Source organism: Pyrgilauda ruficollis, unplaced genomic scaffold (assembly GCF_017590135.1).
Source record: "Pyrgilauda ruficollis isolate IOZ18807 unplaced genomic scaffold, ASM1759013v1 scaffold13, whole genome shotgun sequence".
Taxonomy (NCBI): Eukaryota; Metazoa; Chordata; class Aves; order Passeriformes; family Passeridae; genus Pyrgilauda; species Pyrgilauda ruficollis.
The window spans coordinates 2,737,055-2,808,284 of record NW_024511432.1 but is presented as its reverse complement, the minus strand read 5'-3'; the positions used below and the strand labels follow the sequence as shown (position 1 = coordinate 2,808,284).

At 42.9% G+C, this 71,230-nt stretch overlaps 4 protein-coding genes across 4 annotated transcripts; 3 read left to right on the top strand and 1 right to left on the bottom strand.

Moving 5' to 3' along the window:
• The first annotated feature begins 31,665 nt into the window (after window positions 1-31,665).
• LOC121348889 (arylamine N-acetyltransferase, pineal gland isozyme NAT-3-like) lies at window positions 31,666-35,631 on the top strand. Its single transcript, XM_041458874.1, has 2 exons — window positions 31,666-31,803; window positions 33,617-35,631. The coding sequence occupies exon 2, from the start codon at window positions 33,624-33,626 to the stop codon at window positions 34,494-34,496; it is 873 nt and encodes a 290-aa protein (XP_041314808.1). The 5' UTR covers window positions 31,666-31,803; window positions 33,617-33,623; the 3' UTR covers window positions 34,497-35,631.
• Window positions 31,673-41,849, top strand: LOC121348890 (arylamine N-acetyltransferase, liver isozyme-like). Its single transcript, XM_041458875.1, has 2 exons — window positions 31,673-31,803; window positions 40,167-41,849. Exon 2 carries the CDS (start codon window positions 40,172-40,174, stop codon window positions 41,060-41,062), a length of 891 nt encoding a protein of 296 aa, XP_041314809.1. The 5' UTR covers window positions 31,673-31,803; window positions 40,167-40,171; the 3' UTR covers window positions 41,063-41,849.
• Window positions 41,850-42,694: 845 nt separating this feature from the next.
• On the top strand, window positions 42,695-47,052 carry LOC121348891 (arylamine N-acetyltransferase, pineal gland isozyme NAT-10). Its single transcript, XM_041458876.1, has 2 exons — window positions 42,695-42,982; window positions 44,911-47,052. The coding sequence occupies exon 2, from the start codon at window positions 44,916-44,918 to the stop codon at window positions 45,786-45,788; it is 873 nt and encodes a 290-aa protein (XP_041314810.1). The 5' UTR covers window positions 42,695-42,982; window positions 44,911-44,915; the 3' UTR covers window positions 45,789-47,052.
• A 4,248-nt stretch (window positions 47,053-51,300) lies between these two features.
• On the bottom strand, window positions 51,301-59,090 carry MPHOSPH6 (M-phase phosphoprotein 6). Its single transcript, XM_041458877.1, has 5 exons — window positions 58,955-59,090; window positions 55,428-55,540; window positions 53,776-53,866; window positions 52,715-52,812; window positions 51,301-52,258 (listed from the first exon to the last, which is right to left on the bottom strand). Exons 1-5 carry the CDS (start codon window positions 59,003-59,005, stop codon window positions 52,093-52,095), a joined length of 519 nt encoding a protein of 172 aa, XP_041314811.1. The 5' UTR covers window positions 59,006-59,090; the 3' UTR covers window positions 51,301-52,092.
• Window positions 59,091-71,230: the final 12,140 nt, after the last annotated feature.

Sequence of the window (71,230 nt, the reverse complement as noted above, 5' to 3'; positions counted from 1 at the left end):
AAATCCTCATCTCCCCAAGTCCCATGGTTTGGCCATGTGTCCTGTCTTTGACAAGATGCATTTCTTTTCCAGTGATGACAAACTGAAAGTGATCACATTCTGAGCTTTCAATGTAGCCACAGTTTTTCCCTTTCCTTTCTGAGCAACTTCTAACTCTTCTGTTATAACCCTGCTTGTGTGATGTGCTCTTGCACTCAACTGAACAAAATCACTGTTTAATTTGCAGCTATGGTATTTATTCCATCACTGTCCTGTGTCTGTCACATCAGTGCCAAACTCCTGTAGATGCACAGAGGCTGCCCAGAGGGCTCAGGCCATAATTTCAATCTGTGCTCCAGTGGGGGAACCCTCCTGTCTTGTATTTCTGGGGTTTCCAGGTGAAGGAAGGGAATGATGAATCTGACTCCATGTTCTTAGAAGGCTAATTTATTAATTTATGATCTATATCATATTAAAGAATATCAGATTAAAACTATACTAAACTATGCTAAAGAATATAGAAAGGATACTTACAGAAGGCTAAAAGATACTAATGAAAAACTCATGACTCCAGAGCCTCGACACAGCTTGGCCGAAATTGGGCAGTAAGTAAAAACAATTCACATGAAACCAGTGAAACAGTCACCTGTTGCTAAACAATGTCCAACCACATTCCACATGTGAGCACAACACAGGAGAAGCAAATAAGATAAGATTTTGGTTTACTTTTTCTCTGAGGTTTCTCAGCTTCCCAGGAAAAAATCCTGGGCAAAGAGATTTTTCAGAAAATATGACGGTGACGCTCCTGTCCTGTACTCTTTGTCACAATAGCTGCATTTGCTACTGAGGTTTATCAGCTGGTGGGTTTATATAGTGCCAGCTATATTCTGTGGTTTTGAAAACCACAAAGCCCAGGGCTCCAGGCACACTGCAGCTGCAGAGGGCATCCCAAGGGGAACACAGAACTGCCACAACATGCCTTTTGCTTTTCTTGGAGGAAGTTTACTCAGTGTTTTGAACTCAGGAAATCTGAGACTATTTTTCTCTCTCTTTCTCTCCCAATTTCTTCCTTTATTTCCCTAATTTTTTTTAATGTGTCCACAAAAATGTGTAATAAAACAATATAATGTTTAGTAACTAGATGGTTGTGACTCTTTGTCTTGTCTCACCCTTTGTGCTTTTTGGGGCTCAGTGCTACATCCCCTGCCTTGTTCCCACGGCAGGAGAGAACTGTGGGGGAAGGGGTGGGGAGCTTTTCCAGGGAAGAGGGACAAATGCCCTGTTTTGGGCAGGGTGTGATCCCAGCTGGCACAGAGGCAGCTTGTGAGCAGGAAGGAAAGGTGAGTGTGGGGCTGGGGCTGTGCTGGGTGGCAGCCTGGGAGTTTTGGCTGCCTCAGGCTGAGGGATCTCACTGCCAGGGATCCTATCTCCATCTCCATCGTGGATGCAGGTGGCTGTTTTTCCCTTCACGCCCAATTTGGGTGTAAATTCTGTTGGCTGGAATTTTGCCCTTAGGCACACTATACAACCGAAATTTGTCTTAGCAGTCAGTCAGCTGCTTTGCCTAGCAATCCCCATAACAATCTTTAATTGTTGCTTTTTTATTTGGCTGTGGTTATAAAATGTAATTTTTTTTTCTCCCATTGACTTTCCTAATAGGAGTATTATCTTGCACATTGCCGACATATTAAATTAGGCATTTACTTGGAAGTTTTGACTTCATTTTAATTTTTTAAACTTTCATTTCCCAGGAAATTTCTGTTCTAAACAGTCATTTTATGTTTCTTCACCTAACTGCAAAGATATTTTAGCAGGTCTCTAATAATTGCGATATCAAAGACTGCTATTGTTTTGTTTCTACAGGGAATCTTTCTTTGTGTTTTAAAGATAATTCTGTTGTAACACATTATTGAATTATGTGTCACTTAATGGGCTGCAGTATTAGAAGTAAATTTCTTTTGCTAATGGCTTGCATTGCAAATAATCTCCACTGTGAGAGTGGCAGAACTGCAGAATAAATTTTGTTTGTGGTCAGCAAGCCCACGTGGATGTTAGTGCTGAGAGTGGCTCATGCTCTTGAGGACAAATGTCTGGGTGTTGTGGTTCTTTTCTTGCCATAAAGGCTGATCTGATACAAAGATATTTGGGGAGTGGGAAGACAGGATGTTAAGTTCTAGCAGTGGAAACTGTTGTATTAAAAACCCCAAAATTATTCTTGTGATTTGGGCCTATTCAAAGATAAGATATTTTAAAGAAAAAGAGGCCTATTTTGGGCTTCTTTCAAAGATAAGATTTATTTTTTTTTAATGCACATGGTGTAGGAAAAGCATCTGAGAAACTGAAGAAATTGGCTGTGGCCCTAAAAAAGAATGAATGAATAATAGACTAAAACATAATGTAATGCCCCACAGTAACCAAGTGTGTATATATTACAGACACATGTGCACAGAGTGAAAAGGGGTTATAAACTATGGAAATCATGATTAAAGAGCAGGTTTTATACACATCCCTCTGATCCAGCCTCTGGAATGAAGTTTGTGACCAAGAAGTAAATGCTGTTGGATGCTTTTTACAAAGGAATTCCCTGGCTGGTGTCCTGGGGGTCCCACTCTCCTGCCCTGCATTCTTTACTTCCTCCCTGTGAGGAGCTGACTGGGAGAAATTCAGCTCTGGGGACACAGAAGGTGAGTCACAAAGCAATTTGTTTTTATAACTTCTTTTATTCTGGCTCCATTTCTCCTCTTTGTGGGGCCCCTGCTGACAGCCCTGCCTGATGTATGCCCGCATCGTTGCAGGTTGGAGAAGATGGGAAAAATATTGTGCATTTTGCTGGCCGTGGCAGGGAAGTTTTGGTGGCCACTTGCCAAATTAACATGGAGTGTTAATGTGTGGGGCTGCCCATGTGGCTGGAGGTGAGGAAAAGGGCTGAGAAAGTTTAAAGTGTGCTCAAATGAGAGCTCTGACAGGGGGGCTTGGGTTGGAGAGAAGAGATGGTGTAGGAGGATGGGGAGCTCCAGGTCATGGAGTGTTATGGACTCATGCAGGGACAAGGATTGATCCTAAAACTGCTTGCAAGCTCTATAGGAGGTTGCTCAGACCCATTTTTCACAAGGAGGGGCCAAAAACAGCAATGGGGAGAAAGGTAATAGTTGCTTTGTCTAATTTAATGAACATCAACAGAAATGTAATTATTTCTAAAGAAAGTATTTCAGATTTTGCCAGTTTGAGTCTCTGCTATCTTCAGACAAGAGGAAATAATTTCCATGTTCCTCTGGCATGTGTGGGTTTTGTTGTTTTTTTTTAATGTATGGTTTGTTTCAAGAGGATGCTTCCAGGGAGCCTTCAGGTCTCAGTGATGTTTTGCTGTAAATTTACTCACCTGGGCACAGCATTGGAGAGGTACAACCAAAATGGGTCACATTTCACTTGCTTGAAGCCAAAAACCCATGTATAGCCACCAGCACCCATCTGGGCACCAATCATATTTGCAGCATGTTTGGGACAAGTGTGTGAATTTGGATATTTTTCCTAAAGAGACTGGTTGTGGGATCTTTTCTGGGTCACAGTGTTGTCTGTTTTACCCTGTTTATGTCTGTGTTTTGAAAGTCAGCTGGATTCCTAAAATGATGCAACCCCTGAGGGCATTGTGCATCAGAGTCATCACATTTCTAGGAACGCTCTGAGAAATTAATTTGAAATCCAATTCATTCAGGCTTCAAAGGAAAAGGGTTCAAACAAAAAATCTTGGCACTTGTGAGGAAATTGGATGTGGATTTTTTTTTTTTTCCTCCCAAAAATCTGAGCATACATAAATGGAAAGTGTTGCCTCTGGTGTTTCCTGCACAGATGATCCTGGGGTGCAATTGCTCCTGACAGAATCTGTCAGCTGCTGCAGGGCTCCCTGGGATGCAGACACCTTCGTGGCAGGATTTCAATAGCCAATGCTTTTGTCAGTCAAGCTGAACATCAGAGCTGTTGCTGCTCAGTTTTAGACGAATTCTGGCGACCTTGAGGCAGTGGGCTTTTACCATAGCAAGAGAGGTAATTGCTTTTGCTTTTAAAGCATGACCAAACCATAAATCAAGAGTCACTGACATCTCATGAAAGGAGGCGAGTTTTAAATCCCTTTAATAGGATAAATGGGTTTTAAGCATGTTGTATAGGTCATTGTAACCTAAGCTAATGAATCTGACTTTAACAACCTGTATGAAAGTAATTGCAGAGATATAAACAGTCTCCACAGGTTTCATGCCTGGAATATGTAGGTTAAACACTCCAAGTTTATATCCCTGTTCATGTTGTTGCCTGTGGCTCTGGAAAGAGCACTGAACAAGCTGGAAACTAAGCCTGGGAGCTAAGAATTTGGATCTCAGCATCTGCCATGAGTGAGAAAAGGGAGGCAGCTCAGGGGTCAAAGGATGGCTCCCAAATCTTGGTGGAGCCAGCGTGGCCATCACTACCAGTCTGCTAAATCAGGAGAGGTCTGGAGGTGCAGAGGGTGTTGCTCTTTCCACAGAGCCTTTCAGAAATGACCTGTTATGGGACTGTTTTTCTCCTATGAGTTGTACATTCTGGCCATGTTTCCCTGATTTGGGACTTTTCCCTTGTGCTATCAAAGGACACATTTCAAAGTAAGAGTGAGAATGTGGAGCAAAGATCAAGGGGTGTGAGCATGAAAGATATAAAGAAAACAAAATGATAGTGACTAGTATAAAGGGAGGGAAGGAAGGAAGCAAGGATGATTCTCAGGAAATGGGTTTGGGCAGATTCAGCTCCAGTGACAAGTCACACTCGGGGTCAGGTTGACCTACTCACTATCTTCCACCACCTCCTTCAACACCTGACTCTTAAAAGTGTCATTTCAGAGGCTGTGACCTGTGATAAATTTATTTACTATGAAGTCTTACACTTCTTGCTCTTGTAGCATCCCAGCCCATGAAGAAAGAGGGCATGGGGTGTTGTGGTGAGGACAGGGTGGATGCTCCTGCTTTGGGTGGTAATGGGAGACACAAGTCTGATATTTCCACACCCCTGTGAAAGGGGAGATGTTGGGGTTTTTTTTGGCATTGCACTCCCACACCCAGCCCACACAAGCCTGGCACTGCTGACTTCTTTGCTCTCTTTCTTTGGGGGAGAGAATATCGCGGTGTACTTGGTTTCATAATGGAAAAAGAGACATTTTTGGCCCTTAGCCACAGTAATTAACATGTCAGCACTCTGTGAGAGAAGGCACTGCTGTCTGTCTGTCTGTCTGGGCTTCCTGTGGGCTTGCACTGCCAGCAGCCAGTGCTGACACCCATCACTGGTGTGGAAATCTCTGGTGCTTGCCTGACACAGCCAACAAAGCCCTCAGGATGAGGATGATGTGTCAGAGGATGGACAAAGGGTGATTTATTCCCCTGCTGTGTGGGCAAGTCCTATTTTTTAGACAAAGAGTTAGGAGTGTTGTGGCTTCTGTGTATCTCAGAAAGCACCTTTTTGCCTTTAGTTTCTCAGAAAAACTCAACTCATAGCGTCACAGAATGGTTCGGGTCAGAAAGGACCTTTAAAGCTCATCTCATTCCAGCCCTGCCATGAGCAGGGACAGCTTCCACTAAACCAGGTTACTCAGAGCAATCCATCCAGGAATGGGCATCCACAACTTCTCTGGACAACCTGCTCCATTCACTGCCTGAAAAGCAAAATCCTAAAGGACTAATTTAATTAAAAGGATGAACTGGGGAAAGCAGAGCTTTAATTAACAGTGTTCTAATGTACAGGCAGCAATGTAATCATGTTGAGTGCTTGGCATAGATGAATTAGGGAGTGATAGGCTTTAAAAACGTATCATTTTTGAAGATGTTTTATCATGTAGAAATGTGTTAGAAGTTCATGTTGGGAGCTGGCTGTTTCATGAGGTGTGATTTGAATTGAATCATGCAATAGTATAGTGTGGTTTATATCCCTTTTTCCCAAATGTTGCCACTATGGCTGCAAATGTGTTGCCTTACAGCAGGAAGCACTTCTCTCAAAAGTTAAGAAACCCCAATCAACCAACCAAAACCCCACAAAAACATCCCCAAAATAGGATCCAGTCACCACTGTTTTTTAGGGGATTAATGACTGAAGATGTGAATCTTTGTGGCTGGAAGGAAAAGCTTAGGCTTTCCTGACTCTGTGAGCTGAGAGGTAGCTCTTGAAACCCTTTGCATACCTTACTCCAAAAAAATATCCAGTGCCCACAGAAACTGGTCCCAAACATTTTGAGGGAATTGGCTTAGAAAAAACACAATTCCTCCGAAAGGGTTAATCTTCCCCATGGAGTTTGCACACCCTCCTGGTCTCCACTGGTTGTAGCCCTGCTTTTGGTTTTATCCTGTTACTCCAGAGTGCTGGCTCAGCCTGGAGGAGGCTCTGCTCTGGCAGTCCTGTGCCTGGGTGAGCAGGGGGAACAGGGCTGGTGAAAAAGGGTTTGCCCATCTGTGAGGGTCTCATGGTCTCGTTACTGAGATCACTTTTGCCACCATGGTTCCCCAAAGCTGCTTCTTGGTCTGATTTGGGCTGGTCTTGAGGAATCCTTGTTCCTGTGCAGTTCTGCCTGCAGCTGCGCATCTTGGAGCAGGATTACTATGGAGAATGTGGAGGGACAGCCACTGTGAGGCTGATCCTGGCTCCATCCCAGCTGGGGCAGCACTGAGGGGCCTGGCAGGATCCTGCCTGGAGATGTGAAACACCTTCAGGGGCCTTTCTCTTTCCAGAGCTACACCAGTGCTGTTTGCACAAGCAGGACAGCATTTGCACACCAGAGCTGTGTCAGAGCTCTCTCCATCTGAGTGTATTCATTGTTGGAGTCACTGGGAATGGAGATAAATGCTGGCTCTCCCTTGGGGAATGGGCAGTTATTTTACATCCATTAGCTTGCTCCTGGCACATGTGCAGCTTGGCAGGAATGCTGCCAGAGCAGCAGTAAAGCCTGCAGGATGGCCAGGGCAGCATCCCACGCTGCTGTTGCAGGAGGCCCTGGACATAAAGCAAATGCTTCCACAGAGAGCTGGAAGCTCTTCAGGCTTGGTTTCCTTCACCTTTTGAAGCCCTGTTGTAGCTTGGGTTGTTCCTGGTTCTTAATGGATGTTTCTACATCTAGCAAATTCCTGGTGCAGTAATTAGTTTTTCAATACCAAAGCATTTAAGTGTCTTAATTTTTACACTAATGAGCTGGGATTCCCCACGGGTTGTCTCACAAGCTGTTTCAGCATCACAGAATTTCTCTGTGCCAAATATCACTGGTATCTTCTGGGAAGAAGGAGTTCCTGTGACCCCTCCGTGCCATTAAGCTCGTTGCTCTCTGCCTGTGTCAAGGGTGACTTTGACAATCCAATTTATTCCAGGCAGCAGAGCTGCTCACTGATCTTTCCCATGAGCAGCTTTCTACTCATTTCCAACCTCAGCTAGCTGGAGCTGCTCCTTCCCCTTGGTCTGATTTACTCAGCAGCTTCAGTGTGACTTGGGACCAGCAATAAAAGAAGGTGCTGCTGGGGCACAGCCCATCTCTTGTGTGCAATATTTGGAGGAATGTTGCTGGCACCTCTGTGCCAGTGCTCACAGGGACCTGAGGGCAGAATTCATTGGTAAAATCCCCCTTTCCCCAAAATCCAGGCAGCAGAACATGCTGCTGCCTGCTCAGCTGCAACCACCCCAAAAACTGCTCGGGCAGCAGTCAGAGGCTGTGTCTGTCTGCCAGCATATAAACGAGACAATTGACTACGCTTTGCTAAATATTTACAGCATATTTACACCTGAATTTGAGCAATAAATCCTCTCACCACAGGGATGCTTTGGGCCATGAGGAATGATGCAACATACTGAAACAAAATAATCCTAAGTATTCCTAAAAGCATGCCAGTTTTTGCCAGCAAACACACCTCCTCTGCTGCTGGGCTGTGGTCTCCTTAACTCCAACAACGTAACTGTTGAAGGTTTAACAGGGAGACAAGCAGACGATTTAGCTGTTTTTCTGTGGTAAATGAAGAGGAAAATCAGGCTGGAGTGGAGTGGAGGTACCAGCTGGAGAATTTGAAGGGAAGCAGGGATTTCCATGGCTGAGCAGCACCTGCTGGGACAGGGGTTTGCAGGATGCGTCATTCTGATGTGCGCTGCCAGCAGGGACAGGTGGAACGGCGACCGTGTCCGAACGACAGAGCTGGAAATGATGAGGAGCAAGGCAATGGTGTGCTGTGAGGCACCATCAGGAGCAGGTAATGAGGCATCCTGAGTGCCAGGCGCAGGAAATTTGGAGTTGGCTGCAGGGCATCTCCCATCAAACCCAGAGGTGTCAGGTGTGCTGAGCACACGGAGGCAGGGGGGTACCAAAGGCTTCTCTTGGCAATGCTGCACCCAGCCCAGACTGCTTCTTACTGGTGCAGTGACCTTGCAGCTCTAGAAAACAGAGGCAGGACTCTGGATCTGGCAGCTTTGTAGAAAGTTTTTGCTGTTTTTATAAAAAAACACCTCGCATACATTTTTGGACTGAGCACGTGGCCAGTTGCTGTTGTTGCAGTGATGGACCTGCAGCAGGTAATTCTCACTGTTTGCAATGGACAAGTCTGGGCTGCATTTTTTTGTTAAAAAAATTATGTTTGTGCACTCTGTGAACGTAAACCTAGTGATAAAAACAGTGGGAACCAATCTGAGTGTACTAAGGAGGTGGTTTGCAATGAAGAGCACAGTACACACTGTCCCAGCCTAGAGCCTTAATTACTTTGAACAGCAACTAATGGCAAATTTTCCTCCCAGGTTAAGGAAAGAGAAGTGCCAACCATTTCAGCTCCTTGCAGACACACAGTGTCCCCTTCTTTAGCTAAATGCACTAAACTGAGGAATCTGATATTCTCATCCTGAGTAAATGCTTACTGCCAAGAATATGCAGAGTGAGATGCACAGGATGTTCTCATTAAAATCTAGATCCTTGTAAACAGCAAAAGCCAAGGGGGAAAAAATATAGGGCTTGAATTTACAAATGAAATCATATTTCATGCATAATTAAGAAGAAATTGTGAAATCTTCCCAGGCATGGGAAGCACTGCAGTTTGCTGCAGATGCAGCTGGCTGTCCAGGGCCTTGCCAGGGCTCCCAACTTGTTTATCATAAGCAAAAAGCATTTCAAGGGAGGAGGCCAAGCCCCAACACCAGCAGTCTTTTCTTGTGGTCATCTATGTTGAATTGGAAAGCATGGAAGGTTTGAAGCCCATCAGCCCCTTACCAGGAGTCAGGTCTTTTTTGTTATGTCTGAATCAGTAACACAGGTAGGAATTAAGCAAAACCAAAATGAAACATGAAGAAATGAGAAAAAACTGTCTCAGCTTACTGCACTAAAATGAAACTGGAGAGAACTGTCTCCTTCTCACCCATCCTTTCCTGACAGTGGGCTCTGTTTCTTTCTTTGTGCTCCTGGTGCCCCTCAGGCTGTATCTGGTAGAGGTTCCCATCAGACAGCATTAATTAAAGTGCACCTCTCTCTCCAGAGCCCTTACACTCCTCTCTTGGGTCCATCTAGGCAGATTCAATTTTTCACCTTGAAACTTCTTTTTCTTCTTCTTAATCTATGTGACTGTCTGGCTGTGGTTCTTAATTAGATGAGTTTTATTCTTTTAAATCTCATCCAGAAATACAATTTTATCAATTCTGCAGAGGTTCAGAGAAATATGAATGGCAGCTTCTTACTATTCCATGATTTCCCAGCAGCTGCCACCAAGGGCTTGTGCAGTGATGGGGTTTATGAAGCCAGGAGGGAAAGTTGCTCTGCAGTTAAACAGGAGATGCTGTAGCTGTGTCACAATCTGCCATCTGTCATGGAGATACAGCTGAGAAAGCAGCAAGGGTGGAACTTGGAGCATGGTTTCACCCTTGCAGCACCTGGTGTGCTCTTTGTCCTGCAGAAACACTCCTTGGCCTCGGAGAGGTGAGGCTGTGGCTGGCCAGCAGTGCTGGATGAGCACGACAATGATCAGCGAGGGGTGTTGGCCATCTGTGGGCTAAGGAATCCTATGGGATTCCTTAAGGAGTTAACTCCTCCTGAATGTCCTGCCCATGGCAGCAGGAGAGGCTCAGCCTGTGCATGATCCTGCCATGGGTCAGATGGGCTGGGTGGAGGGAAAGCTAAAGGGAGCACTGAGATAATCCTGTCAGACAGAGCAATTCCTGCTGAGCCACTGGCGTGAGGAAGTGTCAAGGATTTCAGAGCAAAGTCATCTTTGCTTTGTCTCATGCAGAGACCCTCTGCTGGATCAGGGGTGTAAATTTTGGGTGTCAATAGACACTCCTGGAACCCCTGCTTAGAAAAACCAGACCCAGCTGAGCTCCCAAAAGTGCTGTCAGAGCCAAGCTCTGTCTCCTATCCTGAACGTGAGATTCAGAAAAGTGAATATGAGCTCCAGTGTTTCCCTTGCAAGGTGTCAGGTGTGGGATTTGTTTCCTTTCTGGGACTTCCCAGGAGCTGTCACAGACACTGAGGCTTCCTGACGTGCCCTGTTTGCACTGGGACACTCTGGGCTCTTGGCACCTGATCTTCTGGAGCGGTCCTCTAATTAAATTTAAGATCCAATTATTTAGAAGGTCTGTGCATGCCAAAGGTTTGATATTAATGTGACTTGGGAGCCTGCAATTCAGCACTTCAGCACAGCCAATGGCCCAGGAGTTCCTGCCCATGAGTCCTGTGGCTGCAGGCAAGTGGCTGCCTCTAAAAATGTGTCTGCACATGGCATCCCTGGGCTCACTCATCTTCCTGTCATGGAAGCTGGAGCTGGGTGTCTCTCCCCAGATCCCATCTAATGTCCCTACCACCAGACTCTTCTCACCTCCAGCTCAGCAGCAACGCTGCTTTTTAGCAGTCAGATTTGCTGTTTTCAAGCATGGAGCAGAAGGAAGCTGGATAATGCAGTTAATTTAAATGGACTAGCTCACTTAGAAAATCCTCTGCTAATTCCTGCTGTTTTCCAAGCTGCTAAAAAATTGAGAAGACAATAATGTATGTCACTGTAGACAAGTAAAATAGCACAATTATTTGTGCTTTAATTTGTTTTAACCTCCTTTGTCTTGCCAACTTGCTAGAAGTTTGAAAACTAGGGTGTCAAAGAGAATATTTAAGAATAATAAGAGGTAGGATTTGTATCAGAACAGTTTTAGAGTGGGATAAATCAAATATCTGCATGTAGGAACATGCAGACCATTTACTTTTTGCTTGTCTAGGAGCAGCCTGAGCCTTCACCTCCAGGTATAGCACTGTGGCAGTACCTGTCTTTTGTACAAGCCAGCTCCAGCTGGGATGTGGAGGCAAAAGGAAAATGTTGTTTCACCTGGCTTCTCCAGTAAATCTGTCTCCTCGATGTGACTGGAAATGTGATGATGCACTTCAATTATTCAGCTAATTGGGAGATGAGTTCATTTTTGTGTCAAGCTGTGCAAATAAGTCAATGGTTTTAAAATCCTCCCAGCCCAATACCAGTCTTTTTGACATGCCTCTGAAAGCCTTTCCTTTTTATGCTTTCCTCTACACTAAAAGAGAGGTTAATATTATTTAGTTTTTCCACAAAGAAAAATACAATATCAAGTGTTTTGAAAGCTGTGACCTGGAGGCTTTCATTGTGCTGTGCAGTCAAGGGCAAGGCTTGAATTCAGAAATTGCAGAGAGACAGACAACAACATGGATCAACCTTATTAAAGTTATTCAGCTGAAAGAGAGAAAAAAAAACCAAAACAAACTACACCAATACCCCAGACATCAAATATTTACTGGTAAGTGCAGTGAAACAGGCATAAAGAGGTGGTTGTGTTCAGAGTTTTAAAGACCAAATTACCTTCCCAGCAAAAGGGCTGCTAAGTGAGGTTTCCATCCCACCAGCAGCTATGGCTTTTCTGTGAAATAATGGGGCAATTATGCCTTGTTGACCTCAGGAGTGTTTGTAGGGAGCAAGAGGAGATGCAGGAGTTGGTCAGGGCACACTGGCACAGAAGGAGAGCATCACCCACCAGCAGCAGCTCCAGACTGTCTCTGGGACAGGAAAGATGAATTTTAGTTTGTTTTCTTTTTTTTCTTGCAAATAATGCCCCAGGCTGCTCTGACTCTGGCTGTTGAAACATGTTCAGTCCCACACAAGAGCTTTGACAACAACTTGTGCCAGAAGGGTGAGTGGGTGCCCAGGATGAGCAGGGGAGATGGAGGCAGTGGAGGCCCCGTGCTGAGGAGCTGGGTGCTGCCAAATCTCCCTTTCCCAGCTCAAAGGACAGCCCAAAGTGGGAGCACTGCAGATGGGCTGAGCTGCAGAAGGTAACAGAGCACTTCCCCAAATTTTCCCTCCAGTGCCTGAGCTTCTGAGGCTAATGAAGCTTTAAGGGATAATGTGAATTGCTGCATAAATTGATATCCTTTGCTAATTGCATCAGCATTTTGCTTTGATGAAATTCTAGTATAAGGTGCCAAGAAACTAATAACATACAACAGCAATAGCTATTTTACAAAAAACAAAAGTTGATGATTGACTGATTGATTGATTGATTGATTGAACATCTGATGATTCATGGAGCTGTGAGTCAGGTCACCAGGAAAGGTTTTTAAAAGTTCAGTGGAAAAGTATTTCAACATAGTAAAGGATCATCACTTTAAAAAAAAAAATCAACCCCCAAACATTGCCAGAACATGATTCAGGCTACTCAGAGGAAGGTCACCTTGTTCTGCTTGCTGAGATGAGACTTATCACCACCCACAAGTTGCTTCAATCCTCTCTTGCTTTTCCCCCTCTTTGACTGCCAGCCAGTCATCCTGGCCCAGCTGCAGGAAATCAGGTGGCCAGAGACACTGCTGAAGGTCAGAGCCAAATGGCCCTCGGGCCAGGGCTGCTGTGGACACCTCACCAGCATTGTCGTGGCCAAACTGGATGGAGGCACACTGGCTCTAGCTCGGGGTCTGACAGAAGGAAAAGCCCTGGTATTGCACACTGCTGCCTCTGCGTCAGATGGTTGATAGCAAACAAATTGTTATTACCTGGCAGTGGGTTGGAAAGAGAAACTCATTCACTCAAGCTTTTTAAGGACATTAAAAAGCTCATTGAAGTGGTGCCATTCCCTGAGAGCCAGGGGCTGTGTCCTGCATGACTGTGACCTTATTGCTGCTCCTGGCCAGTCTGTTTATCCTTATTTTGGACACTTCTCCCTTGACCTTGTGGCAACCTCCTCTTACTGCTGTGGTGTTGACAAATGCATTTCATGTCTCCAAGTCCTGTGCTCCAGCGAGGCCCCTCCCCGTCTCCGCTGTGTGAAGCAGAGGTGTTTGCAGGGGCAGCAGGGTCACGCAGGGTCACAACAGTGACACCAAAGACAAGAGCTGAGTTTGCTGTCCTGTTGAAGGCAAGGGTTCCATGCCCTTATTCTCTTGGGTGTAATTTGTGATGGAAAGTGTTTATGATGGCTGTGAGGAAGTGGCTGGCTGGATGTCCACTGGTGTGGGAGGTGGGTGCTCAGCCAGCAGAGCAGGAGCAAACCCAAACATCCTGACAGATCCTGGGAACACATAACTCCTGTAAACCATGGGCAAAAGCACTGCTGCCTCCTGAAAAGATATAAAGTTTGAAAGAGAAGACAGTAGAGATGAGCCCAAAGGTGCAGGGCCATGGGATAGTGTTCTGGGGATGTGCACACACCCACCTCCTTGTCAGGGGTTAAATCACGTGTCAGTGGTCTGACAAAATCACCCAAGTGTCACAAAAGCATTGCTAATTTCTAAATGAAGGAAGAATTGAAGAATTCTATTGGAACCCCCTGGGTTATCCACCAGGATTTCCTCACCTTTCAGCTCCTGGTCCCTCTGCTTCACCTGCATGACTTTTATTCCCATGTATTCCTTTTTTTCATTGACACCAATCATGTCACTGGGAAGTCTTATTGAATAATATAGAAAGGACTACAGGAAAATACATTGCTAAAGAGATTGCTGCAAGCAAATAATTTCAAGCCAATCTAATTTATTTCTGAGATGGAGCTACATATCTGTGTTTATCCTCACAGGACTTTAGAAGTTGTGCGTGTGACATTCCTTTAAACCAGTGGAGGAAATACAGGCTAACAAAAATTTACAACAAAGTAGATGTATTAAAATGGGAAGGATAAGAAGAATTCTCATGATCTGAGCTCTGCATCCCTTAAAGCTATCCTGGGAAAACATGGATGTTTTGCCCAGGTGCTCAGGCTGATTGTACTGGAAGAAGTCAGTCCTCACTTGCATAAAGGATAGGATGATTAAACTAAGGATAAAATGATTAAGTGTATTTGAAGTTTCTGTGGTCATGGGCAGCAGTGTCTAAATCACACCAACAGTTGCTATGAAGTCCTGCCAACATGAAGAATTTTCTCTTGTTTAATCTGATTCCACTTTTCACAATAATTTAGCTAAATGAATGCAAGTCACAGTGTACTGAGAGAGTGGTTTATTTTAATTACTCTTAAACCAGTTCCAGGTCAAATGCAATAACTAAGAAGAAGTCACTAAAACTGATATAAGTGTGTCTGTGTAGGGATTTCCCTGTTTAATTAAAGGGGTTTAAGTCTTGCTTTTATATAAAATGTTGCAACTTCCATGTGCAAAGGTTTGGATCAGTCAAGCAACCTTAAAAATTTAACTCTAAAAAATTACAAATTAATACAATAATCAGAGGTGCTGACAGGAAAAACACATGAGAGAGATCCAGGACATTATTTTCATTATTCTGCTGGTTTAGCCATTGGATTTCCCTGTCCCTGTTGGCCCTGCAAGCTGTGGCGCTGTGCAGCTGCATGAGGTAGGTGTGAAGCAGCTGAAATCTAGTCTTCAGCTTTCTCTTTCCTCCAAATTCCTGAAACATAATGAATTTCTCTTGCTTTTTAAGCAGTGTGATGAAATCAGTGGCATTGCAGGCATTGGCTTTGGTCCAGCTGGGGGATGAGGCTGAGGTGAGTGTGGAGCACTGATGCATCATTTGCTGATTCAGGGTGGATGCTTTGTGCCACAAGGGTGCAATTCCCAAATGAGTGGATCCCAGACCTTGCTCCCCCACAAGCAATTATACAGCTCTTATCAATTTTATGCTTTGTTGGGTATTTTTAAACCAGCCCAAAGGAACTGAGAACGTATGGAAAATAATTGCTAACAGCACCGTTCATAACTCTTCCTCTGCTCCCAGTTTATGCCTCCACACTTGATGTTACCCATTATGCAGAGATCAATGTGTCAAAATGAGGTAGATTTACAGTGAAGATAATTCTGCTTCTGAGTTTGAAAAAAAAAGAGTGTGATATTTTCGCTGAGTTAATCAAAGGAATTCAAAGCGGGTTTAAATCTTTCAATTTTCCATGGCTCATGGAGGAGATGAAAAGGGTTTGACCTCTAGTAAACCAGCTGAATTCATGTCGTGGCTCTGTAGATAAATAAAATGTCCACCCAGACAGAATATTGATTACTTGGGTGCCATTTGCTGAATCCCAAATAGGACCATCAAACGCAGTGGCAAGGAAGTATCATAAAATACATCAGGGCATCCAAAGCGTGGGGCTTAATGCAAAAGGACAAGTCAAATAAGTGTTATTAAACTAACAGGGCTGAGGAGTGGCAAGATGCATTGTTCCAGTGCATTATTGATGGCAGTGGCAGCCACCACTCACACTGGCACTTGCTTTGGGGGCAGCTTGGTGAAGGACTGAGGTTGTCATGGCAAATTTGGCCTCCAAACGCTCTCATCATGCACCTGGCACTGAGACAGCAGGTTTGGCCAGGTGATTTACCAGAGAAAGAATTACCCATCTGTGCCATTTGCAGCTGCGTTTTTTTGAAGTGTTGGTTGTGGGTCAGAGCTCACAGATTGCTGAGGTGACTCCTGGGGTGTCTGGGACACTGGAAGTGTCACTGTTTGGGACTCTCACACAATGGTGGGATCAACACACAGGGAGTATCCATCATCTCTGCAGACATCAGGAATGAAAGAGCTGGGCTTTTTCACCTCATAAGAGACCATAGCCCTGGATGGATATACTCTCCTGATTTAAACAAAAAATCCCACAAAAACCCAAACCAAACCAAAAAAATCCAAAACCCAAAATATCCAAACAAACCCACAAACCAAAACCAAACCAATCTATCAAACAAAAAAAAAAACAAAACAAAACAAAACAAAACAAAAAAAAACCAAAAAACAAAAAAAACAAAAACAAAAACAAAGGCAGCAAATCTGAGGGGTTTGAGTAGTGTCTGATTTGTGAGCAGAGACCTTGTGGCTCTGACCCTGTGAGGGATTATCACAAGTGGGCACAGAATCACCTGTCAGGGGGATCTCTTCCATGCTGAGCAGGGTGGTGTGGGAAGCAAGAGAAGAGGATTATGGAAAATGTGGCATGAAAGATACATTTCTCTTTGCCTTCCTTATGGAAGTGAGCCCTGATCCTTCTGGGACCTTCAGGACCCAGTCCTTCTGGGTATTACATAGGTTTTATTATCAATTATTTATTATAATAAAACCTATGTAATACCCAGAAGCCCAGACAGAATATTGATTACTTGGGTGCCATTTGCTGAATCCCAAATAGGACCATCAAACGCAGTGGCAAGGAAGTATCATAAAATACATCAGGGCATCCAAAGCGTGGGGCTTAATGCAAAAGGACAAGTCAAATAAGTGTTATTAAACTAACAGGGCTGAGGAGTGGCAAGATGCATTGTTCCAGTGCATTATTGATGGCAGTGGCAGCCACCACTCACACTGGCACTTGCTTTGGGGGCAGCTTGGTGAAGGACTGAGGTTGTCATGGCAAATTTGGCCTCCAAACGCTCTCATCATGCACCTGGCACTGAGACAGCAGGTTTGGCCAGGTGATTTACCAGAGAAAGAATTACCCATCTGTGCCATTTGCAGCTGCGTTTTTTTGAAGTGTTGGTTGTGGGTCAGAGCTCACAGATTGCTGAGGTGACTCCTGGGGTGTCTGGGACACTGGAAGTGTCACTGTTTGGGACTCTCACACAATGGTGGGATCAACACACAGGGAGTATCCATCATCTCTGCAGACATCAGGAATGAAAGAGCTGGGCTTTTTCACCTCATAAGAGACCATAGCCCTGGATGGATATACCCTCCTGATTTAAACAAAAAATCCCACAAAAACCCAAACCAAACCAAAAAAATCCAAAACCCAAAATATCCAAACAAACCCACAAACCAAAACCAAACCAATCTATCAAACAAAAAAAAAAACAAAACAAAACAAAACAAAACAAAAAAAAACCAAAAAACAAAAAAAACAAAAACAAAAACAAAGGCAGCAAATCTGAGGGGTTTGAGTAGTGTCTGATTTGTGAGCAGAGACCTTGTGGCTCTGACCCTGTGAGGGATTATCACAAGTGGGCACAGAATCACCTGTCAGGGGGATCTCTTCCATGCTGAGCAGGGTGGTGTGGGAAGCAAGAGAAGAGGATTATGGAAAATGTGGCATGAAAGATACATTTCTCTTTGCCTTCCTTATGGAAGTGAGCCCTGATCCTTCTGGGACCTTCAGGACCCAGTCCTTCTGGGTATTACATAGGTTTTATTATCAATTATTTATTATAATAAAACCTATGTAATACCCAGAAGAACTGGGTATTGAACCAGTAACAGGGTACAATTTTCAAAAAATTGAACCAGTAGCAGGGTACAAAGACACAAAATTACAGATATTCCCACATGCAAGAAATTAAATAAGTAACTTTTGCTCTTTTATATTTGTGCAAGAAGTCACCACAGAATGCATACCCTGTTTCACCTTCCTTCTACAGAAAATACAAAACCTGCAATTAATTCCAAGTGTAGCAGCACTACTGGAAGAAATGATCATACAACCCTCAGACTAACAATCTGGTTAGTAATATTTCTAAGTTGAGATAATTTTGGACTTGTCATCTTTGGCCAAAGTTCCAAGCTAGGCATATTTTCTTTTGTATTAAGTATTTCATGTGTCATGAGGCAAAAATGAAAATAAACCTGGACTTATTTCATAAAGCTGTCTTCAGAGAGAGGCTTTAAAGACTGTTTGTTTGGCTTTTCTTGCAGGACAGTGAACTTCAGATTGAAAGAATATGTGCTGTAGGAGGCCAGAGTGATCCTTTCAGCAGATGTGGGTATCTCCAGTAATTCTTGTAGCAGGGTATAAACCTGGGGATCTGAGCAGAGAAATGAGGTGGATCTGGGTCTGATGGGGGCATGGACACTTTCATCCTGCTATGGAAATGTTGAAGGGAGTGGATTCAGAAAGAGAGCCCTAAAAAAGGCAATTTATGCCTTTTAGGGCTTATCCAAAGCCAGTCTCCCAGGGATCTGCTGAATTACTACACCAGCTGAGGTCAGTACCTCAGCTCCTTCTGGAGAGCTTTTGTGTTGCTGGGTTTTGGTGTAAATGAGGGGAATGGCCTTGCACAAACATCTTGGACCCAAGGAAGCAGAACAGCAGGACAAGGATGAGCTGGACTGAGAAACTACCAGCCAAAGAGGAACCTGCAGCCATTATGGTTTGTGCTAGTATTTGACCACAGGGGGAGGATTATGAAAATATCTGTGTTAAAAAACCCCAACAGGTGAAGACCAGGGTTTTTGAGAAAAAAACAAAACAAAACAAAAAAAACCCAAAAGAATTCTGATCAATTCAGTATCTAAATATCTTAGAAGTCAGACTGTAGGTTCTGTGCCTAATGGGCATAGAACTAGCACCAGCTCCTTGGTGTCAATGAGGGGGAGAATCACCAAAAGCCAAGAGGGGTTTTTATGCTTTGGCATGGGCTGTGCTGCTGCCGTGGGACACTTCAGCAGGACCTGGCAGGGTTTGCACACACCCCTTGCTCTGTGTTTGAGCACACATCTGGGGAGGTTTCCTGCGTTTTAACTGGCACAGGTTTGGAATTTGGGACACTGGAATAGGCTCCAGTGCTGACTGAGCTGGTGATGGATTGCCAAAATCCCACCTCTGCCTGGGGCTGACTTTATGTGGTTTTGTGGCTGTGAGGTGAGAGATAAAGTGGATTTTCCTGGGGTTACAAGCACAATATCTAATCTCCATCCCCTGGATTATGATTTGTGTGATTTCAGGTTAATAATTAACACTGCAGGTTAATGGAAATAAATGTGTCAGCTGCACTGATTGCTGGGGCCCTTTGTTTTCTTATGGCTGCACACATTTTGGAAATGGAGGAATTCCCAGAAGTGGCTTTGCTGATTTGTTTGTACATGGAGCCATTTCGTCCATCTCATCCCCAAATCTTCCCTTGTCCACTTTAAAGCCCTGGTGGTGCTGCTCTCCCTTAACTGCTTCTTTTTATCTTTTGGATAATTAAACAGAGCTTCTATAAGGTCATTAAGGTTTAGCCTGATGCCTGGTTGGAGAAACTCGATTTTTAAGATACCAAACTATCCTCCTGCCTAAAAAGACAAAAGTCATATTCATCCCAGAGATGGGAGACACAAAAGCAGGATTCTGGGTCGCTTCCCCCTTCTCTGAGCTCGGTGTTCATTGTAACAGGGGGATAATTTTTTATTATTAATGATTACTTATTTATCTTATGATTACTTATTTATACTTATTACTTATTATTACTTATCCTCTTATTTTCTTATGGTCCTGGCTGGGCACAGACTACCAAGGAAGTAAAATCCTGGTGACATCTAGTGGCCGCTGGGGCCTCTCTGAGGCATTAGAGGTGAGAGTGCCTCTGCTCTGGGCATTTCAGCAGGCTGTGCACAGAACTGAACACGGAAATTAACTTTTCAAGACCTACAGACTCCCACAACCTGAATTTAGAGACCTCCCCATCTTGCTCAAGGACAATATTTCTGGGATTGCTTTGATTTGTGCAGCAGTCCAAGCAGTCCTGTCCCACCTTCCTGGTCATACCCAGCACCTGTGATGCTTTGGAGACACCAGAAGTGGGTGATGTCACCAAAGTGGCCTTTTGTACCATAAATCCAGCTTTCCTTTAGAACAGTCCCTGGTGTCCCACTGCCTGGCTGTGTGCTCCAATGTATCACAGGAAGATTGCTTTGCAGATGCCTGGTGAGAGAAATTTGGGCCAATTACAGAAATACTTTGAAAAGCCAATTTGCAAGGAACATAACGTGGCACTACGCGTTAATTAGCAAATCCAAAAGGAAACACTGAGTGAAGCTGGAAGGTTTTGGGTGGGTGGGAGAACACAGGCTGCTTCCACGCCAAGTAAAGCTGCTACTTAGACAAGGAACATTGATGTGATTTGAGCTTGGACACGTAGTTTGGGCAGCCTGCAAGAACAGCCTACTGCCAGAGTGCATCAGCACTTGTGGGTGAGTGTGGCTGAGGAGAGGTTTGAAAGGAAGCACTGCAGAAAGGCAGCAGCACCTGTGTGCTGGAGGGCTGTGGCAGCTGTTTCCCCCAGGGCAGCCTCGGGAAGGGTTACCCTCATTAAGGCTGAGCACAGATGCCAGCTTGGTCTTTTCCCATTGCTCTGCGCCTGGAATGGGGAAACGGGCTTTGATTTCGTGATGAATGAGTGAAATTGTATTTGGGTTGTGCTCGAGCAAATCAGCAGTAATTTCAGAGTGCCTGAGCCAGGGACAAGGCTGGCACGTGTGGCAGGGCTGTGTTTCTGCTGGTGTGCTCTCCCAGGCAGCCACAGCCTGGCATGAGCTGGGCATCCCTCACCCAGCCAGCACTCCTCAGATCCAAACACAGAACCAGCACACACACACAGACCCGGTTTCAATGAAATTAAAAATACCAGAGGTGTATGGCCAGGCAGTTCATCCCTTCCCAAGCACCACCTGCCCCTGCAGTCCCACTTCTCCCCTGGTCATCCAGCTGGCCTGGCTGGGGGTGCTGGGGCAGCTGGGCAGGAGCTTGCACGTGTCCTGCACTCATGGCTTGCTGGGGAAGTTTGAAAGAGAGAAATTATAAGGGACACTGAGGCTGATGATGGTGCAGTTGATAGGTTTCATCATGGCCAGTCAACACAGCACATGTCCAGCTAGGAATGGGGGTGGCCCATCATGTATAATTCATCAGGAAATGAGAGCTGCAATTATGATGTGTTTGCACAGCAATATGCCTGTAATTACTGGATATATTTACACCCATTACAGCTCAGTACAGAGAGAAATGAACCCCTTCCCCTTTTGTGCTGCAGTGCTTCCCACCACAGCACGAATCCTCAGAGTAGTCAGGGCTCAGACCACCAGCACCCTTCCAGGAGGAAAAAGCAAGCAGTCTTAACAGGAACCCAGGTTAAAAATGATGATTGGGTACCATTCAGGCAGCAGGTAAGCTACGTGGGAATACAGGAACTTGTCTCCTCCTCTGCTGCTGCCCAGGGGAGAGCTGAACCCAGTGCAGGTGAGCCTGGGCTGCACAGGGCACTGCAGTAAGTCAGATCTGTTACTAGATCTCTTTCTTCACTCAAGGCCATGTGCATAAAGTGCCAGTCAGAGTGAACTATGGAGGCAAGGTCTGACCATGAATAAACGTTTTGAGACTGGGGATTCACTTCTGTTTATAAACACCTAATGCTATTTTTGCATTCAAGTCCAGTTCTCAAAATGGAGTTGGGAGCAAGGCTCCCTGGAAGCCTTAACCTCGGGGCTTGTCTGCAGGAGGAACTCTACCTGCATTTCTCCTGTAGTCAAAACGTAAGTGAATTAAAATAAATCCAATTATGACCACGTTTTCTCTGATGGAGCACATCCACACAGGCTCACCATCTGCTTTAACTAATCTCTGCTATGAATTCATAGCCCTGTGTTGTTCAAGTTAGTCTTCTGGGGTATTTTTGGGTAAACAAAGATTAAATCTGTTCAAAAATATGATTTACAGCAATGTTTATGTAAGGGTGTTCTACATAACTTCAGTCTTGTTTTGAACTGTTTTCCATGCAATATTAATCTGTTTTCCAACTGATTAAATGAAATGTGTGCTAACTCTTAATATGCAATCCCTCACTTTGGACTGACAGTGGTTTATGCTGGCTTGTGTTGAAAGGGTTTCTGATGGAGTTGAATTATGCTGAAGTAAGTCAATGACCTGGAGAGACATTCTATGTTTAGGGAGCTGCCTGTATTTAAATGGGGCTTAAAGTTGTCACACCTGTAATTGGACTGTTTCAATGCATTTTATGTATGCGCAATCAGGTTCCAGGTAATCTGTGGTCCTTCAAGACGAGTAAGAAAGTGTATGTAATCCTTAAGAGGAGCCTGCTGTACACATGAAAGCAGATTTAAGATGTTATTTTCATTACTTACTTGCTTTAGACATTTGTTTTCTTTCTCCATCCTTACATTTTTTACCATGTATCTCCAGGAAAGACCTTCCAGTGCTGTTCCTGGCAGAGGGACACCATGAGAGCTGGCATGATTTCATGTGCCCACCACAGACATAAACCCTCAGGACCCTGAGTGTGACAAGAGTTGTGTGCAAAGCCCAGGTGCTGCATCCAACATCCCCCAAACCCACTCCTCCTGCCCCAGATAAATCACCAGTGACTCTAAATCCGCTTTTTCCCAGGGCTAATGAGTCTCCAATTAACAATTTCTTCTGTCTGTTGGGCACTAATCTAACAGAGATGTGGTTGTAATGTAAATAACAAGACTCCAAGTCATGTTAGTAAGTGAGATCTGTTTATGGGTACTATAATTTCATTCAAGGACTCTTGCATAAAATGCCAGTCAGAATTAATTAAGCAGCAAAATCCTAATGTTTGCCTAAATTCAGTGGCAAAACGTTTAATAGTCTCTTTACCTTTGAATTTCTCTGTTGCTGTTAGTCATCAAAATGTGGTTGTGTGCTGTCGGGTTTGTAAAGAGGGGACTCTGTCACTTCAACTAATTAACACAATCCAAAGGAAATTTAAGACTTTTTAGGCTGTGGCTGGAGCAGAAGACAAAAGGTGTTTGACATCATCACCAGCAAATCTCCTCTGGTGCCTCCAGAGAAAGATAAAATGCTGGTCCAGAAGCATTATTGCTCATTTAGGCTTTCTTTAATGAGTCCTGAAAGGCTCATCAGAACTGAGGTGGTGTTGGTACCAGGTGTGTCAGAGCAGCCAAGGTGCTGGGGTTACTGGAGGTGGGCAGGCCGTGTAATTTGGGTGAAAGTAGCAAGCCAGAAGGTGCCTTTATTTGTGGCATTTCCCCCTGCCCAGGCAGCCCACCCTGGCTTGTAAAAGTGACAGCACCCAGGAGCCTTTAAAATCCCGTTGCCACCCTGGCAGAAGGTGACAAAGCCAACATGGATGAGTTCAAAAGGCAAGAAGTTGTTTCAGAAATCTCGGCTGGTTTGTACCCAGCACACATCCCCCCAGCAGCTCTCACGCCACCCTGCCTCCCTCTAACTTCACAGAAAATTCACCTTCCTGGCTCTGGAGCTCTCCTGGAGGTGTCCAGGCCCTGCCCCTCTGTCCCATGCTCTGCAGGGACATGGACACCCCCGTGGCCCTTGGTCCTTTCTCCCTGCTCACCAAAAGATGCCAGCAAAGAGCTTTGGTTCCTCGGGCTCAGCTGCCAGTGCTGCACACCCGGGAGCTGATTTTCCTTGAAAGGTCTGATTTTGGCATATTCCCCAGTGGGACTGGAGTGCAGAGTGAAGCCTTATTCTGCTGATCTGGATAATGTCATCAGATGGAGAAAAATGATTTTTAAGCAGGCATTTTCACTAATTTTAATGGTGGATTTTTTTTTCCAATTAAAGAAAAAAAAAAAAAAATACTAAAATCCCATGTGTGCCCGTGCAGGAGTGTGGTCTATAATATTTAAATTGCCATATCCCAAGGGTTGAGTACAATGGAGAAATCAGCAATGCAGGAAATAGGGAGTGTGGATTTGCATTGGCCTTGAAGAAATGTATTCTGTAACATTTTTAAGATAAGGGAAAGAGGCAAGATGCTTCTATAGAGTTTTCTGAGTTCTAAAAGCTGTGGTTTCAACTGAAGTTACAGTAGGAATGGGATGATAGGATGGGAAGAAAGGAAATGGGAGTGCTTAGATGATGGTGAGGGAACCTGGGCTCTCTGTTTGAGAGAGAAGTGAGGTGATTATTAAGGAAAATCAACAAAATTTTAAGGGCATTTGGTCATTAAATCTAGAGGGAAATCTGCAGAAGAGCCTTACAAATGTCCCAGCCCCAGAGCTCTGCAGGGATTCAATAACTCACACAAAATTAACAGGAATTTCAGGTATTGAACAGAAAGTGTGAGTGCAGCCACACATGACACATGCACACACACACGTGTGTGTTTGGCCCCAAAGTTGCCTGGTTTTCCAACACCAGAGCCAACAAAAACCTCAAAAAACTGCCCCAAAAACTCAGCCAAAGCTGATTCTCCCCTCCCAGCCCAGGAAACCCTCTGTCAGGACAGCAGCTGGGTAATTTTCTGATCACTAAAAAATTCTCCAGATGGATTTTAAAGCAAGCTCTCTAGAGCCCAGGGATCACAAAAGTTCAGTAGGGCTGGACTGGAGACAGAATAAAATTACAGTGACATCTAGTGATCACTAATGTTTCACAAAGGTGTTAGCAGTGGAAACAATACGCATTCATTAAAAGAAAAAAATCAGCATTTTAAGAACTTAGCACAAAAAAATCAGAAGCTAGGGAAAGAGGTGGGCTAGAAGTGAGGGTAGATGATGTGAATTAAAGTGCTGCAGGGCTGACAGAGAGCACAGTGCTGCAGCTGTGGAAGGGCTGGGGGATGATTTCTGCAGGGATCTTTCCTGGGTCTGCATTTCTCCGTTTCAGCAGAGTTTGCTGATGGTACTAAATTGCAGCACATTCATATAAAAGAAACTTGACGTTTTGCAGGCTGGGAATAGAACTAATAAAATGATGTGCAGCTTTGAAAGTGTGAGCTAGTCCCCAGGGAGGGGAAAGCAAAATGAACCCTGTTCTGTGGCTGGAATTTGTAGCATGGCAGCAGCTCTGCCTCAGTGCCAGACAGACACAGGGAAAAGGCAAATAAAGAGGGAATGCCAGCTGGGCAGCAGAGCTACAGTTCAGGTTTGCATCTTGAAGCAGAGAGGGATTTGGGTTTGTGCTTGGCAGCAGAAGGAGCTAACTGGTTTTGTGGTGTTGATTGAGTGCTCTCCACTCCGGGTTACTGATTGACTGACGGCAGTTTAAACAAAAAGGGTTTTTCTTTTGGTTGTATCAGCCAGGCAATCTGGCCACAGTCATGACCACTTGGCCAGGCTGGATTCCAGTTCTGCTGACCTGCCCAAGCACCCTGCTGGGGCTGAGCCCCATTAATGGTGCATTAATGAGCAAAGGATTAAGAGAAACTCTTTCTCCAAGGAGGATGGGGCAGGACATTGCCTGTTTATGTTTTCATGGTGCAGAGTGATGGAAGCCCAGTCGGACAGGTTAGCTGGAGTTACAGTGGGCATGGAGAACTGATGCAGTGGGTGAATTGATTTTGCAGCTTTAACCCAGGAATCTTTGTGGCCACATAAATATGCAGGCAAATTTTCATATGATGAAACATTCAGGAGCTGCTTCGACAAAAGTTGAGAAGGAAGCTCTCAGCCAATTTCCAAGCCCTTCCCTTGAGTCCCCAGCAGCCAGGCAGGTTTAGTCTCTCAATTATTAGCTGAAAGCAGAATATACATTCTCACTGTCTGATTCTGGATGCCTCTGGAGTATATCCCTCAGATAGATGCATAAGGGGAGAGACAGATTCAGGCACATCAGATGCTGTGGCTGCCTCTGACTGTTGTGAGCAATAGCCACAGAATGGGAGTTTATTAAAAATGGTAGCACAAATTAACTACTGGGCTTCTATGATTAGGTATGAGATTTTCTAGGAGGAAGAAATGCGTAGTGGGACTTCAGGTGCTGAATTTCAGTAAAGATTTTGATACAATTCTGTCTGGAAAGTCATTAGCTATGCTGACATAGACAGGAATTGGAGGAATAATTGCAAACTGGGTAAGCACCTGGCAAAAGACAGATGATTTGGTGAGGTTGCTTAGTGCTTTCATGAGGATGTAGGGGAAGAGTTTCTCTTGCTGAAGGATTTACAGACCTGCTCACCCCATCTTCCCTGCAGAGCTGGGAAGCACATGGTGCCACTGATGGAAGCTGGAAAATGAGGGAAAAGGACATTGCAGCTGCTTTGCTGGCCTGGCTGGCTGCTGAGTCTTGGAAATTTCCCAAAGGGTTTGCACAGCTTGGCTATTTCAGCAGAAAGCTATCTTTGGTTGGAGGCACTTTATTCCATCACCACCCTGGGTTCAGGGTCTCAGCCTCCAGCCCCAGGGACAAAAATGGATTTGTCAACATCGTGTTTGAGTGTGTTTGTGTGGCCCAGGGGGTGGCAGGGGCTGCACTGCAACACAAGGTGCAGCGCCTGGCGCTGGGCAGGTCCCAGCACAACTGCTGAGAAAGCAATTAAAAATAGCATTAGTGTGAATTGACAAATCTAGTGCTTGGTTTGGTCTCAGGGGGATGTGGCTGAACCACAGGCTTTTCTCCATGACAGCTCTATTTATTTTAAATAGGGGAGCAGAAGAGATGTGCCTCCAGATGCTTAAAAAGCTGGTGGTTACTTTTCAAGGACAATTTGACCAGAATTTCACAGCACAGTTCTTTTAAATAAGGGTTTGGAAGGCAGATGACAATCTTCCATCATGACAGAATCCTCAGCATCTGCCTGTGAGGAGACACTGCTGTGGGTGTAGCATCAATTTGCAGTGGTGTGATGAGGAAAAGCAAATGCAAGGAAATTAGTTGTCTTTCACCTTATGGGATGAAAATGCCCAGGGATGATGTCAAATTAATTAAGTTCATCATGTCTCAGCAAAGGCCATTCAGCAGTTTGTATGATCAAGGATCAAATTACTCCTTGCTAGAAAAAGTAGTATTATTATGGGTAATGTGTGGGTCATCACAGCAGGTGTGGAGCTTTTTTTTGGGAAAGGGATGATTCTTGGCATAGCTGGATTCCTGGATGCTGGATTTCTGACTAGATTCAGCAACCTGAATATTTTTTTTACAAGATTCACTCAGCTCCCAGGGCAGAAGTGGATGTGATTTTAGATCCCAGCAGTTATGAAAATTTACATGGAATTTCTTTCTCCACTCTGCACTCCAGAATATGACTCCCTCCACTGACCACATCTGCAATCTGCTTCCCAGCTTTCAGCCCCTCCCACTTGGAAGTCACACCAGTGTGTCCCCCCGAGCACATTGCAGGGCAGAAAGCCAATAAAATCCCACTAAAGGTAAGTCTGGGAGAGTATTTTTAATCCAGAGCATCTCTCCTTTCTTTTCCCTACTTGTACACCAAATTCAGCAGTGGAGTGATGGGAATACTTTGTCATCACAAACATATATTATTTCTGTGATGTGTGTTAGTACATAGTAATGAAAATATGTTTTCCAAAGGCACAGTTGCTTTTTTCCCCTTTGCTGTCACTATAACACTCTTCACCAAGATAAAAGGTTTCCTTCCCAACTACCTCAAAAAACAAAAAAAATAAAGTCTGAGTAATGGGAATGACAGAACTCGTGTAATTGTTCCTGCTTTGCATGCTTCCAGGCTGATTGCCTGAACTATGGCTGATCCAGATTCCCACTGAAGCCCAGGAGGGTTTTTGCACTGAAACAGCAGTTTGGTTTTAGAGGACCTATTTTGAGGAGCAGACCCAAAGCCAGGTGAGTGGAAGCATTGCCACATGGCTGTGGTGGAATGAGGACAATTTAACCCTGCTGAGGATGAGGCTTGGTAGTTTCATGCCTTATAAATGGTCACTGCTGCTGCATTTGGGCATATTTATGCGCAAAATTAAGGGTTTTTTTTTTTCTTTAGAGGTTAATCTATCTACATCCTTCTATATATATCTATATATATATCTATCTATCTCACCAAAGGAATTCCAGAGGCTGAACAAACTCTTATCTCCCCCTTGTTTTCATACACATGTAACTCTCCTTTGGTCATTTCACCTTTCCATTATTTGAGAATACTTTTCTCTTAAAAAATATCGAACCAGTACTTTTTGGATGGCGTGCACAGGTTGGAATACCCAGCCATTCCTGGGCCTGGCAGTGACAGACACTGTTGACTTGCAAACTCTCTTTGTCAGGCAGCTTGTACCAAAATGTTTGCAATTATGTGTGCCCAGGTAACAGGCTATTTTATGTATTTGCTTAGCAGGAATTTTTGCAGATGATCAGCTAATTCATTGGAGCATGATGTCTTATGTTGACTTTTGGACTAGACCAAAACACAACATTTATATTTTCATATGAGGCCTTTCTGTCCCTGCACAGAAGAATGCATGGCCCTGCAATCACCCAGCAGCTACCAATGATGAATGATGGACAATAATGGTGGACTCTGCTTTCCAATCTCCAGGACATTCTCCTCAGCATGCTCAGAATTTGACAACACTGCTGGCATCTCTGGGAGAGGCAGCCCATGAGATGGACACAGGAGCAGCATGTTAGGGGTGTATTATTGCTTGTGAAATGGAAGATAATTCTCCATCTTTCTAATTGGCAGATGTATGGGCACATTTCTCATCAAAGCAGTTATTAAAATGTTCTATTTTCCCTTCAAAACCTGTGAGATAAAGCCATTAATGTAGAAATACCAGTTGTTCCCCTTGTAATGGAATTTAACTGAATGATGACCATTTACATGTAAGAGATTCATACTGAAACCCTCAGAACTGGAAGGATCTGCAGACTGTGGTCTCTTCAGTCTGCATTAACGCCCTCAGAGTTGGTTTGTGTCAAAAAAACTCATCTTGGCAGGGTAAAATAAGCAGAGGAGATAACTTTTGACACCCACCAGCCCCCAGAAAATTGCATCAGATAAAGGAAAAACTAAAAGCAAGGTTTGGTCTCTTCTTCACTGAGAAAAGCCAAGAAATGTCCAGCACAGCTGCTCCCTTCTGTAGTCCCATAGGGAAAAGTTTCTGCTGGAGCTGCAGGCTCATCCTTTGGCTGGTGGGATGGACAACACCCACATGGTGGATGTTGAGGATACAACTCCAGAAAGACAGCTTTGATAGCTGGAATCACATAAAGAAGAACATGAATGTGCAGCATGAGGGAGTTCTGCCATTATGAATATGTTTATAGGTGTGAATATTATTACCAGCCTTGGATTAGGGCTTCATGCATCTATTAAATTCCCTTTGGAAATGAAAGGCAAGAGCCAGACACTTGGCTCAGGGTGTGCAATGTTTCCTTTCCCAGGAACTCAGAGCTCAGTAGGATCTGACCTTGTGTAGTTTAAGACATTAGACTAATTCCATTTAAAAAACACCATAATTGTTTTATTATTTTAAGAGTCTGTCTTTATATAGTCATAGTTTGTATATTAAGCATCCTTGTAATAATATAATAAATATTATATAACATACAATATAATATAATATGATATAATATAATATAGATAATAGTATACCTTCATTTCTTATATAGTGTGCCAAAGAGCTGAATATAGAAGGGAGCAGACACTTGACTTTTACTCAAATAAGGCACCCAATGCTTTTATTTCCCCAAGCAAATATTGCAGCATCGAATGCTCCATTAAAGCAGGGAGGGAGGGATATTTGATGAGGCCTCTCAAGAGAGTTTGGATGAGAGAATGATTTCAGTATTAAATTTAATGCTGTCAGCAGTTTAAATTTATATAAAACTGAGTGCAATTAAATTGAGGATCTTCTGGAAAAACCTCAGCCAGCTCCAGCTCCTGCCAGGGTTGGGAAACAGCATTTCAGTGTCCAGGTGGACAGCAGTGTCCTTTCCAAGGACATTCCTGTGGTCCTGTTCCCCATCCTAGCTGGCCCAAGCTGGGCTCTGCCCTTTGTGGTTCTCAGGGGCAGGTGAGGGCACGTTGTGGCCATTGCCCACAGCTGTGATTGCAGTTTATTGCCCCACCTGGAATTAGCCCTGCTGATCTGGCATGGCACTGAGCAGACTCTCAAGAGCAGCCTTTCCTTACCTTCAGCACTCCCTGGCTGAGTTTTGCCCTGTGCTGGCCTTGGGCCCACGTGGGCAGGGTGGGAGTTCGTGGTTTCAATGGCTTGGCTGTAAAATGTGCCTGAAGAAAAAGGAGAGTGGTTCTGGAGCTGCAGGCTCATCCTTTGGTCGGTGGGATGGACAACATCCAACTGCACATGGTGGATGTTGAGGATACAAATCCAGAAAGACACGTAGCCACAGCTTTGATAGCAGGAATTACATAAGGAAGACCAAGGATGTAGTGAGCTGGGATGAGAATTTGAAAGACATGGAAGAAAATGCTCAATAGCAGAAAGGTTTTAAGAAGAGGAGTTGGGAAACCTGAGTATCAAAGTACCAGAGATAATGGGTTTTGCTCCTTGTGGGTCAGAAAACATCTGTATTTAAAAAGGGACCCCAAATTTCCCTGGAACTGACCCTGAGACAGTTCACATAAGGGAATGTGGAGAGGGTTCAGTTCTGGCATCCTTTTTGGTCCCAAAAACTCTGGATAAGGAGCATGGGTGGCTCTCCTCACATATTGTACAGAGACGGGTTCAAGGAATTTCAGGATGGTTTCCATCAGGACTGGGATCTGCCTGCTTGACTCCTGGCTTCTCCCTGTCAAAATGAGGGTCTGTGGGGAGAGAATATCAGCAAGATTGAGACAGGAGTATGAACTTTCTCTTTGTACTGATTTGGATCTGCCCAGATGAGCCTGATGAGGGCAGGTTCTCCTTTCCCCTCAGCATCTTGTGGCTTGGGCATGGGTTCTCTCTTGTGGGGTCACAGACGGGCCACTGATGGGATGATAAAGAGCCAAATTTGGATATGGGAGTGGAGCTGTGTAATGGGTTATCACAGACATCTTAGTTTCATCTGATTTATTAGCTCTGCTAATTATCCCAATAAATCAGCGTTTGAATGGAACTTGGCATTGACACTAAGTATGAAGGACTGGCACTACTGTCGGGGAGCTAACAGGGAAGATCCAGCTGCAGATGCCAGGGAATGAATGAGACTTGACAAAATGCAATCGAAATTGGGAGATAGAAAAGCAATATGACATACTCTGAGAGGATGGAGCTCCCTGTGTGTTACTACTTTGTAGTCATCACATTGCCAAGAGCATCTTCAGCATGAGCAACAACTGCAGGTGATTCCTGTGGGCAAGGAGCAAAGGTGACACACACACTGCTGGCTCAGTGCTTTTGTACATTCTGTGAAATTTGCTGCAATAAAAACCACATGGAAATCACACAGAACAAAGGAAGCAAAGGCAGCAGTGAAGTTCCTGTGCTGCAGACTGGGGTAAGCAGGTTGCAGGTGCAGGTTACCGTGCTGAAATCTTGGTGTTCTTCAGAAACAGTGCAGAATCCTTTTTCGACCGAATGCAAGGTTTCCTTCCCCACATTTCCAAACAAACAGTAATCTAATGACTGGGAGTAAAAAATGACATCACCTGAGCACATCCAGTCAGCAACTGAAACAAAACCATTTTGGTGACAGCCTGCAGAGACCATCAAACAAGTGAAAATGTGAAGCAGCCCGTGCTCTAACAACAGCCAGGTTTACACCGCTGCTGGCTTTGCTGGCTCACTCCAGCTCACATGCTCCACCCTTCTGGGTTTGCCTTTTTTTTTTTTTTTCCAGCCTTTGCAATCTGACAGAGGCGGGTGAAAGCAAGTTGAGGGAAAGGACATTCCCCTGAAGAGCAGCTGGAGAGCAGTCCTCCAGCCTGTCTGTGCTAAGCAGAGGACAGCCAGGAACCTTCCAGGCTTTAGCCTAGAACCACCCCCAAGGCCTGGAGGCACACTGGCACTAGAACTGATTTTCCAGGTAAGCCTTTTTCTTAACCCCCGGATCTTGATAGCTGAGTGCTCTCTAAGCAGGAAGTGAAATCTGTCTGGGGACAAAAGACAGCAGAAATGGTGTAAGGGCAGAGCAGGGAGCTCAGCTGCTCGGTGTTGTAGATACGCTGCTTTATTTATTTATACTCAGTTGTGAGCCTCAAGCTACTCGGGCATTTGTGCCATCTGCCTCATCTCAGCAACCCCCAGGAAAACAGCCCTGTAAACACCCTCAAGAGATGGACAGACAGACAAACCCACACCAACATTTTCCCTGTGAGTAAAAAGTTATTGCACATGTTCTGCTTGCTGTGGCGGAGGCAAAGGAAGGGAGAAAAAGGGAAAAACTGGTCTAACTGGGATGCTGGTTTAAAATTCACACAACAAGAACTAAGCTTGTGCCAAGTTCTCAGAAATGAATGGAACTGTAGTTCTGGGAAAATCCTGGGAACAGCCAAAAGCTGAACAAAGAGAACCTCCTGACTCTGATGCTCTTAACCCCTTCGTGGATCACTCAGGCCTGCTCCGATGTTGAGACACAGTGGTGGCCATGATCAATAGTCAGAGTTCTGTAAAGCCTCTATCCTAAAGGTTATGTGGGGACCCAAACCGTGGCAACCCCTGCTTCTGACAGGATATTACGCCAAATGGGAATTTTTCATTGTCTTTGTTTTGTTTATGTACTGAAAATACCTTTCCAAAATTCCCATACAATTTTGGATTTGCCATTTTTCATCAGATTGGGAATATAATCCTGTTGAACAATTGGATATTTTAATTTTACTTTGGGAGTTGCATACAGGAACTTGAGAGCATTTTTGGACCTCTTGCGTCAATAATGGGAACAACATTGCTCCATATTTACAGATGTCTGAAATTTAGCAGTGCCTGGGGAGAAATAACAAAAGGACTTGGCTCCATCAAAATTCCACTCCTTCCATCAAGAGCTGGGAGGGCTCGAGCTGCTTTCTATCCCTGTGTTTGTGAAATAGCCTTGCACTGAGCCCTCTGCCATCCCAGAGGAGGTCAATGTCTTCTCCCCCGCCCAAGGGCAGCCACCCACCAGTGGGAAGACTATGAACAGAAAGAGGAACTACATCAGAAAAAATGATCACAGAAAATGTGAGGTGATTTAGAACCTGGTGATTTAGACCCAAGCCTTGGTTTCCTCCTGTTGCTGGAGAAGGGCTGTGATTAGCAGGACTGGGGAGCTAAGCTGTGCTCTGGGGAGGCAGCTCACAGCAGATGAGCAAAAACCCTCCCACAGCCTTTTCTGCCCTAAAAAACCCTTCTGCACTCCAGGTCACATCTGTTACCACAGGCACGGAGAGTAGGAGCAGGTGAGACCAGCTCGTGCCTGGCTGCCAAAATAATGGATGAAACACCATGGCAGGACAGATTTGCTTCAGATTTGGTTGCAGAGGAGGCTCTGCATGCCACTGCAAGAGTGGGAGGGTTTGTTTTCTGCTTCTGCTTTGCTGAAACCACGAGCAAAGCAGTTCAGATCTGGGGAGTCTCAGTTCCTATAATTTCTAGCAGGGAAACATCGGGCAGGAACTCTGCTGAAATGTGCTTAGCACAGCTGGAGCCTCTCGTCACAGCTGTAAAAGAGGCAAATAAAAATAACATTTGTGCTCATCAGCAGTGTCCCATTGGTTTCTCTCAGCACTATTACTCAGCTGCCTTTGATATAGATATTAGTCAAATCCTGCTCCTCTTCTGAGCACCCCATTAAAAGGGATGAGGAAGAGCCTTCCACCACTTCTGACACAGCCTATTATTTTTTCCCACCCTTCTCTCAGAGGCAGCATGGACATCAAGGAGTATTTTGCCAGAATTTCTTACCAGGGCTCCCACAATAAGCCGGACCTGGCTACCATGTCAGATATATTCCAGCACCACATCCGAGCTGTGCCTTTTGAAAACCTCAGCATCCACTGTGGAGAAAGAATTGAGCTGGACCTGGAAGCAACCTACAACAAGATAGTGAGGAAGAAACGTGGGGGCTGGTGCATGGAAAACAACAACCTGCTGTCATGGGTCCTGAAAACTCTTGGCTACAACGTCACCCTTCTGGGAGCAAAAGTTTATGTCCCAGAGTTTGATGCCTATCCAGAAGAAACTGATCATCTGCTGCTACGAGTGGAGCTTGATGGCAAATCCTACATTGTGGATGGGGGATTTGGGATGGCCTACCAGCTGTGGCAGCCAATGGAGCTGATTTCAGGGACAGATCAGCCTCAAACTCCTGGGGTCTTTCGTTTTCAGGAGGAGAATGGGACCTGGTACCTGGAGAAAGTGAAAAGGAAGCAATGGGTCTTGAACCCAAGCACCTCGACTTCCCCAAATGTGGAAAATGAAGTTTGCCGTCGGATTTATCTCTTTACCCTTCAGCCACGAGACATTGAGGAGTTCAGGGGCTGCAATTCCCACCTGCAGACAGCACCTGACTCTCTCTTTGTGACAAAGTCCATCTGCAGCCTGCAGACTGCTGATGGCATCCGGGCACTGGTGGGGTGGAAACTCACAGAGATAAAATACAATTATAAGGACAATATGGATCTTGTGGAAATCAGAATCCTTGCAGATGAAGAAATAGAGAAAACACTAAAGGAGAAATTCAATGTAACACTAGACAAGAAATTTGTACCTGTCAATACGAGCAGGTTATCTCTGTTCTAACTCACTGCCTGGATTACAATTCAATTCAGTGGCATTACAGGCAATTCTTCCCTCTCTTTCTGACAAGCATCCAAAGGTTAATCTTTCTCCTTCCGACTACACCAGTGTAAGGCAGAACATACTAGCAAGAATCGGGAAAACAAATAGATTTTCACAACTATTCCTGCATTTCTTTTTAGGTTGGGTACAAATAATGCCTGCCAAATTCAATCAAATCATTACCCTTCTGTTTTGTGCTTAGCAGGAAGCAGACTCAGCCCATTCCTTACTCCTTTCATCTCTTAAAAGCTTTTCTGAACACAACCAGTGTAGCTGGGCAGAATGATGGAGCTGTATGTCTTGGTCTTTATTACCTGGTGCTGCCACCTTGGGAAAATGATACCTGCCTCTTAAATGAATACTATATTATTTTGGGAGTGTAATAGCCAAAACCACAAAGACATCCTGTGCTGAGTTCCTCCAGTCAAGCCATAAGCCTGTTCTCTTTGCTCTCACATCCCCAACAGCCTCTCACATGGCACTCAGGCCATCCCACACCTGTGCAAAGTCACCATGTGGCCACTTGAGGACAGGTTATTTATGACTCAGAACTGAGGACAAGAAATGTTATTGACAATTCTGTGTTGTTTCAGACTTTGCACAGCTCCTGTTCTCTCAGTGACATAACCAAAGAGCAGCATTTCTTTGAACTGAAAGCATCTCCTGAGCATTTTGTTTGCTTCCACTCCGCAGCAGACTGCTGGGAATACATGTTCCTCTCCTCAGACTCTACTCTGGGTGTTATTGCACGTTAATTATTACAGCAGAACCCAAACACATGCACAGAATTCTTTTTGTGAAACATATCTGTTCTACTGAGGATGTGTTTGCAGTGATACTAATTATATTGATATAAGGGGAAATGATGAATCTTAATCACATACCTAAGGGCTAAGATTTCTAGTAGCAGAAACGACTCAAATGTGACCCCTTTGCCCTTTGAGAACATGCTTGATGTTCCTTTATGTACAAATCTTGGAAGCATTACAACTACGCACTTATAATTAAGCAAATTAATGAATTACAATTAAATAAAAAAAATCAAGCACTGTGAACTGGAATTATTCCGATTTTCCCCCCATGTATCCCCATAGTAAAAAATAAATGTCATTAATCACTGAAGTTGTCCTGATTATTTGTAAGTGCTAATATTTTCCATCTAAGGCTTCTAAAAAGACAATAACTCACTAAACCTTTTTCACTTGTTATGCAGCACATACAGCTTTCTAGAACTAGCAGTTCAGATTTAATAAAAGCTGCTTTTCTGCATCTTCAAAACCTATTTCTTAGAGACACAGCAAGCTCTTGAAATCCCTGTCTTCCCAGAGTCATATTGACTTACATGTGCTTGGCTGCAGGAGTAAAATAGGTCCTTATAGCTCATGAGGCTCTCCCATGCTATGAGAAAGTGCAATGAGGTTGTAAAAGAAGGAGAGGTTTCTTATGGTGTGGAGCAGCAGTTTGCAACACAAATGATCAGAAGAAATTGTCCCAGGATGTGGCTTGTTTATGACCTGTGTTTTTCCGTGGCCCCCAAATTAGTGGGAGAGCTGAAGGAGCTAAACTCAGTGGGTCAGCAGGGACAAAGCACTGGGATGAGGAGAAAGTCCAGGCAGGTCTTGTGAAGTTGTGGAGGAGGAGAAGATCCACACAGAGCCAAGAATCTCCATCCTTTGTGGGAACAAACATAGGAAACACCTCAAAAGGGCTGTGCCCACTCCTCTCTCCCTGTGTCAGGGTGTTTCCTGCACTTTGTGCTGGTCTATAGGCTCAGGGGAATGAGTCCAGAGCTATAAAATCACCTTTAAATTCAGAAATAAGGAGTTATGTCCATTGCCCCCGAGATGCAGCGTGTGGAGGGCAGGAACAGGGAAAGGCTCTTTTCTTTCTGCTGACTCATCTGGAGCATGTGCACAGCTCAGAGCTCCTGCCCCCTGCTCACCACAGAGGCACAGTGCACTGCTGAGCAATACCATGGAACTTGCTGTTGGAAGGACAAAAAAGAACAGGAAAAAAAAAATTCTCTTTTCAGATTGCATTAGTTTGTTTCTGTCCTTATCACTAACTTTGGAGGCAAATACTTAAAGGCACAGCAGGTTCAGGGAGCTCAGATTTCTCTGGGGGCAGCATCTTCTCTTTCGAAGGACAGGGCTTCTCTTTGAACCCAAGGGAATTTAGGTAACTTGTGTGACTTGGCAAATCTGACCTTGTTGCTTGGCGGGGCTGGTGTCAGCCACGAGGAATAGCTCAGTGTGTGGAGTTCAACAGCTGCCATCCCCACCAATAAATCAGTGACTTCCTGTCCTGGATCACTCTCTGTCTATCATAAGTCACTTCCCACAGGGATCCAGACACATCAGTGTCAACAATATAAAATCTGCATCATTTTTGCACAAGTTCTTTGCTGCTTTAGCGTGGGAACATCCACCAAGGTGCCCCAGACTCTGAAGCCCCAGGGTGACCTGCAGGGTTGAGGATGGGTTTATAAGTTAAAACCACTTACAGAAGTTGCTGATGATTCCCATGATTTGCACTCCTGGTGGGTTCAGCTGCCATTCAGTGATGTGGAAGGTTAACATCTCCTCAATATTGTAAACAGTTTGGGGACTGGATCATTTCCAGGCTCTCTGTGCAGCACCTAACACAACAAATTGCTTGACAGGGCTTTCCACACATATGCCAATACAAATAAAGCAATAAAACCATCAGAATAGAAACAACTATTAAAGAAGAAACTCTCTGCCCTCTTTGGCTGCTGTGCTGGAGGATAAAGCTGTCCCTGGCAGGCACTAAAGGCTGCCTGGACCTTTAAGAGCTGCAATTGCCAGTGCAGCTCTTCCTGGGACCTTTGGAACAGCCCAGGGTGGAAAGCCTGAGCTGACTGCCTGCGAGGTAAGCTCTGCACGCCTGATCTTTAACTTCATCCTGCAGCTTTGGGCCAGCCCTGCTGGGAAAGCCTTCCCCTGTGAGTCTGCACACCCTGTGCACAGCACTGCAGGTGTATTAGCAAAGCACAAACTACAGGAACCCCAGGGCTGATGGTGAGTGAACATTGCAAGGGCATTTTCCAAGTGCAACATCGAGTGTTTGAGAGTGAAACTAACCCTTTATTTTGAGCCAGAGTGTATGAAAAATGCAGCTATTGACTCACAGTGTAACTTGGAATCAAACAAACTGTGTAGCCATATGCAAGAGGATCCAGCCTTAGAAGTGCCTCCTTATTCTCAGCAGAGAACTGATCCTAATATTCAGCCTAATTACAAAAGGACCCAGTGATCCCAAGGGACGTGTGCAGACAGGCAGAACTAACATCTGAATCTCACTGCCCTCAAAGATGCAGGAATGCTGAGCAAAGCTCAGCTGCTGCAGGGGCAGAAGCAAACAGGGCTGAGATCTGGACTGAGGCTCAGGATATTTGGCAACTCAGTTTTGGAATGCAAATTGTCCCCTGGGAGAGGGCTTGCTCACTGCTGCAGCCTCATGGCTCACACAGCAGGAATGGCTGTGCCAAGGAAAATCTGCCTCCAGGAAAGCGAGGGAGTAAACACTGATTTATGTGGATGCTCCCTAATGTCAGTGATGTTGTAGTGCATCTTTATTATATTTAAACCTCTTTAAGTATTCATTGAGACCAGAGCGTGTGTTGTCAGGCACCACAAGGCTGTCTCTGAAGCAGATTTTAAATTGATGAGGCCAGAGAAGGGGCAGCTGGGGAAACTGAGGCATGGGCAGGGAATTTCCCAATATATTTTCCCAAATCCTCATTGGCAGCACCCCATGGGGTGGATGAAAGGAGCTGGTTTTATTCTTTGCTTTCCCCATACAATGGGGACACCCAGACCCAGGAGATGGGTTACAGGGGGGGCATCAGGCCTTCTGCTGCTGACCCAGGGCAGGGACTGATCTGGTTTCGCTTGAAGGCAAATTCCAAGTGTGTCAGACCCACCAGACTGATGCCTGGACTTCTCTGGACTCCTGCTGGTCACAGAGGTTCAGCTCCATACCCTCATGGGGTAAAGATGTTTCTATTTTCCTATGTAAAATAGCTGAAAGTGGGAGTAGAAAGAAAAATGAGGCAGAGGAGCATAGGATGAGCCTGCCAGTGAACACGTGTGCTGTGAGTTGGAAGGGAAATGGCTTTCTGCAAGTGTTACCAAGGAGATCCTGCCAGAGATGAGGCCCTTGTCCTAAAAAAGAGTTGGAAAAAAAATCATAAAATGCAGTATCAAAGAGACATTACTGTTTTTTCATGTAGACTCTTTGGTTCCTTTTGAAGTGATAATGTTTATTTCTTATTCTCTTACTGGGATGATCTATTCTATCAAATTTTCCTGTGGGTTTGCATTATCTAGTCTGAATGTTGGTACTAGTGGAGATCAGGAATAATACAACCAAGTCATGTGAGTTGTGCTGCTGGCATCAAGATTGGGGTTAAAGTCTAGAGATTAGGTCATTGGATGTGCTGATCTGCTCAGGTGGGGGCACTTCCACCCGTGGATTTGAGGTAGGATTTTCACAAGTCATGGACATGGGGTCAAACTGCTGGACCAAAGCTGAGAATAGTCAGTGGAAGGGAGTTTGTCCCATCTCATCCACATCAAAGGATTTTTGGAAAATCCTCCCAGGGAACATTCACCCAGTTGAAGGAAGCAAGAAGTCCTCAGACTTTCTGGAAATTAACATAGCCCTTAACAGATTGTGAATTGTTCTGAACAACAAATATCCTTGCATGGAGAAAAGCCAAATTAAATCTAAACTAAGGGCAAAAGAAATCCTTGCAGAGAGATGATGAGTCACTGAATTAGAAGCCTTACAGGGAACCTTTTGTCTCTTGGCCACACAACCAGTGCCAATGACAGTGTCTTTCTGCTAATGAAAGAGGATCAGAGATACAGACAGAAAAACCACAAAATATTCCCAATAATTTGATCTGAAACTAAAGCCTTTAGTTTGTAAAAGATGGTCAAAGAAACAAAAATATTATGACTTGCCTTTCATGTACTTTTAGATCAATTCCTTTGATCCTTAGGTTAGAAAAATTGAAGTCCCTTTCTTTCACAGTCAAAGCCCTGTCTAAACTCCTCAGGGAAATTTAAGAGATTAAGAAAACAATGATCTACTTCACATGGAAACCTGTTTGAAATGGTGACACACCGAGATGTTAATCCCAGTTAACTGAATCCATGAATGCAAAACCTTCCAGTTAAATTACCTGTGGGATAAAGAAAGAATTGCTTACCTGGTACAGTAAAAGAAACAGCAAGATACTGCTGTGACTTTTATGCTGCTATGGTGTGGTAGCTTTTCTGCAAACCTGTTGTGTCTTGATTTTTGAAAAATTTTGTTATGTGGGATCCTCCTCTGTGGCCAGAGATTCTGTTATGGCATGTGCTGTGTCTTCCCATGGGAAAAACATCCTCCTGGTTTGAAGGCAGCCCCTGGGAGAGGGAAAGTATTATTGCTACCTGCTCCTGTCCCTGTCTCTTTTCAAAGAAATACTCAAAATTCTTTTAAATCCTCAATAAGACAGCCCAGAGTACATTTGCAGGCTGGTTAACCTGTGCTCCAGAAACAGGAGTGAACCCCTTGTCAGCTGCACAGCAGTAACTGGCTACTTTTCTGCTCACACAGGCAAAATGAACATTCAGGAGTATTTTGGAAGAATATCTTACAACAAGCCCCATAAGGATGCAGACTTGCAAACCCTGACAGCCATCCTCCAGCATCACATCCAGACCATTCCTTTTGAGAACCTCAGCATGCACTGCGGGGAGCCCATCGAACTGGATTTGCAGGCTACTTACAATAAGATTGTGAGAAAGAAACGTGGTGGATGGTGCCTGGAAACCAACCACCTCCTCTTCTGGGCCATGCAAGAGTTAGGGTATGACGTCTGTATTCTTGGTGCAAACAGCTATGAACCAGCAGAGAACGGATACACTGCTCAGCTAAACCATGTCCTGCTGAAGGTGGTGATCAAGGGACAGTCCTACATAGTAGATGCTGGGTTTGCTGGAGCCTACCAGATGTGGCAGCCGCTGATGCTGATTTCTGGGAAGGACCAGCCCCAGGCTCCTGGCATTTTCCGCTTCACGGAAGACAACGGCACCTGGTACTTAGAGAAAGTGAAAAGGAAGCATTATATTCCTGAGCACTGCAAGAATGACTTCCCTCATACTCCAGAACTGGGGAATATCCGAAAAATACATAAATTTACTCTTGAGCCACGGCATATAGATGACTTCCAGGAGATAAATACATACCTCCAAGTGTCTCCAGATACCATCCTTTGGAAGAAGTCAATATGCACTCTCCAAACCACCAAGGGGGTCCTTGCCTTAGTTGGATGGACCCTCACTGACATGAAGTACAACTACATGGAGAACATGGATCTGGTGAACATCACAACCCTTACAGATGAAGAGGTTGAGAAGACACTGAAAGATAAATTCAATATAGTACTGGAGAACAAACTTGTACCAGTAAATGTTCGTGGCTTGCCACCTAATTTAGTGGATAAGATCTAAGTGTAACACTGTGCTAGATGGATCTTTAAATAGCCAAGAGGAAAATTCTAAAATTAACATTAATTACAATAATCTAATTTTTAACTCGAGGTAGTCACAAAGCTTGGTAAATTCCAGTATACTGCTAATTAACTGCAGATATCAATTGCATATTTTTTATTAAACCTCTCCTTTAGAAACCAAGACATCTTACTAGCTCTGTTTTGTTCATATGGAAGCTGTTTTTTGACTCCTTAACTTTTTGTTCACCTTCTCAAGAACTCATTTTATTGCAGATATATTTTGAGGCAAATGAGACGAAAATTATGCAAAAGGAGAGGTTGTGCTACCATTTTACAGAAAAGACATCTAACTTTTTTCTGGTATTATTTCCAAGCTTCTCAGTGACTTTTACAAATTATTCACTTCCCTTAACAGTCCTAAAGTTGAGCTGAATTAGGCTTTTAAATACTGTAGAAAACAAGAAAGGTTAAGACTTTTTCAAAACAAGCCACCATTAGGTGCTGATTAGCTTATGAAAAATTGAAAGACTTAAGTCCTGTTCCCTTTTCAGAAATTGACTTAAAGTAAGATATTTATCCAAGGGTACCTAAACCTCCACAAAATCTGTCTAATTTTGAGTACCCACTTTTTCTGAGTCTGATTTATCTGTGTCTCTGAATTCAAAATAAAATTGGTAGAAGATGAGATGATTCAACAGTTCTTTTTGTACCAAAACTGGAAAAAAAGTTCAATCTTTGAAAAAAGATCAATCTTTGCAAAGTATAATTTAAACTTTCGGGACCATGCCTTCATGTGATGTCAAGAGGAGATGATGGTATTAAAGACAAAATCTTCATATTTATTACAAACAGTATTCTGCACAAAAGTTACCTTAAAACACAAAACAAACACAAACACAAAAGCTACCTTAAAAAGTGTGGATGCAAAAGAAAGCCCTGGGAAGTGAGGATGTGCCACCAGTGTGGTTTGACAGCAAGATATCCATAACACAGAAGCCTTTTCCATGATGATACCTGTGCTACTGTAGAGGACGTGCCATGAAAAAGGGCGACAGAAGAACATCAGCCAAGGAAAAGACTTTGATTCTTGTTTTAGTCAACTTTGATTCTTGTTTTAGTCAACCACACAGACCTACATGGCACCTGATGTGCCTAAAACTCAGGTGCTTCCCCAGGTGCAGTCTAATGAGCTCTTTGCCTTTCCCAGAAGCCTCTTCTGATATTCCACCTCCATCCAATGACGGGGACTCAGGCTTGATGGGGGAGAATTAAATAAACAGCACTGCAAGGCTGTGAGGCTGCAGGAGGCCAGGTTTTAGAGCAGAAATGCATTACTTCATGCAAATAAATATTTGCCATGGCATTCCTCAGGTGGGGCAGCTCCACAATAACACCTGCTACAGCTGAGGAGTTGAATGGCTTGGAACAGCTCCTGTATGGGCAAAGAAGGGTCATTTTGCGTCCATGGAGCTCAGCCTGCAACACAGCCTGCAACACCTTGGCACCTCAGTGCACCCATCAGGGCACAGATGAACATCCTCCACTGCAAAGTGCTGGTTTGCAAAATAACAATATTGAATTACAAAAAGTTACAACGCCATTTGCAACTGCCTACTGTAATTATTTTACATAGAAAACGAGTTCACTCTGGTCTTAACTAGGGAAAGGCATAAACATCTACTAATAGGAAGAAACAAAGTTTAATTTGCTCACGGATCAGCGAAGTCCAAAAATGTGAATTCTTTTTGGGTGGACTCTGCCCTTTCTTGGAATTTAAGATTCAGGAGCGAGGACCAGCAGAGCTTAGAAAGACAACCCTCACAATCTGTATCCACTCCTGGCTTCACTGACTGCTGCCCCTGTAATAAACCCCCCAGAAACTGAATACCTCAATAAATAAAAAGGGATCTCATAAGAGGTAAGTTTATTTTCTTAAAAAACCCCTCCAAAGAAAGATCCAAAAACCCTGGTTTCTTTATGATGTTAAAGGCCATGGACAATAACGTAAGCAACATTCTCTAGGAAAAATGTTCTAAAAATGTGTGGATATAGAGCTAAAATATCACCTGCTAAACAGGGGCTGTTGAAGAGGGCAAAATAGTGATGTGCAATTTCAATTCTTCTACCTTTCACTCTTCAGGAGAAGCTTCAATTCACTATAAAATAGATTCTTTTGTTTGGGTACAATAGTAGATATAAATTTGGAACTGCAACTTCTTGTTGGAAGTCATGCTTTTAGATACTTAAATTTATTTAAAAGTATTGCAAGTGCAAAGGAAGCAAAAGTACAGTCTAATAATCAATAGATTCTGCTTTAAGGGAATAAAATTACAGCTCTTTAAAAACAACTTAAAAAAATAACAGACTCTGGGTTGTGCAACCCAGGAAGTCCATGTGCTGATGTATTAGGATAAAGAAGATAACATATTTTCAACAGTAGAATTGCTGATACTGTGTATAGTCCTGGTAAGGAATAGGTTTGTATGAACACCTTCATTTTCACCTTTAATATTCTTCTGCTGATGTTTTTCTCTACATAAATCATAACCACATTTGTGGGACGACCTTTTCAGTACCTGCCTTTTCATCTGGTCTGCTCACATTTCAAAAGAACAGTGGCTTTCATCTCCTGCAGTCCATATCTAGTGCTGATCAAGCATATTATGGAGCTGCAGAAAGAAATTACAAATAATACAAACTTGAGAACCAGCTTTATACTGGTGTGATCTATTTAGTATTCACAGTCAGAGTGATAGGATCAGATATTAGATTCTGCAAATCAAAAGTGCCATGACTTTTATGTTACACTTAACAAATATTATTACATTGAACACATACTCCAAAAATACACTTAGATATCACTGGAAGCTAAATTCCTCTCTCTAGCAGGTAATGTGTAGTTTTTGCTGGTGCTCTCTGTTCGTTTGGGACAGCTGCCTCCACACCATGAATATGCACAGCATGAATCTGCCACTGAGAATCATTTTGAGAAATTCCAGTTTGCAGTAAACATTCAGTAGTTCACTGCTGAGTTAAAGGATTGGTGAGTTTTGAGAAAGCTCAGGACCAGAGAGAGTAAAGCAGCCCCTGTTCATTTTCAGGGTGGCTTGTGAGACACAGGGCACAGGAGGGAATGGAGGTGTGCTCCTTGTCTTTTAGGGCACTCACTTCGCTCCATTTGGATCCATTATTGCAACACCAAAATGAGTTTCTACAACACTCTGAGCAGACACAAGACTCAGTGGTCTGTGACTCTTTCAAAAGTCAGTTTTTTCAGCTATAATTATCTGAATAAAGCTTGACACTTTACTTTTCATGTCAACTTTTTGTAAGTGGTGGAAGAGCAAAGTGTACTGAACGAGCAATTCATTTACTGTCATGTCCATTAGTGGCAGACTCATGAAAAGAACATGTGAATCCTGGCTCAGAATGTGCTCCCTCCCACTGGCAGATGACACTGCCTCCCCCAGTGACAGTCCTGTCACTGAGCAGTGGCTTTAGACCATTTCTCATGAACCCTTATACACACTCCCAGCAAGATCTTACATTTCTTAACCCCGCTGTTACAGTGCAAATACAGGAAATCCTCTTCTTGCAGTCTCCTCGTATGAAACTGAAATGGCATCAGCTGTTTGCCAGAGGAACGACTCTAAGACAAAAGCAAACTCTCGTGTGCACTGCTCTTTGCTCAGGGAACCATTTGATAGGAATGCTTGTTTCCTTTAAATGCTGTTCTGATGAGGTTCAGTAGATTAAAGAATCTTTACTGGCAGAGCCAGGGCAGCTTTTCACAGCATCATAAATCACTGATGTAAAGAAACCAAAACACAATTCCTTCCTTTACAGGTGAGATGAACCTTGAAGAGTATTTTGCAAGAACTGGCTATAAAGGCTCCACTGAAAAACAAGATTTGGAAACCTTAACCGATATATTCCAGCATCACATCCGTGCTGTTCCCTTCGAAAACCTCAGCATCCACTGCGGGGAGAAAATTACTTTGGAGCTGGAGCACGTTTACAACAAGATTGTGCGGAGGAAGCGGGGTGGCTGGTGCATGGAAAACAACCAGCTGCTGGGCTGGGTGCTGAAGGGCCTGGGGTATGAGACCAGCTTCCTGGGAGCGTACGTGTTCAACCCCCACCAGAACGCCTACGCCACCCTCATGACCCACCTCGTGGTAAAGGTCATCGTCGATGGCAAAGCCTACATCGTTGATGGAGGATTCGGGGTGTCCTACCAGATGTGGCAGCCCATGGAGCTTGTGTCAGGGAAAGACCAGCCCCAGGCTCCCGGCGTGTTCCGCTTCACGGAGAAAAACGGTGTCTGGTACCTGGAGAAAATGAGACGGAAACAGTACATCCCCAACCAGAGCTTCTCCAACTCTGATCTGCTGGAGAAAAAGGAGTGCCGCAAAGTTTACATGTTCAGCCTTGAGCCACGGACAGTGGAAGATTTCCGTTTCCAGTGCACATACCTCCAGACCTCTCCAGATTCCCTCTTCACAAAGAAGTCCATCTGCACCCTCCAGACCACCGATGGATTCCGAGCGCTGATTGGGTGGACGCTCACTGAGACCACGTACAACTACAAGGAAAACATGGATCTGGTGGAATTTGTAACTCTCGAAGATGAAGAGGTGGAAAAAACCCTCAAAGAGAAATTTAACATCACCCTAGAGAGAAAACTTGTCCCCATAAATGTTAAAGGATCTTACACAATCTAGATGGCCAGGAAAACCTACAGTAATGCTATGTGGATACAGCAGCTTCCACTGTCTGTGTAATCCCTGCTGCAAGGTTATGGGATTCTTTTGCAGGTGACTGAAGGATATATACATTAGTATGAGATTAATGTGAATTTCACTTTGGGAAGAATCAGGAATTTAAGACTCTTGAGCCAGTTAGGTAAAATTATTTGATGGGAGATGACTGCCGTTCAATTTTTGGCACAAATGTAGGATTTGATTTGAATCTGGTTATAAGCTTGGGTAAGAAATATGTCTGGGGAATTTTGGACTGCCTGTAGCACATGAGTATGGATTATTAATTGTGATATGCTGCCAACACATTTTCTAAGGTTATTACAGGGAGACAAGTAATCTGTGAGCATTTAGACAAGAAACCACACATTTAAAACTTCATTTTTCACAAGATCCAACCACTCACAGCTCATCTAATTCCTCTACCTTTAATAAGAGTAAAACATTGTCATCTTGGAAAGGAGCATTAGGAGGCATAATTCTTTCACCATCATCCTTAGACAAACCATAGTACAAAATGAAAATCATCATCTTGTGCATCCCTCTGGCCATTACTGCAGTAAACTGCCCCAAGTAATTTTTGGTATGTAGCTATTCTTCTGTGATGAAAATTCTGTATATTGCAGTGTTATTGTGGCTGATGGGCTCTAAGGAGATAACTATTAAGCTTTGTTTCTGAGGTATAATCACCCTATAAACTGTGACTGGTACTTAAATGTCACAGCTGGCTTAGATTTACTTTTGTCCCAAAAGGGGTGGAAATTCTGTGCTTTTAGGACTGCATTATATTTGTACATGAAGCTAAGCCCACCATACCCTTAATTTTGTCCTGCAAACATGAGTGTCTATATGGCTGTCCTCCATGGGTACCACTTAACACAGGAGCTTTAATGCCATTAGTGTTTGTTCATCTGTATCAAAGTGAAAAAACAACCCAAGAAGCCAGCCAAATCTAAAGGAAACCTTCTCTTTTTTCACAATCATGTTTCCCCATTTTCCAGAAAATGTTGCTCCTCCTACCATTCTTCTCTGCAAAAAGCCCAACCAAGGAAACCACTAAGAAAGGGGAAACATTCTTAAATGCATCAAAAATAGCAGAAACACTAAAAAACATTCTTTCTCCCCAGTCTGTAATAAGCCTGAGCATTGGTCAAATGTTGATTCCTCCCACTGAATAGTCTTTTTGCTCAAAGACATAATCTGATCATTGATCTCACAAATGTTGTAAGTGTACACCTGAAAATAAATAAAAGGAAAATAAAGGCATTATGAGTTGTTTTAGGCACAGCTGCTCCCAGCTGCACCGACTCCTGCACACCCCATCTACCAAGTGAGGGCTGTTCACTCATGCTGATCTGCTGGCCAACCCTTCCTGCCTCAAACTTCTTAGGATCACAGGATCACTGAGGCTGGAAAAGCCTTTTAAGATCACAGAGTTCAACAATCAACCCAACATCACAACCATGTTCACCATTAAACTCTGTCCTTCAGGTGCCACTTCAGGGATGGTGGCTCCACCACTGCCCTTGACAGTCCTCCAGTCCTTTCCAAGCCTGTGAAAAAATTTTCCAAGTATCTAATCAAAACCTTCCCTGGCATAATTGGAGGCCATTTCCTGATATCCAGTCACTTGTTACCTGTTCCTTGCAACCTGTTATCCTCTTGAACTAAACATTGAACAAATGCAGCAGTGGTGTTGGAGACGATGAATTCCTACAGATACCTGGAGGAAGAGGTTGTAGGCTGAGGAATCACTGAAGAGGAGGCTCAGGAGTCATCTCTGCTGGGCTTGGCAGTCAGCAGCTCTGGGCTGATTGTGGTCTGTGCCAGCCCTTCGTGTGACCACCCATGGTGGCATCTCATGGCCTGGGTGCACAGATAGATGCACAGGGATGAGGAACTGAGAGCCGAGCAAGAGGTGACAGGGGACAGTGAAAGACCTTACTGAGGCCAGAACACAGCTTTCCTGTTAATAATGGAATTATGGAATTTGTTCAGTAATTTGTGTTCAGGTTATTCCTTCATATTAATGTCCCATTAAGGGTTTTTACCCCTTTCTAAATAATTGATCATTACAAGGAGCTCCCCGAGACCTCAGGGAACATTACAAGGTTTAAAACACCGATCACCTCCATTCCATCTGATGGGATTCTCATTTACCCAGCTGACCAAACCACATTTCTCTGTGCCATCAACCACAGCTGTTTTCTTGAGGACAGCCATTAACAGGGTGAATATTTTACCTCCCAACTTCCCTAGAGGTTTTCCTGCTGTTGCTCCCAGGTAATTGCTTGGATTTTGGTATGCAAAGGTTTCTTGGGCAGTTATGGGCTCCTATCAGCATTTAACTGGGCCTGCAGTGATGGGACTCACCCAGCTACCCCTTCTACTGTTTGGTTCTTAACAAAGATCTACAGAGCTGCTGGTGATTGAGGCTCCAACCATCTCCCTGACTCCCATCTGTTAATTTTTCATCTTGATGTGACAATTATAAGCAGGTCCTCACGGAGAAACATGAAATCACACAAAGAAATGTCAACACAAACAGCTAAGGAACAGTTTCACAGTTTAACTAAAGCTCCCCAAAAGCTGATGAAAGCAGGTTATTGAGGTGTGAATGCCAGGCCTGAAATCCCTCAGAGGTTTGAGATAAGAATGGTGTAAAACCAAACAAAACCAAACAAACCCTGAGGCCTCATGCTGGGGTTCCATTAGCAAGGCAGTATTGTGGAAGCTTATGTTTTCCCAGCCTGAAAAGAAAACCAAGTCCTTAAAGCATCAGCTCTCACAGAAACTTGAATTCACATGGTAGGGAACTGTGGGATCGCTGCCATCCTTCCCTACCACAATGCTTTATTAGCATTCTCAGAGAAGGGTTTAATGAGAGCCTAAGTGATTTTGCAGTTTTAGTTGTGGACTGTTGTTCAAATGAAGCAAAACAAATGCTGAGAAACCGCCCCCCTCCACCCCCAGACTCATCTAATTCCAAATACAATTTAAAAGTATGGTATTCCAATCAAGAGAAAGACAATTTCTTTTAAAGTCTGAATGCTGGATGAAGTCCCAGAATCTCAGCCCAGCTGCCCATTACACACACAGGCAATGCCCAATGGCAACGACAGCCACCCATGGCTGGAGCATTGCATAATGAGATTCTCATTAGGGAGCAAGACACACAGCACAAGAACCATGGTTCAAACTCCACAGCACCACTGAACATCCTGCCCCTCCCCAAGAACCAAAGTTTAATCAGCTCAAGCATTACTAAATTCACACTGGATGGCTCACTTCAGTTGGACTCTGGTCCTGGACTTTTTAAGATCCAATACTAAGCAAAATAGAAGCAAAAGAGAAACATCAGCAAGAAAGACAAAGTTGTTCAACACTTCCATATTTTCAAGCCCAGCAGTTATTACAAAATAAGCACCACCAGCCTGCCAAAGGGAGGGACCAAACTTCACATGATAAGGGACAGACATACGTGAGCTGTCAAGTGAGCACCACCTACCACACTTCAGGGTCACAGGCAGGAACACTTCTGGTGTCTGGTAACACTTCAGCAATTTGCAGGTAGCCATTTTCTGTAATAAAACCACTACTTACCCAACTTGCTTCTGTGTTCAAAGAAGAAACACTTTTCATTTAGAAACATGACCACGTGGGAAAGTGCTACAGCTTAGGAGCTTGCACATAAAATGTACTGGAGCCTGTGTCAGAGCCAAGAAATCAAAGCAGGTTTGCTTTATGAATATTTCACTGCTAGGCTTACACCTCTGTCAAGAGTAGTTCAAGCATAGATTTTATACAGCAGAATGTTTCTACCTCAGGTAGGAAGCTCGAGTTGGACTTAAATCCATCCATAAATGTATTTATACCATTGGAAGTGCAGACATGTATTTCAGAACACCCCACCATGTCTGCTTGTAACTCTGTACTTAAAGTACATTTAAAAAGTCACACAGGGCTGAGTTTTGGTTTTGTCTTGCTCACAATAACACACTATGGATGGTGCTTTTAAAGGCACATTTTGCAAATGCCCTATGAATAAAAGATTGTGCTAAAAATAAGTAGCTGGTTTTACTGTAGCACTGAGCCACCAGCTGAATGTGAACAGCAAAGCTCCCAGATTTAAAGACAATAAACTAAAATCTACCTTTTCTTCACAGTTTGTTCAACACAGTTCTGTTGAAACAGAACCAACCTTCCTCTCTCCCATTTTCCAAATCGCAGATTTTCTAGGAAGCTGTTTAGCTTCTCACGTGCTTATCCATGCACCGTGCCACTCTCATGTCCAGGTATCCCTCAGGAAATGACATGAAATTAAGGAGGCAGAATGCCCATTGATGAGAATGACTCCCCACTGGACTGAACAGAACCCTGCAATGCAGGAGAGCTCTCTGCAGAACCCTGAAAAAGGAAGACTCCACATAGAATTCATCTCAGCCACTGCTGTTACCAAAATAACCCAAAACCTTCTTTACATGGCACCACTGGACACTTCCCCAGCCCACGGTCTCTCAGGACATGCAACTGCAGTGACATCTCCTGGCTGCTGGTGGTTCACCAGAACACACCTCACCCCTCACTTATTCAGCACGGCTATGCAGAAATTCACTCTCCATTTAAGAAATACATTCAAAGGAATCATTTTCCTACTAATAAGCAAGAAGAATAATGGGATGTGTTCCAAGTTTTTCTTGTGATGACCAACAATAAATCATTTCATAGCTCAGGTCACATCTTCCATGGGAAGAAAAATGTCTTGCCATCATTAACTCCTTTTCAGCTAGCAGTAATATATGATCAGGTTTTAAGTAATTGAACCAGTAGCATTTAATTAGCTCTGAAAAACTACCTCAGATCATGAATCACAGCTTTCCACCTGCACAAAGTCCCCTTACTAGGTTAAAAGTATATTTCTCTTTCCATGTGTGATCCATCTTGAATATCTAATTAGGTGCTCCTGATATATGGATCATAGTTCATGTATCACAAGCAAAATACAGCAGACACAGTGTGTCCTTCTTTAAACAATTGAGTTTCACATCTTGCTTCACTGAGCTGTTAAAAAAAGACCAAAAAAAAGCCTCATGCCCCTGGCAAAATAGCCACTCCTTGCTTCAGTTAACAAATTCCTTTCTGCAGAGAGCCAGCATTAAGGATGAGTAGCTTGGACATCCTGAGGAAATGTAGCAATAGCAATATTTCTTGTTGAAAGGCTGTACACAAAGAACTGCTATGATTTTAGACAAGAACACACTGATGTTTTTCAAAAGACCCAGAGCACCAACTGACCAAAGAGAATGGTGTTTCTATCCTAATACTACTTCAGATGGCTTCATCAGATGCTAAATAAATTAGTGCACTCAGTTAAATGCTGGGGGCCATCTGTGGCCAGCACAAAAACAGGATCTCTCCTTGTATCAGACTGTATTAAGCATAATTTTTTTACACTAAATAAACTAATCCACAATCATTAACACAAAACAGTTTTTATTCTGCTTTCAAGTATGTTTCCGAAACTGTTATTATGCTTTTATGACAAGACTTACATAATTATAAGATTGGATTTTTTTGCTGAAAAAGAGGCAAAATTAGCAAATTTCTTTTGGAAGGCAGAAACTAAGATTCACAATCTGCTCAGATGTCAAACTGTAAACGTTGCCCAGTATTTGGCTTGCTGTATAAAAAAAAAAGTTTCACTACAAAATCCTCTATTTTTAAATAAACTTTATAAAAAATAAAATTCAATAAAGTGGATTTTATCTCTCTGTTCTTCTCCCATCTTATTTTTAGCACAGTAGAAAAGATCACAAACCAAGCATGTTTCTGCTGACTTTTTTCAATTTGAAGAGAGCACAGGTTTCATTTTCATAATAAAGCAAGCAGTGAAAGCTGAACTGCCTTACTGAATTGGACACAACTTTCCTCCAAATACTTCTTTCAGATGTTATCCTAAATTGTAAATAATGCTGCTTTTGATTGCATGCAACACTCAATTTAACTATGCAGAACATTTAAAGAGACTGATGGGATGAGTGCCCCACTCATGAAAAGCTGCTGAGAGAGGAAAGGATGTACAACATCCATTACATAAACACCCACTTTGGAAAGTGTCTCTCCTGTGGATGGTAGAAATTTCAATGAGAATAGAACAGATTTACAAATCCACCCTTTACATAAAATAGCAAAATCTCCAAACAATCTCCAGTTCTTGGTACTCTGTTTGGTAGGCATCCGGTAACAAGCTCCACTTGTGCAGCTGACATTAATCCTGAGGTTTTAAGAACATTTTCTTAGCTCTTTTACTAGGTCTTGTGTTACTATTCACCTCTTCAACTTCATCATCTTCATCTTCGTCATCATCCTTGAGTACACGTTGGTCCCTTTTCCTCAAAAATTTCTTCCCTATTGTTCCCACTAATGTTTCATATCTGTAGAGAGAATAAAAAAAATTACACCTTCAGCTAAAATCAGAGGAAAAATCGTGGTGCACATCCTAAACACGATCAACAATTCAAGTGGTGTAAAAAAGCTGGTCATTAAAAGCTTGGAGAAGCACAAGTACTGCATGACTTATTACATTATTATTCAGTCTGATAGTTTCAATTTGTTAGCAGCTGGTAACAAGGAGGGAATTAGCATGGAATACCTGGATATCAAAGGGCAGAAAACCCCTACAAGTGATAGAGAATTTACCCCCAAATGTGGTGGATATTCAAGTGAATATACACCAGCATTCCTGGAAAATCAGTTTGGTACAGTTCCATATCTATTGTGGGCTTTTTTTATTTGGTTTGTTTCCTTTTTGGGTTTTACTTCCCCACACATAATACAGTAACATATCATATTCCCAGCTAGTACTGATTATGTCATAAAACCTAACTTACCTTCTGGCCATTTCTTCATCTGACACATCAGCTTCCATTTTATCATCCTCTTCAATTTTTTCCTCCTTGCACTTAGAGTTCATTTGGATCATTAACTTCTGAAAATGAAGTGAGAAACAGCTTAAGCACGTAACCATGACACAATGGCAACAGTGCTCAGATTTACTGGTAGAAGAGCATAAGAGGTAAGAATCAAATGTAGTAATTATTTTCTGTTCCTGGTTAGGCTAGAGCCCATCATTATGAAAACTCATGAAGAAAAGGCAATGGAGACAGTGTTTTCAGTGTATTGTACTACTCAGACATCCTAAAGGGCACTCCTCCAAACATCTCCAGGAGACCAGAGAGTTAGATCGTAATTAATTTTTCATCATGATGTTAGCACACAGACCTTGAAATGGTTTTGTTAAAAAGAAAGAATATCTTCAAGGATTTACAGTAAAAGCCATGAAGCAATCATGTGCTCAGTCACAGGGACAGCAAGTTCAAAGTAACTAAAAGAATCTCCTAGTAAATTACCTTACATAGCCTTCTGCAAATCTCTTAGTCTTTACACCTTCATCCTCCTGCTTCAGGTTCAGTGCTAACCTTTTCATTACTGTCCCTGTGTACTTCTGTCAGCATGAATCATGCCAGAAAGAAATTAAAGACTCTTGCCCAGCATTTTTACTTTGGAACTCTAAGCCCTCATTGATACAAGTAAGTGTTGAATAAATAGGGTTGAGTGTTTGTAGATTGGACTCTGCATTTTATGCCAGGAGGAAAAGTGAGTTTTTGTTTTGGTGAGCAGCATGTGGGATGGTTTCCTCACTTCACAGAGGGAAAATCTGCAGGAGTCATGCAATTACTGACCAACAACACAGGGAACTAAAAAGATTCTATTTAGCAGATGATGCATTGATCAACATTTAGGGTTGAATGATGGAGTTTCTGGACACGGGAGGATTTATGGAAGGTGCTGCAAAGGCCAATAAGGCTGCAGTGTGAACACTCAAATCCCCATCCCCAAGGGCTTCAGTCCTAATGTGAGACAACCTCAAAGCAGGACACTGAAATGTTACCTCAATTTCGGGATTGAATCCTTTGAAGGACATTCTGCCATAAACGAGATCCTCACACCGCAGAAAGCTTCTCTCTTCTATTATACAGCTCCTGCACAAAACCCCAAACCCAGCATTTTGTTAAAGCATGCACTTCAAAATAATCAAATTAAACAAATGCAAAAGGGATGTGCTGTCTTCCCCCCATACAAATAAACAAAACCACAGTGTATTTTAAACCATCAACTACTTTCTGCTCAATTGCCCTAATAAACCTTTCAGTACAAGGATCTTGGAATGCAAAGGAATCCTTTTTGCCAGTAAAGCTGTGCCAGTTCCACAAGCAAAATTAACTCTTCTGACAAAAAGCACTCTTTGCTGGTATGGTTCTGCCTACCTTAATACTTTTACCAGAATAAAAATACCACATAAATATCACTCCCCAGGTGGCACTAATATACCAGCAAAAGCTTCTAATTAATTTTTCATTGTGCTGTTAGACCTGGCATTAGTTGAGTCTGTCACGGTATAAAACACTGTGTCACTCTCTGTTCAGCAGATTTCCCCCTTCTTCCTCCTTTTTTCCCTCATTTAATGAGCATGGAGTGAGAAAAGAAACATGACCCTGAGGCATTCATAATACACGTGTCAGATAAAAGTACTTCTGTGGATTGTTCCATCCTTTTCCTCACACATATGTACCTGCTCCCTCATCCTCTTCATCTCCCATGTAAATCAAACTCTCATGATCTTAGAACTTCGGCTGAAGAGCTTGAGCTCATTGTCCTGCCTCAAGGCAGTATCAGTCACGCGTGTGCCATGAACAGCAGAGGTCCAGCTAACCTGTCCTCAAAAGACTTCCCAAGATGAAGAATCCAGTGTCTCCTCAGGCAATCTACTCCAGAGCTTCAATAGCCTTACTGTTACAAAAGTTCTCCCAATGTCCAGCTTGAACACTCCTTGCTCCAACTGAAGCTCAAATGCCTTTTTGTCATATCCACCAAGAGTATTGGAAAAGAGTTCATCAATGGCCTTATTCCGCTACAGTTCATTTCTTAAGTCCCAGCTTTTTCAAAATTTTGTATGTTCTCCCTCAGTGGAATTTTTTTCCACTTCTGAAACTATGAAACCCAAGCAATTTCAAAAGTAGTTCTCCTGCTATTTAAGGCACCTTTCTAGAGAGCAGGACACTTTTTTCCTTATTAGCTAAACCTTCCTTTATTTTTGCCATTATCTCTCCTATTTCAAAACCAGGATTTGAAGTGAGCTGGATACAAGAGGACAGAACTGTCCTGAATCAACTTAACCATGTGTCTGGAGCTGAATTTACTAACACAAGGTTTCAAACTTTGTATCTAATGAAGGGAAAAAGCAGCGATGAATGAATTGGACCCTGACTGAAAGAAACTAATTGCATGCATCTAGAAGAATGTGTGAGTGAAAGAAAACAACACACACAAGAATTGAAAGTAGGTCAAACTACACTAGGCAACCTCAAGAACAGCCCTAAAAATAAGTAATAAAAAAAGTTGTAATGCCAGTCTGTAACTATTTTTGCTTCTGTTAACTGATTATTTATAATACTTATCTTACAGGAAAAAAAACATGAATATGCTATTTCCATTTCAAAACAATCCTATGACAATAAGAAGTACAAAAGATTACAAGCTTACTCTTTTTCCTTCAGATCTGGTACATCAAGATACCAGTGTTCTTCACTAATTATCTTCTTTTCTTCTTCTTCTAGTTGTTTTTTAGTTTGTGAATCCAAACCCCTTTGCATAAACTACAAAGAAAGATACAAACACACAGCTTCAGTTTTCGGCATCATGAGTATCTTCTGAACATGCAGTAATTACATGATAGCAATTAACCATTACATAATGTTTAGCAGTTGATACAAAGTAAATGTTTTTTTGTGATTTTCTTTTTTCTTTGAGTTTGGTCAAAGTTTGTGCAAACAGAAAATGGAAAATTAAAACATCTGCTGATCACAGCTATCTACTGAAAGTCAACAGTCAGTCACACCTGTTTACATATAAACAAACTATCCTGGCTAATTTTGATGGATTGGAGTTGTCACAATTCCCTAATTTTACTGAGGTTTTTCTAATGTTTCACTAAAGGCCAGAAAGAAGATAATGGTGTTGAAGTTATTGCTGCACATCAGGAACCAACTCCACCCATACAAACAGCACTGGAGCTCAGAGCTGGAGGTGAATCATACCAGACTGGTGATTTTTTGAAACATCTGTACTTTCAAATATCCTCTTCTTTTCTCGGATTTAATGAACTGGATTGCGTTTGTAGCTCTGAAGGCACAAACCTGCCTTTGGAAGTGGAAAAATGTAAGATTTTGTAACCAGACTATGAATGCTCTGTATCCAGCTGAGCTAAAGGAAGATGTTCCCAGCTCTTCAGTTCTCACTGACCCACCAAAGTACCGGTCCAGCACTGTATTTAAGGACCTGTTAACCCACGGCAGGAACAGGCTGCCAAAACAGCTGAGACCAAGAATGAAGTTTAGGGCAAGACTGCTATTTTTTCCTAATACAAGGACACTCCTGTCACTTGCTTCCTTGGTGATAATCTCTGTCAGAGGATGGGAACAGGCAGGTAGGAACTGTAACCTCTCAACAGCTGGGAGTAGAAGACATCTGTCACAGCCTATAAAAAACTGCTGAGAGCACAGAACTACAGACCTGAGGCCTGTGAAACAGCATTTTAATTTCCATTTGTCTCAAGTCAGGTGCCTGAACTGAGTGACAACTAAGGCTAAACAATGTCAATGAAACATGCTGGGAAAAACCAGAACTCTTCAAAATTTCATGGTGATAATCCATATAGTCCCACCCTCCTAAAAGTTGGGACCTTCCTGAGGATCTACAGAAAGTGTTTGGATAATTGTACCTGCCAGAGGTCTACATTTATACCAACCTAACTCCCAGACAGAGGCAAATCTAACAGTACAGTTCACACACAGTCCTGTAAAAACATATAGGTGATATAGGTGTGCAGTGTATCTATTATAAACAACCCACACATCTTTTCACTCTTTACAAAATGCCCAACCAACCCAAACTCAGAAGTACAAGCCAACAGAGCTAGTGCTTCATTTTCTATTTGCATCCACTGTACAAGATGTTTAATGAAAGAAAAATTGACTTCTGTTTTCTGAGTCAATTCAGAATATGTCAAAGCTTTCCAATTAAAATTACAGTATCTTATTGAGGAAAATAAGTGAATCTATCATGTGGAAAAACATATTGCTCAAGGAAATTGGTTAGCCAGTCAAAAATCTCAACACAAGAAATTCTGCTACAAGAACCCAATTAAATAATCATTTCACACCCCATTTTAAAGATTATGTTCCTGACGATTACTACAGGAAAAACCTAGATAAAAATTATGTGATCAGGTTTCTCTCGAATGTAAACACACACTGATGAATTAAAAATATACCAATGGTTGACGGCACAGAATATGTAAGTCAGTAACTGAGGAGTTGTTTGGGTGAGTTTCCCCAAGCTATGAGAGCTGGATCAAATGGTGCAAGATCTAAAAGTGTGTCTCCATGTGTCCCAGTATTTACTGCAAATGGTCCTTCCAACACCAGCAGCCACAGGTCACTCTGGGAGCCACTGCACCCACCTGCTGAATTCTGGTAATACATTGGATCACTACCTGCACAGGCAGCTGCTAAAGGCTTAATTAAAACATTTGTAAACAGGAGGATCTGCAGAAACAAAGTGCTAAATGCAAGATCTGTGCATGACCTTTTCAAAACCTACTGATCTCTTCAAAGCTGGCTATTACTGCCTGGACTGTGAACCTGCAAATGTCATGGCAGCATATTCACATGGCTGGTTCTCCATGGCCTTCCAGAGAAAAACAATCCAAAAACCTGCTTTTGAAGGGTTAGTATACTGGCAAACAACAAAAATTTCATTTTAAAAGTGTATTATATAAAAATAAGAAAAAATAATGATGCTGCCATCCAGGTTATGGGAGTCTGTATCACACATTGCTGGCTGACTCAGTTCAACACCTACTCCCTTTTGAGAGCGAGGCAAGATGTATTTTGTTCCTTCTGTGTACAAGTTTTAGATTTAGAAGCATCTGTTAATTAGGGTAAATATTCCATCATCCAACTGTAGCAGAGTGCACTTTATGTGAAAAATTGAACTGAAGTCAGCTAACTCTTTTCAGCCAGAATGTGAAATATAGGCCCATATACGTGGGGAAAAACTGGCTAAATAAAACACCACAAGCAAGAAGCCACAAAGGCCCCATCATGTTCAGTTAAAAAATTGAATATTAACATTAAAAAAAAAAAAAAGAAGGCACTCAACTTTTTCTGGTTGTTTTCCAGCAATAAAGGACCATCAATCAGAGAACGTACTCTACTGAATTAGGAGTTGTAGTACATGGTGTGAAGCAGAATCCATTAGCCAGTGAGCAGAGACTAATTTCACACTGGTGACACGAGATTCACAATTCCAAGGCTAATAAACACATCGGGATGTTACTAAGATCCCTGGCTTTTATCAGCTGGGAAAGCTGGTTAATACTGGATGTTAATCCCCATTCAGGCTGGGATTTCCTTAGCCAGCCATGTAAACAGGAGTAAAAACGGACACACCAAACCTTTTTGTTTTTTCTCAATACTAAAACTCCCACCCCCAAGCACAGCAAACAGCATTGATATTTTCACTTCAATACGCCGTTGAAACCTTTTTATTTAAATTCACAACAAACAGCCCAGCTGCAGAGGAGCGAGCTGGAACGAAAGCATTCCCAAAAGGAGCGCTGGGGCTGGCCCTTGAGGCCAGACTTTCGCTGGAATCACGAGGCTGCTCTCCTGCACCGAACCCTGCAGTCTGTAACCCCGCAGCTCGGTGCCGGCATCAGAGATTTCTTGCCGGGGGAGCAGCTCAGCAAACCCGAGAGCGACCCGTGGATAACCACATCTGTTTATCCAGAGCGTGGGTGGGGAGAGCAGGGCTGGCGCCGCGATGGGCTCGGCAATGCCCCACACCAGGGCTCCGGCACGGCCGCGTGTGGCCGGGCACACGCACCCCGGCCGCGCTCACAGCGCCGGGCCCCGCTCGCCATCGCTGCCGGCCCGGCCCGGCCCTGCTGCCCCCGCTTCCAGCCCCCCCGCAGGCCTCAGGCTCGCCCTCCCCTCCTTCCCCGTCACCTTCATGCGTAGCAGGTTCTTGGACAGCTTGGTTTTCACGTCCCCAGCCATGGCGGCCCGCAGGCCGCGGCGGATCCCCGCGCTCGCGTAGCGCCGAGGCCGCGCACGCCGCGGGAGGAGCGGGGCGAGGCGAGGCGGCGGCGCGGCTCCACCCTCCGGCCGGGGGCGGCCGCGGGCACGGCACCCTGCCCAGGGCCCGGGAGTCGCCGGGGCCGGGAGGTGCGCTGGTGGTGCAAAAGCAGCGGTAGAAATAAACTTTACGGCTGTGCGGGGTGAGGGAGATCGGGGGTGTGAGCAGGACATAAATCCGCTTCGGTGTGAAATGGTAAATCAGTATGTGAACCTGACATGCCGTACACATGCTTGTGTGTTGTGTAGTACTGCCGGTTCGCAGTTTCGTCCATAATTTTCTGGTATTTCAAAAAAAGTAAAAAAATACTTCTCACACTGGTATTTGGAGACTTCGTCACGTTAAATAAAAATCTTTTTTTTTTTTTTTATAATCAGCACTGTCACTGGTATTTGGAGACTTCTTCACCTAACAATCTTTTATTTTTTTACAATCAGCACTGACTTTTATTAAAAAATAATAATATCACAAAAAGGTCAGATGTGATTAAAACTGGAAAGCACAAAAATTCAAAGATATTAATAATCAGCACTGACTTTTATTAAAAAAAATATATTATCACAAAATGGTCAATGTGATTAAAACTGGAAAGCACAAAAATTCAAAGATATTATGCTCACAGCCTGTGTGGGATTTGGGCACTGCACATAACAGCTCCTCTCTACCTTTGCTGAGAAGGAGCATTCTGCCCCAAAATTCTTTGGGAGCTGCATTCTAATAATTTACGTCACCATGCAGTGTCTAACTGGGATGGGGAGAGTGCAAGAGGTTTTCCCCTTGTCTAACCATGAAGATTATTCCTGGTGCTCCTGGTCCCCACTGCACCCCGTGTCTTGGTGCTGCACCCCAGGCTTGCACAGAGTTTCTGTCACTATTGGCACGTCAGCTAAAAACCTGCTTTGATACAGGCAGGGAGAAGCATTTTGCAGTAAAAGCAGTATAGGTTCTGTGATGTTTATTTAGAAAAGTGGAGATTGTAAAAAGGCTGCCAAAGAATGTGATCTATTTTGGCAGTAAAAAAGCCCAAAGGAAATTTTTGGGTTGCATCTCCCATCACTTGAATTGGATAGGGAGGTTATAGATAACAATCAGCTGCCTTGTGGACCAGATTATACTGTCTGGTAAATGTGAAGACGCTCCATTGATTGCAGGAGAAATTTTTATGATTTACTGGTGGTGGTAACTCAGAGAAGAACCCAGCCCTGTAAATACACCTGCTTGTGAAGTGGAGTGAAGGTGAGGAGAGTTAGGAGAGAAAAAGAATCTCTCTGTGTTTAGAGAAGAATCGAGGGTCATTGTAAATGACAATTAGATGCTCTCCCACAGCTGAGTGCTTCACAGCAGCTCCATTTTCAACCTGGAAATCAATTTCTTTTTCAAAACAAAAATACTCGGGAAATAACTTGGGGGAAAGGAGTTCCATCTCATCAAAGATTGTACAATAAACAAGCAGATAAAAGATTTTTCTTCCTAGGAAATGTGGTCCCTTCTCCCTCTAGTAATTACAGAAGTCAAATCAAAGTTGTCATTAACATTATTTAAAGAGTAATCTCACTTGGGGCTACACATGTGGCAGCTGTGAAGTAATTTCACGCCAATGGGATCTAATTTGAGGGAACTCATGGCTTACTTTCCCCATAACCTTTTATTTATTCATATTATCGTAGTAGTGTGATTTTAGTGCAAAACGGGTATCTCAAGCCATACAGCAACCTATCAGTTGATTTGATTTCTTATGATTTGTCTTTGAATTCCAAGGCAGCTTTTTACAGCTCTCCTTATACCTGAAGCCTTTTTCCCCTCCTTGCAAATATCAAAATTCTTATAGTGTGACGATCGAATCATTAATTTGTGTCAAACTCCTCCACTGTGTTTTAAGCAAGGACATTATGTGTTTTTCTCTATGAATGAGGAAAAGAAAATGAGAAGTGGAGCTGTTTGCAAACCTGAAAGGAAGGTGTGAAGCGCTGCATGCACTGGGACTGGGTGTGATCAGGTAAGCAATTTCATCCCCTGTGCTCCCCACGGAGAGAGTGTGAAATCCTCCATGTGGCAGAGGTGCCGTTCTCGTGTGGAGAACTCGTTTTTCATCTCTGCTGCTCCCTCCCCGCCCTGAGCCGCTAATGCATTGACAGCTGCTGAGGTGCTGGGTGCCGGGGGATTTGTTACAATATTCATCACCTTTGATGCGCTCCTGTACAACCCGCGCTGCTCATCCTCACCCCATCCACGGAGGATACAGGGTAGCTCCAGCTCTCCTTCACACCGCGCTGATTTACCCTCTTCGCTTTTGAAGATTCACTGATTCACCCTCTTTTGTTTTTTTTTTTTGTTTTTTTTTTTTTTTTTTTTTTTTTTTTTTTTTTTGCTTTTCTGGCATTGACTCCAGTTTAGGTGGCAGCTTGTGGCAGTGTATCTGAACAACTTAAGGTGGCAGCTTGTGGCAGTGTATCTGAACAACCTAAGCCCACTGTGCACCAGCTATACCGCTTGTTGCTGTTCCTATCAGAGTTCTCTCAGAGCCCTCAGGAATGCATCAAGGTTACTAAGACATAAACTGTGTGAAATTAAGAAAGAAGAGGCTGACAAACAGAATACCAAGACTTAAAGAACTAGATAACAGAGGGCTGTGAACCACCTGGACTATAACTGATCACATACTCTGAGGAGAGCATGCAGAAGGTGTGGACAAGCTAGAGGCACCAGTGAAGAAGAGCACGATCAGCGTGTTCAGTAGAGCTAGAATGTGTAAATAAGTGTGTAATGTAAACAATAAATGGCTTCTGCTCAGTCATATTGGTTAGTTGCACAGGAGTCCTGTTTCCTGCAGCTGCTGACACACAGAGGGTGTTTTTAATCCCTGCCCCACGTTCCTCAGGTGACCGTGGGTTTTCCTGTGGATGGAAATGATGTGGAAAGAATGCAGCAGGAGCCAGACTCCTGTAATTTGGGTAACACGGATCTGTGAGCGCAGTTCACATTGCTGACTCTTTTAATAGTCTTCAGTAGTTCACAATTTGTGCAGCATGGAAAGGTGTGTTTTAAAAATGTGCTTGTGGCAAAACAGAGTTACAAAATCTGCAGAACAACTAAGAAGTGTCTTTGGAGAAAATGCCTGGTGTCAGTTTGGGAGAGGACAGTTCATTCTGAGTGCTTTTGGCTGGTCCAGTGGCAGGGTGACCTTTGTATGAATAAATAGAGTAATTCCTTTTTGATTGCAGAAAGAACCAGCCTCATAATGGCAGCTCCCTATATTCTGCCATCAGCTGAAGTGGTGGAGAGAACTCATGCTGGTCTGTCATTCTGCTAGCATGTGGAGAAGCTTAAATATTTGAAATTATTTGATATATGCCCGTGTTAGGAGCCAGAGCAAAGAGAATGACTGCAGAACTGTGTGGAACATCCTTCTCTTTTCTTTCCTTTAAAAATCAGGAGGCTTTTAACTTTTTGGATTTGAAGGAATCACAATTAAAAAAGAAAATATCACCCTCCATTTGTTAACCATAAAAATGCAATCCAGCAGTGCTGCTGGTGCTTTGCTGTTTCCCAGGTCAATAAATGGCTCCCCTGACTTTAATAAACATTGATGCTGCAGGCTTGTTCTACAGTGATTGAACATTTTTATAGTTTCAACCACTCGCATTGCATGAAAGCTTTAAGTGTTTTTTTTCCTTTTTTTTTTCCACCCCTCTTTTTCAGGAGGGCTGGTTCTGATTGATTAAATTGTCATTTTCAGAGTTAGTTGCTGAATTATAACTTGGCATTTTTAACCATGCGATTTGTTTAAAGAGACAGCGTTTTGATATAGCAAAGCAGCTGAGAATTTTTAAGCAGTAAAAGGAAATTTTGTTCACTTTGTTCTCAGCCTTTCATCACTGCCTGACAAAAATGCTCCTGTAAACAACATGAAGGCTATGATATGAAGAGAAGGTGCTTAGATCCGTGCTCACTTCTTTATTCCATCACGGAGCTGATCTGTGCAGAGCTATATTGCTTTCGATTAGTAGTTGGATACCTCATTGTTGTTCAAACGTTTATCGTTCTGAGGAGGAAGGAAGGGAGGGAGGGGGAATTAGAAACATAAAATGAGTGCCACCCAATGTGTTATTAAGAGTAAGTGGCAGCACTGTACTTTGGACCAACCTCTTAATACGCACGATGGATTTCTTTGCACCAAAATTATGGGTTCTGAGTCAAAAACCTGCAGGGGTTTCTCCTAAATCCAGACTGAGCCTGGTTCAAAGGGACAAAGACCTTGTAATTCTTTATAAACTGAGAAAATCACATCCACGTGATGATGCATTCATTTTTTTATTTAACCAGCTGCCACCTTCCTTCTCTGTGGATAACTGCTGGGTTTCAAGGTCTGCTTTTTTTACTTTCCTTCACTCTCCCCAATTTAAATCTGTATTCAAGACAGTAAAGGTGAAGTAAATGAGACTCACATAAAAAACATGTGTGTTCAGATTGTGTTTGAAAAGAAAGGCCAACAAAACTGTCCTCTAGAACATAACAGGATATCTTTTGCTTTTGATTTACAGTGCCTGCAGGGGAAATGGGATAATCTAGTGACCTGAATATGGGAGATCTTACACTGCAGTGTTACCCTGGTCAGACTCTGAAACAGTGCCTAGCAGTGGAAATCTCAGGGTATCAATATGAAATACTGAAGTCCAATTATACTTCTGCTTGTACACTTTCCCCTTTCTGGCCATTTCAGCTTCTGCTCTGAAATAATAACTTATGATGGTGCAAAGCTGAATTTCAGCAGTGAATTATATCCCTGGCCTCTAAATTTAATTGCATGGTACTGCAACTAACCCACTATCCATCTTGGTCCCTGGAATTCTTTTTGCCTCTTTTCTTCTGCTTCTATACCATTCATTTGAGACCTTTAGAAAGCACAAAATATGTGCCCAGAAAGAAGGTGGATTGTGAAGGGAATGTTTTAACTTCTTATCTGCCACCAATTTTTGATGGTTTTTAACTAAAAAGGGAGGTAGGGTTCACCAGCAGTGGGGTCAGGATGAGGTGCTGCAGGCTCTGGATGTTTTCCTGCAGTGCTGGGTACCTGAGGTCAGGAGGACAATTTACAAGCCCCAGTTTGAATTCCATCCAGCCAGCTGGGTGCTGTACAGGATGTCCTTTTCCCACCATGTGGTGCCTGGAAATGGAGCCGGGGCAGGTGTCACATCAGCGCTCTGATTCAGCACAGCAAACCTGGTGTTCCTGACACCACTGTCCGATCAGCTGAAGGTTTCACAGCAAGATGTTGATGCCTGAGCAAACCATTTATAGCAAAAGCAAAAAGATATTCTGCAGTTATGATAAATACAATATGATTATGCTTTTAGGACAGTTACTCATGTTTGTTTCAAAGTCATATCAAGGCTATTTTATAGTTGGGGAAATAAACTGTAACATGAAAAAGAGTAAAATATTCATTAATGCCGTAATGATTTATATCAAAACATTATGGGGTTGCACACTTTGCCTCGAACCAGTTCCTCAATGAATGTTTTTCTCATTTCCATAAGTAATTGACCTCTCATTAGCGACTCATTAGAAATATTGAGGTGATGTGACAAAAGCAAACCCACTGCACAGAGACTCTGCATAGGCATAAATCACTGAAAACTCTAATGGATTCAAAATGAAGGACCACAAAAACCTTGCTTTCTCTGACTTAAAAAGGATTTTGTTTATGTCTGTGAAGTGAAACACTTTTCTCTGAATATATCTATATCTATATATATATATTCTTAAATCCATACTTTGGCTCATGGCTGATTTTCAAACACTGAACATTCACTTCTTCTCCTTGCATGTAACTTCATAGGAAAAGGAATTAGCCAAATAATTCAGACACATGTGTAAGGTCCTGGTACAACTATAGGCACTGAGGTTGGGAAAATGGAGTACAAATTTTAGAACATGGACTAAATACTAAACTTAATTTTGGAAGCAAATAAACCTCAACTGATGCTTCTCACTGACTCCATTCTAGAAGCAGATGCCTTCCAGAAAAGGCATCGTGCTGAATCCTTGCCTGTGAGCAGTTGTTTCAGAGGGGAGGGGTCTCCCTTGTCCTTTTTATATCCACTGTTAACCAACACAGGAATGTTAGCAAGCCCAAGTAATAGATTTTTTGCATATTGATGTATTAACTTAATAACCTTATATATCTGTCTTTTTAAAGATCAATAAATCAATTGTGAGCTAGTTGTTCATCACTGCAATATTGTGAAAAGTGAAGCTGATATTTAATGTAGTTTTATGAGGCCTGGATGCTACTGGACAAACCTAGAGAAAATCTATTTCTTTTTAATATGTCCTTTAAAGTCCTGATGCCCATCTGAAACTTATTTGAAAGTAACTGGATTTATGGGTTCCAAGTTAGTGCTTCATTATGAAGTTACCTGAGTATGAGAGAGGAAAAAAAATCAGTCTGAAAGTTTTATACAGCAGAGAATAGCTGAACCTCCCCTGACTTTATTCAATACTGGCTAAGAAACTGCAGGGTCTAAAAGGTGAATAAAAGCAGTGAGGTAATGTTGTAAAATAATGGGAAAAGCTACTGGCTTAGGCCTGCCCTGGGTCCTCATTTGGGAAATGTATCTGTTGTCTGGCTACCCTTCTTACAGGTTTTTTTAATTTTCCCTCCTGAATTCTCTTGCAACGGATCATTGCATAGCACTGCTTTAATATGGGTGAATAGCACTTTTGTTTTGCCAAAGGAAGCACAGGAGTGATCGTGAGAAATTTCCTACTAAGGAAGAAAAATGCATTTTTGAAGGCTCACTCAGAAAAATCAGACTGTTTAGCTTTCCATGACATTTAAAAGGAAAATATTGAAAAGAGATGGTAGACAAACAGTGAAGTTTTGTGGTGTATTGATTGTTTAATGCCAAGTGACTAGTTTTGTGATGATCCTCCTGTGTCTTTTTTTTTTATGTGTTGTTGCAGGAACTGTGGTTACATAGTTCAGTCCTGATGATTTCAGCCCAAATTTACAGAAAAATCTGATTTCCAATGCCTTTTAGCACCAGAGAGCTCCTCTTCCTAGAGCCATGACTGAGCTGATAGGAAACCAAACATGGTGAAACAGCAGAAAGATGAGACTCAAATACCCAAAGATCTGAATTATGTCCAACAACTGCTCTAGGATTTCCAGATCTGCTACAGGGATGGAGCTTTTAAACTCCTGGACAGCCTTTCTGCTGGAGTAAAGCATCCTCATCAAGTTATCCCTGCATCTCTCTCACAGCACTGGCTGCTCCTTAGAGCTCACCCTTTCCCCCACAGTTACATGCTCCTACACTGCCAGGATGTCAGATGGGCAGGATTTCTTTGGGATTTAGGAGCACATTTGGATTTCAGCCAGGTGTGGAAGATATACATACTTCCTCTTATACCCACACACATACTCAATATATTCCTTTACATATAGAATCTGAATCAGTAATGCTAAATGCCTGAAGTTGAAGGAAGGACAAATGCATTTATAGCCATGTTTCTTGATAAGGTTTGTATTTTTTAAAAAACTCATTTATTCAGTCATTTTGTGGGAGTGACATACTTGATCCATTGCAAGGTGGAAATAACACACACCGAGATAATTCTCCTTATATAGATTGACTTTAAAGAAGTCCTAGTGCTAGGCTTAAAATTTATAATTTAACTGAACTAATTAAAAACACTTCCTTTCCTTCCCTTGAAATGTAAGGAAAAAGCTCACTTGTGGCAAATGTATCTTATTTGCAATATTTTGGGTGTGCCCCTGCACTGCCTGTTAGTGGGCCCTGAGGTTACCTAGGACTGGCTTTATCTTGCTGCTTTGTGCTGAAAGCTGCTAATGGGAAAAAGAGAATGTTATGATTAGGGCTCCAAACAGAATTTCCAAACCTGCAATATCACATCAGTATTCCCTGGGGCAAGGAAAGCTGTAGGTATTCAGGAACCCATCAGATTAGCTAGGAAGGGCATCCTTAATGACACCAGCAGAAGAAAATAGCAAGGGTTTTTTTTATTTTATTTTTTTTTCAGCATGTTTTTAGTTGTTGTATGCAAAGTGGTTTAATATCACCTTAATCTCAGCTTGCCATGTGAAAAATGACCCTGTCAACTTGACACAGAAGTAGAATATTGAGAAGTGGAACATTTTGTCTAATGGGGAAGAGCTGACAAAGACAGACTGAATAATATTTAAATGGATAAAACTGACTTGATTTTGAATTCCAAATGAAATTAAAAATATTACACTGAGATTTATAGGGCTTCTTTTCTGTCTTCTCTTTTCTGTCTGTGTTTGCTGGGCTTTGCTCATGTTGCCAATATTTCAGTTTAGCAGCACCATTCTGTTCTTTATTGATAAAAGCCAAAGGCTAAATATTGCAAGACATTTGGCAATGCCAGTATAAATGGGAATTCTCAGTTGTGTACAGCCCGGTTATTGATGTTTTTATCAGCAATCTTTGTAAGGGCACATTCTGCTTTCCTCCTCAGCACTGCAACGTGGAAATGAGGAAAATGCCTGTTGGAATTAGCTAAGCACGAGCCAGTTTTGATTGACCACATCTCTGTCCTGTGCCCAGCCACAGGGCCAGGGTGTCTCAGCAATGCCTTTTGCCCCTTTGCCCATCCATGACTCTTCTGCTGTTCGGGATAAAACAAAGCAGACAAATCATCTGATGCAGGAACCACCGTCCCTTATTTCTCCACTGCTTTAAAGAGCTCTCCACAGCACACTGAGTTCCTGCAAAATGCATTATCATATCTATTCAGGGCCAGGCTTTGGTCTGAGGACACTATAGGGAAATTCTTTGAGAAAATGAATTTCTGAGAATATTCACTAGCCACTATAAAAAGTTTTATCTGTGTTATTTTTTTCTCCCGCTCTGCTGTATAAACAAACATGACACTTTATTCTACAAAGTGATTTCTTTCTGAATTATAGAACCGTGGAAAAAGCATATAAAACCCACAAACCTTATTATTTTTGTATTCTTGAAACTCAAAATTGATTTAAACCAAGTTCAGCCAGCAATATTTCCTCCCCATCTGAGAAACTATATCCTGAGCTTCAGACTAAAGTAAATTTTTATAGGCATGTCGTAATTATAAACCCTCGAGAAACAGATTTTGTAACAGGGACATGGGCACAAAGCTCCCCTGTAGTTACTCTGCTGAGCACTGGTGTGAGGAGGCTGAACATCCATTCTCCTAAGAAGGAGCTTATTAAAAGACTGCAGTGGTTTTAATGACATTTCTTGTGACATCAAAATTATTTCACTCAGAATCAGAGAGCATCTCTGTTTCTGCATTTTTGAAAGTCCAGGGGGGAAAATACTGCTGCAGCCTCATAGTGACTGAGGGAAGCAGTCCAGAGGGATAAATCTGCTCTGGTGCTCATATCCTCTCACGATGGGAGATGTAAATTAAGCTGTTTAATTAGAACAGCATATAATAGTCATCACCAGGAAGGCAGGAGAAGTGTTTGGAAGATACTCTGGGTTCAGCTTTTCCCCTTAAATTGATGAATAATGGCTGAAAGGTCAGCAGTAACTGAACTCAGGATGAGGGGGTTTGGCTCACATCAGGTGTGTGTGGTGACTTGTGTTCTTATTGAAGTCTATAGAGATCCTGGATTGATTTTCTTGCAATATTTCAAGCAAAGTGGGTATTTTTAAGCAATATGCATTTCTGATTGGACTGATCATTGTATTATTTATATCATGTTGTTTGTGCACATGAATTCAAATCAAATGATGGCAGGGTGCTTGGCCCAGGTATATCACACCATAAGAGATTAAATCCTCACTTGATCAACCTTAAATTACACTTCTCAGCTATACAGGTATGCAGATACTGTGCAAAGATGGATAAATAGCTTTATTGCCATTGTAGATGTGCTCAAAGACAAGAATTGTCCCCAAAACATGCACTAGCTCAGGGGCAGAAGTCTGAACTGCATCATCCCTCATCCTACATCCACTGAAGCTTAACAGCAACATTTTCACCTAGAATATCCAGCCTCTGGCCCTAAGTTTGCTTGGCTTTCTTCTGATCTCCCAAAGTTTTCTCACAGGAGGAAGGGGCTAAATTCTGACATGTTCTCACAGGAGATGTGTAAAACAAATTATGGCAACAGCATTCAGGGGAGGAGGAGGGTTTGGTCAAGCTGATGGACTGCTGCAGGCTGGTGAATGTGAAATGGCACAGGCTGTGTTACAGCCCTTGAATTTCAGGGATTTTTGGAGCTGGCTCTTTGATCAGTCAGACAGTGAAGTGGGAAATGGAAAACCACAGAGAACTCAACTTCATCCACAGTGCATGGGAGTAGCCAAAAATAGCTGATTGAATTGAATCACAGGGCTGGGGAAGTTTTCCAAAGTTTTTTCAGGATCTCCAAGGAATTTTTGGCCCATATTCTGAGAGAAAAATCGTGTTAGACTTCCTTTCCCTGAGCCAGTTCTCTCATCCATGCACTGCTAGCCCAGACGCGTGGGACTGAACCCAGCTCCTTCTGAAGCCAGGGGAAAGCTCCTACAGGCTTTGGTGGAGGCAGGATTCATCCCTTTGTGAGACAATCATATTTATATTCAATACCCTGCAACTTAAACTGAGGATTAGCAGAATTAAACTCTCCTAATTTGTATATCTCAGACTGCCAAGCCGCAATTAACTTTTGTATGTTTGAATTAATATGGAAAATTATTAACCACCATTTCCTCATGCAATTATCATTATACACTTCTGGAAAAAATTTCTTCAAAATATGAAAAGTAGCCTGCACCTCTGTGACCTTATCCCTTTTAATATACTTTAGTCAGTAGAGTAGAAAACAATTTTTCACCCCACTGCTTCCCTGTGCAGGTGATGCTTTCCCAGTGCCACTGCCAGGCTGGGCACTCTGTGGATCCTGTGGCTTTGTGTGGGGCACTCCTCACAGGGGGACAGGGCTCAGAGCTTTAAAATCACCCAGGGGCAACACCTCTGTGTGCAGCCCTTGGCAAAGTTCACATCCAGCTGCTTTTCTTTGTGCTATTTTAAATTGTGCAATGTGCAGGATCAACATTGTCCTTTTCTCCCATACTAGTCCAAGTAGGACATTCTTTTTAATTCTCCTGGGCACAGAGCTAGAGGTTGGCAGGGCGGGGTAAAGGCAGCCTGGTGCAGACAGAGATTTCTGCCTCATTTTCTGCCCTTCTCTTACATGGGCTGCCTGGGCTCTGCCCTTGCACAGCACTGGGAGGGCCCAGGTGGTTCCCAAAGCTGGCAGAGCATCTGCTTTCCCATGGGTTTCCCTGCTGCTGCACCACCCCTCTTTCAGGTGCTCATTTCCTTAAATTTAGTTTCCTTAGAAAAGTTCAGTTTTAAGCTATTTTTTTATTAAAGGTAGGGGGAGATTTGCATATTTTTTGTATATTTTAATTGATGTATCCTACTTTTGTAATAAATACGTTTGTAACAACATAATGAAATTGTTGAGCAAAAGTTCTTTTCCAGAAGAATAATCTTTAACTGGTGCAAAATGTCTTGCTGGGATTTTCTCAGGTTTTAATTTCAGTTTGAATAAATAGTGTGAGACACCAGGCTGCAGAAGATAAAGGTGAATTTCATCTACTTCCAGCTTGTCATAATGGAAATAATAACTACTTTAGCTAAAAACAAATTTCCAATTAGTTTCTCTAAAATAATATTATTCCCCTTTTTAATAGATACTGCAGCTCATTTTGGAACCTAATTTTGATAATATATAAACAGTTCTAAAATAGCTATTTCCACCAAAAAAGTGACAAGCACAGATTTTGGCAGCACATGTTGGGAGCCTGTCTATACTGAAAAGCAGTCTTTGCTTTTTTTTGTGGTGAATCTTAATCAAAAATAGAAAAATCAATTTGAAATACTCTTTAGGAGGAAGACATCTTTCCTGAAAGGCTTTATTTTAAATGGCTGGATAATGGTCATTAAGCAAGACATTCTGAAATTATAAAAAACATTTGTTTGAGAAAATATGTAGGCTATTAATTTTGTTATTGTTGTTATTTTAAGAATAATTAGTGTGCTTTATGGGGGGTTTCAGGACACAGGAAAAGTGAAATAGCACTGGCTCTTAAATGCAGCTGAAATTGGCTGATTTATAT

Coding starts and splice junctions, on each gene's coding strand:
- LOC121348889 (XM_041458874.1), top strand. CDS start 33,624: ATGGACATCAAGGAGTATTTTGCCAGAATTTCTTACCAGGGCTCCCAC.
- LOC121348890 (XM_041458875.1), top strand. CDS start 40,172: ATGAACATTCAGGAGTATTTTGGAAGAATATCTTACAACAAGCCCCAT.
- LOC121348891 (XM_041458876.1), top strand. CDS start 44,916: ATGAACCTTGAAGAGTATTTTGCAAGAACTGGCTATAAAGGCTCCACT.
- MPHOSPH6 (XM_041458877.1), bottom strand. CDS start 59,005: ATGGCTGGGGACGTGAAAACCAAGCTGTCCAAGAACCTGCTACGCATG. Junction 55,541..58,954: donor AGAACCTGCTACGCATGAAG/GTGACGGGGAAG, acceptor CTTTCTTTGTAG/TTTATGCAAAGGGGTTTGGA. Junction 52,259..52,714: donor GATGAAGAAATGGCCAGAAG/GTAAGTTAGGTT, acceptor TTCTCTCTACAG/ATATGAAACATTAGTGGGAA.